General features: G+C 36.9%; 2 protein-coding genes across 3 annotated transcripts; both read left to right on the top strand.

Annotated features, from left to right (window-relative positions):
• The first annotated feature begins 17,826 nt into the window (after positions 1 to 17,826).
• Positions 17,827 to 46,165, top strand: cand1 (cullin-associated and neddylation-dissociated 1). Of its 2 annotated transcripts, none has more exons than XM_055190273.2 (15): positions 17,827 to 18,107; positions 24,035 to 24,178; positions 24,597 to 24,751; positions 24,844 to 24,967; positions 25,353 to 25,609; positions 27,266 to 27,371; positions 29,403 to 29,548; positions 31,665 to 31,957; positions 35,083 to 35,224; positions 38,030 to 39,523; positions 39,615 to 39,710; positions 42,050 to 42,219; positions 42,296 to 42,460; positions 42,827 to 42,934; positions 44,974 to 46,165. In XM_055190273.2, exons 1-15 carry the CDS (start codon positions 18,040 to 18,042, stop codon positions 45,196 to 45,198), a joined length of 3,693 nt encoding a protein of 1,230 aa, XP_055046248.1. In that variant the 5' UTR covers positions 17,827 to 18,039; the 3' UTR covers positions 45,199 to 46,165. The 2 variants fall into 2 exon arrangements, with proteins under 2 accessions (XP_055046248.1, XP_055046247.1); XM_055190272.2 differs by having other exon boundaries at positions 17,828 to 18,107; positions 35,080 to 35,224.
• Positions 46,166 to 55,736: 9,571 nt separating this feature from the next.
• LOC129432688 (uncharacterized) lies at positions 55,737 to 65,050 on the top strand. Its single transcript, XM_055191255.2, has 6 exons — positions 55,737 to 55,834; positions 56,574 to 56,636; positions 58,513 to 58,615; positions 59,128 to 59,297; positions 59,390 to 59,512; positions 62,487 to 65,050. The coding sequence occupies exons 2-6, from the start codon at positions 56,590 to 56,592 to the stop codon at positions 63,085 to 63,087; spliced, it is 1,044 nt and encodes a 347-aa protein (XP_055047230.2). The 5' UTR covers positions 55,737 to 55,834; positions 56,574 to 56,589; the 3' UTR covers positions 63,088 to 65,050.
• Positions 65,051 to 72,089: the final 7,039 nt, after the last annotated feature.

Raw genomic sequence — 72,089 nt, 5'->3', positions numbered from 1 at the left:
TTTCACAATTTTTTTTCTCACCCCATTGGCAGATAATTTTGCTTGTTTTAAGGACAATTTCACTTAAATTGTATATTATTTGTCTTAAAACTAAGCTTATTTACTTAGGTCGTTTTGCTCATCAAGAAAAAACACCTTAATTTAAGAATTTTTAGATATTTCTATTGAAAACAAGACAAAAATACTAAGTAAGAAAGTCATTTTCTGCAGTGTGGCTGTTTGTTAATACTTTAAAAGCACATATTAATGCCTGATTCGGCAAAACCTAGACCCCTTCAAGGTTTGTAAACATTGAATGACTATCGGGTGCGCGCGCAGCATGGGGTCAAACTGTTCATACCATCCAGGCTTTATAATTTAATCTAACAGGGCTGAAAAATGATGACTTACCTCAAATGAAATGAGCACTACAAACACAATCCTCTTTGATATTTGCATTGTTCCAGTCTGCACGTTAATTGCTTGCAGCCGCAGATGTTGTATTTTTTTGTTTTTGAGATTCTGCATGAATTGCTAAAACTTAACGGAAGACCTGGTGCGATTTTCACAGCCCACGACGTACTGTAAGTAGGCATTTTTGATGATACCGAATAATACGCAACTCAATCTGCTGTAATGACTTTTCTGACCCCGACATGCACAGTGGAAACCGCCTGTGACGTGAACCGTGAAGGGGTCTATACTACATCCTTAATCCTACCCAATTCCTACAAATATTAAACTTTACAACTACTTTACTAAGTACTAATAAGCAGGAATTAGGAGAATATTGAGGCAAAAGTAGTTAATTGGACCTTAAAAAGTGTGACCAGAATAATTGATGTACTTTTATGATTCATTTGAGCTGTTTTAAGCCTATCTTTCTATATCATTTACTAAATAGGATTTAGGAAGTAATAAGTAATTAAGAGTAATTTGGGGAAGAGTAATTTGTACAGTAATCTAAATACATAATTGAAGATGTAATTAGTAACAAGTAATTAATTACTATTTTAACTTACCAAACACTGGCCGAGATACAACTATTTGAAAATTTGGAATTTGAGGGTGCAAAAAAAATAAAAAAAATGGAGAAAATCATCTTTGTTTGTCCTTTAAAATAAGGTCCTAACACATTTTACTATTAAGAAATAAATTTTTGATATATAGTATTTACGGTAGGAAATTTCTATATATATTCATAAAACATGATCTTTACTTAACATCCTAATGATTTTGACCAACCATTGGCTATTGCTACAAATATACCCATGCGGCTTATGGTTTTGTGGTCACATTGGTACCAAATGTAAACATATTTGTACCTAAATGTTAAAGATTGTATATACATGGTACTGCCCAAGTGACAGATTGAGACCCTTTTTTCTGACAGATGATGACCTCTTATCCCACACGACTCTGTGATGTTCTTCAAAGCTGATATCCTTATGGATCATTTACAAGTGTTTGTGTTACTCTGTCTGGGTGTGCTTGTTTTAGCAAACAAGGGACCGTGAGAAGCCGCCTTTTAATAAGATGTGGTTGTTATGCAAGAACTACAAACGACGAGTCTCAAAAGACCTCCTGAATACAAAATACTGTTAGCATCCCTGTGACAGAGAGACTAAATGCAATGCACTACTAGTAAAATCAACACTATACGTTTTCTTTATAACATTTCTCAAAACAACATATTTATTTTTAAATATACCTACACAAATATGTGACCCTGCTTGTGAAAACCAAACTAAAGTCATGTTTTGTGATTTAATGTTGTCCACATAAAATCATTGCTCATTTTCACATTCTGTGAAAATATAACCTTGATATTATCTTTAATATTGACTGAGTAAAATCATGTTAAAGATTGAATTCAATGATGCTCCTATAATCTCATCATAATATATTGCTCTAGTTTTATCTACATCTTTGAAGTTGTTTATCTCTCTACCCTAAGGACTAACACAAATCTATTACCTCACATGAATAATAAATAACACAACATCCTCATTGACAATTCAGCAATTAACAAATGTCCACTGCATGTACTTTCAGTTTGAACATACATACATACCATCTCATCTTGCTGAGTGTTTGCAAAGAGACGAAAGACTATAAAATAAAAGGATCCTAAAAGGCCTATGGTGCCACTTGTATTTCATTTCCAATTAAATCATCAGCTTTAAAAACAGCTTCCTCCAAGGCCTTGCCATCAACATTTAGGCTTCATTGGATGCTTGGTTAATCAAATGTGAATTAGATGAAGGTCTTTAATTAGCTAAATGCGTTGAGAACAGGAGTGGGTTGGCATTAAGTGAGTTTAATTAGGCAGGGCCCAAAATCTGCTTGAAGGGACATCACAGTGTCAAGTGATAAATGACCAGAAACAGATTATTTTCGGGTTTTCTACCACCTCTGTTTATCAGGTAACAGACAGGGAGGAAAGCAAGACCACTACAGATCACAAGCATCCTAAAAATGTGAAGCTAAAACATCGTCCCCTGGTGGCTGGCTGCAGTATAAACCCTGCCCTCTCTGTGTAAACGAATGCCACTTGAAATATACACTTCAAATATATTGGTTATTTTAGTTATTTCTTATTACGTTGATGTATTTTTAAGTACGTTTGGGTTAAGTTGGTTATTAGATGCTATTAAAAAGGGGGTGTTTTTTGAAACTGGAATATGGGTGTGGCCTTGATACTGCGGCTCCACCTCATAATTATTACTGCGCAGTCTCTGGCTCCAAATGATGTCATCGGAGCAAAATGTCTGCAAAAAGTTAAATTTTTTTAACATGCGCGTTTCCCGCAACAATGCTCAATTTGTGCCATTCACGCGAACTAGACAAGTGAATGACTGTGGGTTCACACCAGCTGCGTTTGAGGCGTCAAATTTGCGTCTACCGCGTCTAGTTTGCCGCTTAAACATTTTGAGTTTACTTGCTTCATTGGCACGTGAAAGCTGCGAGTGAAATTCTAGTCATCAAGACATTTCCGCGGAAATGTGCATTATGGGAGTGGCTTCTGCTACTCCGGCCGCTTCCTGTAATCACGTCACTACTAGAGCAAGCTCCTGATTGGTTAACGCAGTGCGTTTTTTTCGCCAAAGTTCTAACTGTGGGTTTACACCAGATGCGAGCTCAACGATTTACACGAGTAGATTACATACAAAGTCAATGCAAAGACGCGATCAGACGCGTCCTCGCGTGGGGCGATGCGAATGACGCGATTTGGGCGGAGCGTTTCCCGTGAAAACACGCGCTATTCGCCTGAAACGCGTCTTCGCCCAAGTTGAAAATATTCAACTCGAGCGAAAAATTTGTATGACACGAAGTTAAATCCAGCGAGTAATCTAGAGCGGTTGGTGTAAACTCACAGTAATTTTTCAACTCGCACGTTTCCCGCAGCAATGCTCAATTCCCGCCATTCGCACGAACTTGGAATCGTGTTTACTGCACCGCGCTAAATGCCTCATTTGCGCCACGAGACGAGCGTCAATTCGTCCTTACATTGACTTAAATATTGAAATCACTCGTGCTTGACACCTCTTCCACAGCAGGTGTGAACGCAGTATACGGTGAAATGCCACTACATTCAAAAGCCAGAGGGCGCTCTCGTGCAGAAACTCAATATGCGCTGCAGACGAAGAACCATACACACGTGGCTATGACACAAGGATATATTTATATTGCTGTTCTTCAAACCTTTTCAGGTATTTTCATGATAATAAAGAATATGTGTAATGAATATTTTTGACGAGTGTTGCTTTTTCAAATGCATGTTATAAACGACTCAAACTAACAGTGATTTCAGATCGATAAGGACCTACTGATCAAAAGCCGTAGTAACGTTACATGATATAGCTGTGAAGTCGACTGTGCGATTCAGAATAGTTATCGGCCACGTATTATTAGCGTATATCTGCATTTATCGTGCACCCCTAAATGAAAGTCTGCAAAGATTTGTCGTTCATATTTTTACAGTCTATTCTGTCAATTGACTTTATAGAACGTCTCCTAACATTGCACATTAAAACTGCATTGTTCAAATGCATTATTTTTATCTAAATAAACAACTTCGTATATATCGACGTCACCCAAAATTATTGGGAAGGGAGAAAGGTTAGGATCAGGATGTGTTGCAGACCAGCCCCAAACCTGCATTTCCACATTTCCATATCTGAAATGCGTAATTGACTCCAATAGCATCTATATCAAGTTTTTTTCTGATCTGGCATAAGGTAATTGATTTAACATCAATGAATAATTACATGACCTCTAGAAGCTGTAAACATAAAGTTTTGTTCTGTGTTTCCCATCAACCTGTTATACGGCTGAAACACGAGGTCATGGGGTCTCGGCAGGCGGTGCCTCATACCTTGTTTCTTACATCTCCTCTGGGACGTTCTGCTGTGCTTTGAGTTTACAGCATTGATTAATCAGAGAGAGTGCCGACAATGAGGCTGCACGCTCATACTATACTTGCACCATCTCCTCCTCAGAGAGCTTCGAGCTATTTCTCACTGCAAATCATGACGCTAGAGAGAGAGGTAATAGAGAAAGCAATGGTGATAAAGCGTTAGATCGGACACTGTGATAGACAGAATGATTGGGGTGTAAAGACATGTCTAAGATTACATGACCTTGTACAATTCCCCCTTGTATGTAATCAAGCAGCTGTTTATCAGTGAGAAACCGAGGGATGGGTCAGAATGGTGCACTGGCTGATAGTCATCCATGAACTGACTAGTTGGATAGTGAAGTTTAGTAGTTTTACTATGTTTGAGGAAGAATGTCTTTGGTTTGAGCCCCGGCTGTCTTTCTGTATGGACTTTGCATGTTCTCCATACATGTTCATATCCAATGCTAACTCATGGCAATTTGTATGTATTTTACACACTGCAAAAATTATTTTCAAGAAACATTTTTTTAGTTTTTTGTCTTGTTTTCAGTAAAAATATCTAAAAATCCTTAAATTAAGATGCTTTTTCTTGATGAGCAAAACGACCCAAGAAAATAAGTCTAGTTTTTAGATCAAAAATATTAAATTCAAGTGATTTTGTGCATAAAACAAGCCAAAAAATCTGCCAATGGGGTAAGCAAAAAAATCTTGAACATTTCTCTTAAACACTAAATTCAAGAAAAATTAGCTTACCCCATTGGCAGATTTTTTTTGCCTGTTTTATGCACAAAATCACTTAAAGGGATACTTTACCGATTTAGCATTCAGCTTTGTATCTGTAGAAACCCGGCAGTATTACTGAATGACCATGTTTCCCTCCATCATTTCCCCCTGAGAGGAGAGATATCTGCGTTTTGGTTCTGCAAAAAAGTCCTCCGATGATGCAAAAATCGTCATATTACATCATCGGAGGACTTTTTTGCAGAACCAAAATGCAGATATCTCTCCTCTCAGGGGGAAATGAGGGAGGGGAAACATGGTCATTCAGTAATACTGCCGGGTTTCTACAGATACAAAGCTGAATGCTAAATCGGTGAAGTATCCCTTTAAATTTGATATATTTTGTCTCAAAACTAGACTTATTTCCTTGGGTCGTTTTGCTCATCAAAAAAGCATCTTAAGAATTTTTAGACATTTTTAGTTTTACTGAAAACAAGACAAAACATTTTTTTTTTGTTTAAATAATTTTTTACAGTGCACATTCATAAATTTCTTAACGATTTGCCTTCACTGCAAAAACTTATTTTTGCAACTTATAAAGTATTTTTGTCTTGTTTTCAGTAAAAATATCTAGAAATTCTTAAATTAAGATGTATTTTCTTTCAGTTTTTAGACTAAAAATATAAAATTGAAGTGCATTTGTGCTTAAAACAAGCAAAAAATCTGCCATGGAATAAGAAAATTTTTCTTGAATCAAGTGTTTATGTAAAAGAAAAGTTTTTTAATTCTTTTTTCAATTGGCAAATTTTCTGCTTGTTTTAAGCACAAATGCACTTCAATTTTATATTTTTTGTCTAAAAACTAGACTTATTTTTAGGGATGCACCGATATGGAAATTTTGGCCGATACTGATAACTCTTTAAATTTGGGGCCCGATAACCGATATCTATAGGCCGATAAATATTACGATTATTTTCACAATGAAAACCTTGCAGACCGCTGACATCTTGTCTTTGCGCTAGACTAGCATACTCTTCTTAAGCCCGCAACACGTGTCATCATCGTGCTATGTCACAGAAAGCACCAATCAAAACTCCACATGGCCAGCAATGAGCAAGTGAAGTGGTTCAACAAACAAAAATAATCCATCATTTATCGGCTTTCATTTATCAGCCTAATTTTGCTATCAGACCGATAACCGATAATATTAAAAATAAGCAGTTATTGCCGATAACGATATGTCGGCCAATATATCGTGCATCCCTACTTATTTTCCTAGGTCATTTTGCTCATCAAGAAAATACATCTTAATTGAAGAATTTTTAGATATTTTTACTGAAAACAAGTCAAAAATACTAAGTAAAGTCATTTTTTGCAGTGATGGGGTTTCGTTATATATATATATATATATATATATATATATATATATATATATATATATATATATATATATATATATTATGATAATCGTACGTTTTAGCATGATTAACTCCGTACTAATTCATGCGAATTAGCAACTCGTAAAATACGTACGAATTCTCGTGAGATCAGGCTTACATATCTGTATGGTACATATTAGCACCTTTTCAAAGGGTATCATCCTATTAAAGGGACACTCCACTTTTTTTGAAAATATAATCATTTTCGAATAGAGTTAAACATTTGAATTTTACCGTTTTGGAATCCATTCAGCTGATCTCCGGGTCTGGCGGTACCACTTTTAGCATAGCTTAGCATAATCCATTGAATCTGATTAGACCATTAGCATTGTGCTTAAATAGCTAATCAAAGACTTTGCTGCTGTAACATGACTGCAGGCAGCGAAATGATATTACGCAGCAGCCGAAAATAGTCCCTTTTGTATCTTTCAATAGCAGGGGAATATTTTCGGGCACTACGTAATATCATTGAACATGGCTGCAGGCGGCGCAAAGTCCTTGATTATTACACCAGAATGATAGTATAGTTCCTAGACATATCGGCCTAGAAAATGGTTGCAACCTGTCCGTCGGTCTTAGTACATTTTTTTTTTAAGTTGAGTGTGTTTAACAACTTTTCTGAAAGTGTACAGTAATCACTAACACAGATTAATTACTTAATCCATTGTAATCGGTAAAAAAGTACTAGCATCCAGTTGCTATTAGTGTTTTGTTTTGGAGAGGGCGTACGTCAAATAGTATTGTTGAGGTAACCTATAATTTATTAGGAAATGCATGGTTTTGGCCATCGATTATTGTCCCTTTAAAACAACAAGAATGAGGAAAAGGTACATTCTGTGAAAACTGTATCGCTATAGCACTTAGAGCATCTTAAACCTTATATAACTGTAGGGCTATGTCAATATTCATGCTGCAATAACATTGACTCTAATAATGATAGTACTTCAGATCTGAATATACAATACTACAGCACTATGCAGCTGTCAGATGCAACATGGTTTTCATATTGAAATGTAGAGCCGAGAGCTGGGCTGTCTTTCATTTTTGTTTGTACAGGAAATTCAGATGCTTTTGATGGGTCCCCGTAGTGTGATTTGTACACCTCTCTCTCTCTCTCTCTCTCTCTCTCTTGCTCTCTCCTTGAATAAGTCATAATAGAGAGAGGTAATGAAATGAGCCTTGTCTCTTTTTCACCCACGTCGGCGTGCTTGTTTTAAATAGTGAAGATGAACGATATGTAATGCCCGCATATAGAAGTTTGTATTAATGGAGTGCTCTCATGAGACTTTGCCTTAAGCCTTTTCCAGTTGCTCATTGATCACCATCTTTGTTATTTCCACATATTCAAGGCTGAATTGCAGTATTTTGTCATGAATTTCAAAATCTTTTTATCCTTTTGTGGGAGTCGTCTGTATTTGACTGGAATTTTATGTTAGCGTGAGGTAATTAAATTTAATTTCAATTAAGTAGTACATTAAAAGATTGAGTCATCGTTCGAGTAGAGCGCAATTACCTCGATTCAAGAATTCATTGATGTTCCATAGCAGCTTCACAACAAGAGGTCATTTGCCATTTCCAGGTCGCATATTTAACATTTTAAATTGAGAAGAAAGATTGAGAAAATTAATGGAGAAAGAAAAGATTGAGGAAGAGAGAGCACAATGTATTTTGCAGGTCGATATACTGCCTAATTTGTAGATACAGAATATGAGAGAAAAGGACAAAATAACATTTAATAACTGATTACATTCCCCTGGGTTCATCATAAACAGAAGGTGGATCATTAAACTTCATTTGCATTCATGCTTATTGTCATTCAGATCCATTGGGCCGTTTCTGTCTGTGTAATAAAATGATCTTTGAGCATTAAACTGGAACTAACCCATGTCATATTACATATGTCACATAAGGGCATTTTTATTTAAAGTTTCAGTTTTAAAATGGCTTTTTGTCTATGCATGTTTGCTATTGTGCTAAATGGTCAAGACATGGTCCCTAGCTGTCATTGTGGCTGTATCCTTTAAAAAAGTAGATTTTTGCACCTTAAGACCTCAGAGGTACATTTTGGTGCCAACAAGTGCATATTAGTACCTCAATGGTACATATTGGTGCAAACGAGTACATATTAGTACCTCAGAGGTACATATTGGTGCCAACGAGAGCATATTAGTACCTCAGAAGTACATATTGGTGCAAACGAGTGGATATTAGTACCTCAGAGGTACATATTGGTGCAAACGAGTACATATTAGTACCTCAGAGGTACATATTGGTGCAAACGAGTACATATTAGTACCTCAGAGGTACATATTGGTGCCAACGAGAGCATATTAGTACCTCAGAAGTACATATTGGTGCAAACGAGTGGATATTAGTACCTCAGAAGTACATATTGGTGCCAACGAGAGCATATTAGTACCTCAGAAGTACATATTGGTGCAAACGAGTGGATATTAGTACCTCAGAAGTACATATTCGTGCCAACGAGCGCATATTAGTACCCCGGAGGGACATATTGGTGCCAACAAGTGCATATTAGAACCTCAGAGGAATTGGTGCCAACGAGTGCATATTAGTACCTCAGTGGTACATTTTGGTGCCAACGAGTGCATATTACTACCTCAGTGGTAATACTGGTGCCAACGAGTACATATTAGCACCTCAATGGTAAATATTGGTGCCAATGAGTGCATATAAGTACCTCAGAGGTACATATTTGTGCCAATGAGTGCATATTAGTACTTCATAGGGTACATATTGGTGCCAACGAGTGAATATAAGTACCTCAGAGGTACATATTGGTGCCAACAAGTGCATATTAGTACCTCAATGGTACATATTGGTACCAACGAGTCCATATTAGTACCTCAGAGGTACATATTGATGCCAACGAGTGCATATTAGTACCTCAGAGGTACATATTGGTGCCAACGAATGCATATTAGTACCTCACTGGTACATATTTGTGCCAATGAGTGCATATTAGTACCTCAGAGGTACATATTGGTGCCAACGAGTGCATATTAGTACCTCAAAGGTACATATTGGTGCCAACGAATGCATATTAGTACCTCACTGGTAGATATTGGTGCCAATGAGTGCATATTACTACCTCAGTGGTACATACTGGTGCCAACGAGTAGATATTAGCACCTCAGTGGTAAATATTGGTGCCAACGAGTGCAAATAAGTACCTCAGAGGTACATATTGGTGCCAATGAGTGCATATAAGTACCTCAGAGGTACATATTGGTACCAACGAGTGCATATTAGTACCTCAGAGGTACATATTGATGCCAATGAGCGTATATTTGTACCTCAGTGGTACATTTTGATGCCTACAAGTGCATATTAGTACCTCACTGGTACATTTTGGTACCAACGAGTGCATATTAGTACCTGAATGGTACATATTGGTGCCAACGAGTGCATATTAGTACCTCAGAGGCATATATTGGTGCCAACGAATGCATATTAGTACCTCACTGGTACATTTTGGTGCCAACGAATGCATATTAGTACCTTACTGGTACATATTGGTGTCAATGAGTGCATATTAGTACCTCAGAGGTACATATTGGTGCCAACGAGTGCATATAAGTACCTCAGAGGTACATATTGGTGCCAACAAGTGGATATTAGTACCTCAATGGTACATATTGATGCCAACGAGCGTATATTAGTACCTCAGTGGTAAATATTGGTGCCAATGAGTGCATATAAGTACCTCAGAGGTACATATTTGTGCCAATGAGTGCATATTAGTACTTCATAGGGTACATATTGGTGCCAACGAGTGAATATAAGTACCTCAGAGGTACATATTGGTGCCAACGAGTGCATATAAGTACCTCAGAGGTACATATTGGTGCCAACAAGTGCATATTAGTACCTCAATGGTACATATTGGTGCCAACGAGTGCATATAAGTACCTCAGAGGTACATATTGGTGCCAACAAGTGCATATTAGTACCTCAATGGTACATATTGATGCCAACGAGCGTATATTATTACCTCAGTGGTAAATTTTGATGCCAACTTGTGCATATTAGTACCTCAATGGTACATATTGGTACCAACGAGTGCATATTAGTACCTCAGAAGCAGTGTTGGGTGTAACTAGTAACTAAGTAATTAGTTACTGTAATTAAATTACTTTTCCTTTGAAAAAGTAAAGTAAGGGATTACTCTTATTTTGCTTGTAATCTAATTACAGTTACTTCTGATGTAACTAAATACTGTATATGGACTCTAAACAATTATATATACTATAATACAATAGTGGATTTAACATGGTTTAAGTTTACAATTCTCACTATTAACTGGTTGATTATTAGCATTAATATTAATGAGATGCTGGCTGTTTATTAATACTTAATAGCCCATATTAATGCCTGATTCTGCAAAACCTTATTCTACATTCTTAACCGTCCCCATTTCTACCAATACTTAAAATTTATAACTTCTTTAGTATTAGTTGTTGGAGTATATTGAGGCAAAAGTAGTTAATAGTTAGTTAATAGAGAGAATTGGACCCTAAAGTGGGACCAGAATAATTCATGTACTTTTATATATTATTTATTCGAGCCATTTCAAGCCTATCCTTGTATCATATACAAAATATGATTTAGAAAGTAATTAGTAATAAGTAATTAAATACTTTTTGGAGAGAGTAATTTGTAAAGTAATCTAATTACATGATTGAAGATGTAATTAGTAACTAGTAATTAATTACTTTTTTTGAGTAACTTACCCAACACTGCTCAGAAGTACATATTGATGCCAACGAGCGTATATTATTACCTCAGTGGTACATTTTGATGCCAACGAGTGCATATTAGTACCTCAGAGGAACATATTGGTGCCAACGAGTGCATATTAGTACCTTACTGGTACATATTGGTGCCAATGAGTGCATATTACTACCTCAGTGGTACATACTGGTGCCAACGAGTAGATATTAGCACCTCAGTGGTAAATATTGGTGCCAACGAGTGCAAATAAGTACCTCAGAGGTACATATTGGTGCCAATAAGTGCATATTAGTACCTCGGAGGTACATAATGGTGCCAACGAGTGCATATAAGTACCTCAGAGGTACATATTGGTGCCAACGAATGCATATTAGTACCTCACTGGTACATATTTGTGCCAATGAGTGCATATTAGTACCTCAGAGGTACATATTGGTGCCAACGAGTGCATATTAGTACCTCAAAGGTACATATTTGTGCCAATGAGTGCATATTAGTACCTCAGAGGTACATATTGGTGCCAACGAATGCATATTAGTACCTCACTGGTAGATATTGGTGCCAACGAATGCATATTAGTACCTTACTGGTACATATTGATGCCAACGAGCGTATATTATTACCTCAGTGGTAAATTTTGATGCCAATTTGTGCGTATTAGTACCTCAATGGTACATATTGGTACCAACGAGTGCATATTAGTACCTCAGAAGTACATATTGATGCCAACGAGCGTATATTATTACCTCAGTGGTACATTTTGATGCCAACGAGTGCATATTAGTACCTCAGAGGAACATATTGGTGCCAACGAGTGCATATTAGTACCTTACTGGTACATATTGGTGCCAATGAGTGCATATTACTACCTCAGTGGTACATACTGGTGCCAACGAGTAGATATTAGCACCTCAGTGGTAAATATTGGTGCCAACGAGTGCAAATAAGTACCTCAGAGGTACATATTGGTGCCAACGAGTGCATATTAGTACCTCAGAGGTACATATTGGTGCCAACGAATGCATATTAGTACCTCACTGGTACATATTTGTGCCAATGAGTGCATATTAGTACCTCAGAGGTACATATTGGTGCCAACGAGTGCATATTAGTACCTCAAAGGTACATATTGGTGCCAACGAATGCATATTAGTACCTCACTGGTAGATATTGGTGCCAACAAATGCATATTAGTACCTTACCGGTACATATTGGTGCCAATGAGTGCATATTACTACCTCAGTGGTACATACTGGTGCCAACGAGTAGATATTAGCACCTCAGTGGTAAATATTGGTGCCAACGAGTGCAAATAAGTACCTCAGAGGTACATATTGGTGCCAATGAGTGCATATTAGTACCTCGGAGGTACATATTGGTGCCAACGAGTGCATATAAGTACCTTAGAGGTACATATTTATGCCAATGAGTGCATATTAGTACTTCATAGGGTACATATTGGTGCCAACGAGTGAATATAAGTACCTCAGAGGTACATATTGGTACCAACGAGTGCATATTAGTACCTCAGAGGTACATATTGATGCCAATGAGCGTATATTTGTACCTCAGTGGTACATTTTGATGCCTACAAGTGCATATTAGTACCTCACTGGTACATTTTGGTACCAACGAGTGCATATTAGTACCTGAATGGTACATATTGGTGCCAACGAGTGCATATTAGTACCTCAGAGGCATATATTGGTGCCAACGAATGCATATTAGTACCTCACTGGTACATTTTGGTGCCAACGAATGCATATTAGTACCTTACTGGTACATATTGGTGTCAATGAGTGCATATTAGTACCTCAGAGGTACATATTGGTGCCAACGAGTGCATATAAGTACCTCAGAGGTACATATTGGTGCCAACAAGTGGATATTAGTACCTCAATGGTACATATTGATGCCAACGAGCGTATATTAGTACCTCAGTGGTAAATATTGGTGCCAACGAGTGCATATAAGTACCTCAGAGGTACATATTGGTGCCAACAAGTGGATATTAGTACCTCAGAGGTACATATTGGTGCCAACGAGTGCATATAAGTACCTCAGAGGTACATATTGATGCCAACGAGCGTATATTAGTACCTCAGTGGTAAATATTGGTGCCAATGAGTGCATATAAGTAGCTCAGAGGTACATATTTGTGCCAATGAGTGCATATTAGTACTTCATAGGGTACATATTGGTGCCAACGAGTGAATATAAGTACCTCAGAGGTACATATTGGTGCCAACGAGTGCATATAAGTACCTCAGAGGTACATATTGGTGCCAACAAGTGCATATTAGTACCTCAATGGTACATATTGGTGCCAACGAGTGCATATAAGTACCTCAGAGGTACATATTGGTGCCAACAAGTGCATATTAGTACCTCAATGGTACATATTGATGCCAACGAGCGTATATTATTACCTCAGTGGTAAATTTTGATGCCAACTTGTGCATATTAGTACCTCAATGGTACATATTGGTACCAACGAGTGCATATTAGTACCTCAGAAGTACATATTGATGCCAACGAGCGTATATTATTACCTCAGTGGTACATTTTGATGCCAACGAGTGCATATTAGTACCTCAGAGGAACATATTGGTGCCAACGAGTGCATATTAGGACTTCAGAGGTACATATGGGTACCAACGGGTGCATATAAGTACCTCAGTGGTACATATTAATGCCAACGAGTGCATATTACCTTAGTGGTAAATATTAATGCCAACAAGCGCATATTAGTACCCCAGTCGTACATATTGGTGCCAAGTGCCAATAAATGCATACCTCGGAGGTACATATTGGTGCCAACGAGTGCATATTAGTACCTCAGGCATACATATTGGTGCCAACAAGCGAATATTAGTACCCCAGTCATACATATTGGTGCCAACGAGTGCATATTAGTACCTCCGTCGTACATATCGGTGCCAACAAGCGAATATTAGTACCCCAGTCGTACATATTGGTGCCAACGAGTGCATATTAGTACCTCTGAGGTTCATATTGATGCCAACAAGCGCATATTAGTTCCTCAGAGGTACATATTGCTACGAAATGTATACACACCTGTACCTACATGGTACGTATTAGGACCTTTAAGGTACAGCCCTAGTGATAACTAGGGAGCAGTTCTTTTTAGTGGTGTCTTTGAACAAAACTACCTTTGGTAACTACTATTGTGTCCATAAAACACCTTTGATTTTCTTAGTGGACACCATACTGGGTTTGGGAACAGATCAGACATGTCACACCCCAAATTTCCTTTTCATTACAAAATCTGTCAACAACAGAAGCGCTCGTCAAGCAATTTCATGGAGACATAGAAAAATGTCACATTTTCATCAACCATTTAGGTAATCTATTTTGTGTCATATCGCAAACCTTTTACAAACAGGTTGGGAATGAGGTCACAACCGCATCTTTTCCTCCCCTCGCCCCTGTTTTGCTTGGAGCATCAGTGCACTAATAAAGGTTTGTGCCATTATGTGAGAGCTACAGGCATTTCTGCTTCCATCACGCATCAATGCCTCCACAAGGTAACATAATTGGAACATCATTGTCTAAACCTGGATAATCTCGAGCAATACCATCAAGATTTATTTGAGTGAAGGGAGACATTTCTTTACAATGACGAAAGATCTGCTGTGAGCAAAAAACCTCGTGAGGTGCATATGGATCATAAGGCTGCTCAAAAAGATATCTTTATTATCCTGCCTTCTCGGATACAATCCCAAAGAAAGGCAATCCATGCATTGCAATGGGTTACTGAATAAGAGAACTCTGTTCAACAGTAAATATCGAAATTGGTTCAGTGTTATTAAATATTAATAACAACTTCTATTATTTGTTAAGAGGTTACCTTCGATTAAGTTAGTGCCTACTGCCTAAGAAGGTGTATGTAGGCAGCATGCAACAAAGCAGCACATGTGATCCTCCACCATGCTCTGCCAGGAGCTACAGACATCAATCAAAAGCCTGTTTGAATCCCTAACATCCTGAAGAAGAAAATAATATTGTATTATACTGAAAAGAAAACTAACATCACACATCTTCAGTCCCTAACCAAAGTGTCTCAATGAATTCAGTTTTTCAGCGCAGTAATTATGTATCGCTGACATGCTCGCTCATCAATTTATTGTGCTGTTTAAAAGAAATAAAAAAGAAATTCATTCACTAAATGAGTCCTGAATGAACTACTTCTCATACATCTGCGCTTTCGCATGCAGATGCACATCCTTTTTATTTCCTTTCTATGCTTTTGCCACCTGGTGTCCATCCAAAAGTCATTTTGCACACAGCTGTTGAGTGTATCCTTTGAAATCAGTCCCGATTTCATGGTAAATTGATTTGCTGTTGTGCTTCAAAATAAGCTTGAAGATTGACAAGCATTAAATCAAGTGGCCTTTAGAAAGATGTAAATTACCTTTACAGTATTTTTATATATGTGATTGACAAAATGATGAAATAATTTCATCTGCTTTCTTATATTATTGTTATATAATTAGTGTGAAGGGTTCGTGCGCTGCATAAATTGTAATCCTAATTATATTTGACCTCCTGTCTTCTGTTGAGATAAAAACCATGTGCAGTGCATCTATGGTGCATAGATATAACTGTACCAGTTGATCCCAGAGACAAATTAGTGAAGACATTGTTATACTGCATGCATGCAAGAGTGGGTCAGACAATGCTGGAAGGCACAATCACATGGGAATCATAATTTTTCTGCCTATTCGTCCTTCGCTGACAGTCTTAGGAATGTCGGTTTAGATAAGGGATAGGGAATATGGCTGCATTCTTCAGTGGGAACAGAAGAGGCTTTGAACAGAGACATACTGGAGGACAAGATGAATGTACCATCATAGAGGATTTACGTAACAGCCGGTCCAGAGGTCAAACCTTTTTAGGGAGTACTCACTGAGGGATAATTGCGACTGGAGGTTTACAACTCCCTGTCTCTCTCTTGTCTGGCACCAGGTGACCCCACATTACTGACGTGAATAAAACTATAACGCAAACATGCTTTTGAGAATGACTGATGTAACTTTAATTTTTGACCCTATACCTGCAATAAAGAAAAAAAGATGGTTTATTTACAGTTAATGACGTTAATATAACTGCATTATGAACTATATGGTATTTAATCACATTCAATAATAATTGATAATATTTTAAAGGTGCAGTGTGAAATTTTTAAAAGGATCTCTTGACAGAAATGCAATATAAAATACATAACTATATTATCAGTCGACCTTTTATAATGAACCGTTATGTGTTTATTACCTTAGAATGAGACGTTTTTATCTACATACACAGAGGGTCCCCTTACATGGAAGTCGCCATTTTGTTTCTACAGAAGGCCATAAGGGACAAACTTTTTTACTAAGTTGTCTCCAACGATGACATGGTTGTCCAGTGGCGGCTACCGTAGCTTTTTTATGCGTTTCGGTGAACGGTGGACTGAAACGTTGGTTGCAATTTGCAACCTCACCACTAGAGGCACTAAAATTTACACACTGCACCTTTAAATGAAATTTAATCTGTCTTTGCGTGCACAAGGCTATATATACATTACATTTATGCATATGAAAGATGCTTTAGGTCGCAATTTAGTATGTTTGATTCCTAGGATTGAACCCATGACCTTTGCGTTGTTAATGCAGTGCTCTAGGCTACTAAATAAACATTTGTGTACTGTTAGGGGGTTAAATCAACACAACACATAAAACTCAATGATGCAATGATGACGACAACATTCCGTACAATACTATAATAGAGTTATATATGAGGTTGCAAATTGCAACCAACGTTTCAGTCCACCGTTCACCAAAACGCATAGAAAAGCTACTGTAGCTGTAGCCGATACTGGACAACCATGTCATCGTTGGAGACAACTTAGTAAAAAAGTTTGTCCGTTATGGGCTTCTGTAGAAACAAAATGGCGACTTCCATGTAAGGGGGCCCTCGGGGTTTGTACATAAAAACGTCTCATTCTAAGGTAATAAAAACATAACAGTTAATTGTGAAAGGTCTTTATACACCACTGATAATATAATTATGTATTTTATATTGCATTTCTGTCAAGAGAAGGTTATAAAAGTTACACATTGCACCTTTAAAACCTCATGAACTGCATATACAGACAGCATTTTGGTGGCCATTGCAATGTAATTGAACGTTTAAAGTTTCGTTAGCAATTCCTATTTAGTCGGGTATTTCTCTGTATCATTGGTTAAAAACTGAACATTTGTGTGCATCAAATGCTTTGCGAAATGCCACCTAGGCAGTCTGTTCGCTTGGTTTTGAAACACAACCGCACTCGCATCTATCCTCTCATGTGGTGGTCGACTTCATCCGCCTCTGTGCAGACCGATTCCAATATGGTATCAAAGTAACGCGAGATCCATTCAAAAACCTACCTTTCCAGTCATTCTCGCGGTGCTGTGATGTCATAGACCTTTCAGTCTGCGCAGCGCCTCGTGAAATCGAACAAACCTTTTGAGTTTTGACATCAGCGTCCAGTCGCAGCTCCTCCCTCCTGCAGAAGCGAGCGGCACCTCCATTCAAGCCCATCCAAACTCAAGGCATGAGCGTCTGCTCTCTTCCGTAGAGCTGCTGCTGATCACCTGCCTGGAAAAACAAACCTTAAACCCCTTCAAAACCTCCGATAAGTGGCGGACTAAACAATTCTGGCCCCAAACATACACACAAGTGGTTCACCTGATCGCAAACATGGCGAGTGCCTCCTACCACATCTCTAATCTTTTGGAGAAAATGACATCCAGCGATAAGGATTTCAGGTCAGTCGTGTTGCAAATGTCTAGGTTATGGTTAAAGTATGTACATGTGGATTTTAAACTGCTGAGATTGGGTTAAATGTGTTGAAATAAGAATTGAGGCGATCGCCGAAACTTTCAGGCCCCGAGTAACGTTAACGTTAGCGCGACTGTTGTTTAGCTAGTTAGCTTAGCATGTCTGACTTGTGGTGTGGTAACTTAATGCGTCAAAATAGTTTGTTTAACATATGTGGTTATTACTTTTATTTATATAACTTGTGTGTGTTTGTTGGAATATAAGCTGTCAAAAAGTGTTTGTAGGTTTTAATAGGAATGTAAGCCATATAGCGGCTAGTCTGTTAGCATGATTAGCTTCTGCAGCTCGCCTTGATCTCACTCACTAGTGGACTGTTACTAGATAGTAAACTTTATTAATAACAACTCATAGTGAGACTAAGTTATTATTTTTTAAATACAATATGGCACAGTTTGCATACGATTTATTTTGTGATTAGATAAGTTGCTAACATAAGCAGCCGCTAGCGTAACTTATTTTAAGAGAATGGCAATATGTAAACAACTAACGTAAATACAAAAAATTACTTTTGTTGGAAAACTGTTGTTTGTGTTTACATTGCTTTATTTTCATTTTAAGGCTTTTTGTTTTGTTAAAGTTTCTGTTATAGCAATTATTTGGAGCACGTGACATATGCAACTTCTGAATTTGATCTTTCAGGTTTGACAACTCATATTTAAAAAAAAAAACTGGCAAAGGAAAAGATTTGCACAAATGCAACTTTGCAGGTTAGCTGTTGGTTTATGTTAAACTCATGTTCTCGAGAACTTTATAAGCTTTATAAGTAGGTCACAGGTGTGACCAGTGGTTGAACTGCAGGGAAGGTAAATTTGTGGAAAATGAATAATAATTTTTAATTAACATAATGTCTGTGTGCAGAAATTGCAAGACCAGATTGTTGTGCATGTCTCTGATCTGAAAGTGCTTAGTCAGAAATGCTGTCATATCAAGAAACAAAATATTTTGTTCGGGAGTTCATTTCTATTTCAGTTAAAGTGATTACTACTAAATATGCATATCAGATATTATCATAGTTCACACATTTATTTATTATATATTGTATTGTATTGTATTGATTTGTTAAGTAAGGATTACCTTGAATATATTAAATGCACTAGCTGTCATTGCAGGTTAAATTTTTTTAGTCCTCCTGTATATTTCCCCAACTGAGTATCTCGAATGCAGTTGTCATATCAAATTCTCCAGCTGTCAACCACGTCAAACCGCTAGCCGTTCTCATTGCAGCTCTTTTTGAATTTCGTAAGATTTTACCCCGGGGAACATTTTGCTTACACACCATTGTAGGTCTTTTTTTGTGTGTGTGCATTAGTTTTACGCTGCCGCACCGATGTTGTAGTGTGTGCATCTCATGCATTATTCATTCTCGAGCTCTCGCTGGAATAAGAGATTCCTCGCCTTCAAATATGTGCCAAAGCAGCAGCGCTTAGGACAACGTGAGGGAGAGATGGCACGTAGTAGTGTGTGCAGAAGGTTTTTCTTCACATCACATGCCACGTTCGGATGCTTTGAAGTTTGGCACCCAAAGACAAGATTTCATGTTAATCCACTCTGGTTTCGTCTCAGAAGTGGATTATGAATTTAGCAAACCATGACAAGGGAGATGAAAAGGCAAAAATGCTTCAGTCAAAAAAAAAATGCGTTTAGTACCAGAGGCTTCGCACCTTAGTGAATTTTTCCACCCAAATTGAGTTTTGTACGCTTTAAGACAATGTGTTAGTGCTGGAATCATGTAAAACATCTCAAACATGTATGTCACTGTGTCTTGGGTAACATCTGGATAAAGTCCCTAAATTCCCAAACGTTACTTGAGTGTTAGCTATAAAACTGTTTTACTGACCTTTAATATGATTGAGTAAAACAGAATAAGTAGAGTGGTTCTTAATTTTATCCATTAGGAATGAATTAGAACGTGAAAAATGGAGGGCGCTACTTTTGACAGGTTTTCAGTTTGGAGGGGTTAAAAAATAAGGATGATGATTGGTCAGTTGAAAAGGAAAGTTATTACATTTTAATAAGTGATTACTACATTTACTTTCTTTGAAAAAAACCATGCACTGTTTATTAATGCACATTAACCGTATCATTTGCAGATGCACCGATATATCAGTCTATAATCAGTATTGACAGATAAAAGCATTTTCCCCACTATCGGACATCGGCCAATTGTTTAAAAATACAGCTAATGATTACAGCAGATAATATCCTGCCAATCAAAATGTAAGAAAAACCCATCAGAACTTATACTGTGTGATATTTTAAATTGGGTGACAATAACAACAGAATTGCAGTTTTTACGCTTTAGGAATTTATGGCATAATACTTTGAAACAAGGAGTAAAAAACAATACTTTCAGTATCTTATCGGTATTTGTTGCATTGGCTGTCTGTTTTAAGTGACTTAATTTTTTTCTCTCTCAAATGGACCAGATCGAATATGACCCACGGATGGGTAAGCAGGAAAATAGTGCATAGATTCCAATATTCACTGAACGGTTTCAGGCCTCACTCATATGTGGAAATAAATCTGATATGAATCAGATGAATCTCTTCTCTTTGTGTAAATCCTAAGTAGGGGTGTACCGATAAATGCCGATATACACAATTATACAACAGTTCTTTCTGGTTCTCGAATCTGATTGGCTAAGAGCTATACGATATTGTACTGATAACGGCACTGTAGCCGCTTCACCTTTCGTATTATTCCGCCACCTAGTGAATGGAGGTCCTAAGCAGGCTCATCTCTGAATGGAAAAACACAGACGCGTTGTGTGAATCACTCTTCGTGTGTGTGTGTCTCATTAGTTTACTAGCTCATAAATCAGTCTGTGAATCCCCAATCAGAAGTATTATTCCGTCAAAGATCAGCGCTCTTGGATGTTACGTTAAAGTTAATGGGAGAAATGTCTTGTCACATCGTGTGGATTATTAACACTTGGAAAGAGGAATATAAACACTCGTTTTTTTCTGGAGCTATATCTTTTATCAGAACGCGAAAACACCGTGGAACTGCAGGTAAGCCCCGCAGCTTTTAAATGTGGACATTGATCATTTACTTTATCGTGACGTGACTATTAAAACATGTTATGAGATATCGCCACTGGTATATTTATAAGCAGCATGCAAAAACATCTCTCTGACACTTATAAAAAACCGTTTTATATAGTACTGACAAGAACAAAGTTTAATAATAATAATCGAGTGCTCGTATCGCGTTAAGAATAAATGAGAAAGCAATAGTAACGTTTCACAAGTATAGTTTTATTAACTTTTACCTCGCGCCAAAACAATAACAACACACAAGACACTAAATATGAATAAAAAAACAAGTACAAGTTTGATCATGACACCAACAACTGCTGATTTGATCTCATTTTGACGATCATAAACAAACAAGGCCAACATGAGAGCCAGGGAATACCTTTCAGATATGTAGCCCGGAGAGGGTGGTGGTCAGCGGGGCGAGTGAACACTGATGTCCGCTCATGCTTTGGTTCTCATTTGTACCGAATATCACTAAGCAAACGTTCAAACAGGCGCTATCTTTACTAATCGACTGCAGATTTAAATATAATACAGATACATTCTCGACTGAACTAATCTTAAAACTACACTTTGTGACCAAGAAACGGTAATATAAAGAAACGGCTTTTCCGTCCATTGAGTTGTTATGAGCTTCAAAGCAGCCGAAAGTTTTACCTGTCATTCTGGCCGCCCTCAAATCCGTGGCGGAAGAAGTAGTTCTCAAACAAAGAGGCTTTTAAAATAACTCCGTTGTTGTTTTCTAGTTTTCGTTTTTCAAACGTGTGCCGTCGAACTGTTGTATAAAAGCAATATCGCTCTCGGAGTCGTGTGATATAGCTCTATATCATCACGGCTGTGATTGCCTCCGGCACTCGGCCTGCGGCCTCGTGCCTCTGGCCTAATCACAGCCGTGATGATATAGAGCTATATCACACTCCTACTCGAGCGATATTGCTTAAATAATACATGGCTGATAACTATTCTAAATTGCAGAGCCGATATTATTCACAGCTATTTCATGTACTACGGTTTTGATCAGTAAGTCCTTAACGATCTGAAATAACTCTTAGATTGAGTCGTTTATAACATGCCACACTCGTCAAACATAATCATTATACATATTGTTTATTTTCACGTAAATACATAAAAAAGGTTTGAAGAACAGCAGGATAAATATATATGCTTTAGCCATTTCCTGGAGCCGCGTGTCATAGCTGCGTGTGTATGGTTCTTTGTCTGCAGCGCATATTGAGTTTCTGCGCCCTCTGGCTTTTGGATGTCACCATAATTCATTGATAAGCATAGTAAGCGTCATCTGCCGATATATCCGTGCACCCCTAAGCAGGGCTCAAAATTAACTTTTTTATTTGGTAGCACTGGTGCTCCCAACTGTAAAGAGTTAGGAGCACCAGCAAAAATGTAGGCGCATCCATCAAAAAATTTAAAAGCACCACAACTACAATGTAAATGTTAATAGATTTATTTGATTAAAAATAAAACACCACCACCGGGCTTTGCACATCCTATGGCCAGCATTTAAAATTTGGTCTTCTATTTTATTTTATTTTATTTTTTGCTGCATAAATTCCTAAATTAATACCCAAATGCTGTTGAAATAGTATAGCAGCAATAATAATTTAACAATTACAGGTAACATGATTAAGATTACATAGAAAATCTAGCAAACACGTAAAACACTGATTAATTGTGACATTACAAAAGTGACCCTAATATAGAAGGCTAATATATATTGGTATTGATAACTGCATTACCAGGATGCTTTTACTACTAAATAGGCAATGTTTTAAAAAATACAACAAAAACATACCATCAGCATTGTCGTATTCCACAGCAACATGGACCACAAGGATGTTTGTCGAATGTCCATTCACCAGCGCATGCGCACATACACCATCAAACACACTTTGACAGACAGGTCGGTGTCTCCATCAATAATAAACACATTTGTCATGACACGTCTTGTGTTTTTGGCACTTTCGCCATGTTTAAGCAAGGTACGTCTGGCGCTTAAAATTTTTTGATTCCGCCATTAACGCCGTTTTACAGGATTTACAGTTAACACAGTAAGTTACATTTTCATAACGGAGACACTCGAAATCTTTAAGCCACTCTCTCTGAAAGGTTTAACGTCAACTCGTATTTTCCGGTGGTGGAGTTACATTTGAATCCGGATCGTCGTTAAAAAATACAGTAATAACCTTGGCTGTAATCGGCTCGCTTTCGTCATGCTCGCGACGCGTTCGTCTTTTCACATTTCCGCGCTTCACGGCAACAAGGAATGACTGACGCTCATATTAGCCAATCTGCGGTCTTCATTAAACGCAAGAACTTAATGGTGAAACTTGATTGGTTATGTATCGTTGGAGAGAACACTGAACCTGGGACAGCGGCAGCACGCAGGATCACAATCAACTCGCGTCACAACAAAATGGGCAGTCGCACAAATGCTCCCAAATTGTCGCACAGATTAAATTTCGGTCGCATATGCGACCAAAATGGTCACAATTTCGAGCCCTGACCCCTAAGCCAAAGTAATCAAATATCGGTATCGGCACAAAAATGTTCTATATGGGCATCCCTACTATGAATGTGTATTAAGAAATTTATTTAGGGTTCATCATGTTGATATTAAGATCAGAAACAAGAGAGTAGTGGGTCGACCAATATGTTTTTTCCCACCACCAATAACGATATTAAGAAAGTCACTGCAATATATTGGTAAATCACTACAAGTGAAATTTACATTTGAGATGTCCGAGCTGCGTTTCTTTGTGCTTATACATGCAATAACCAAATAATTATTTTTCCTTCAGATTCATGGCCACCAATGACTTGATGTCCGAGCTGCAGAAGGACTCCATAAAGTTGGATGATGATAGCGAACGAAAGGTGGTCAAGATGATCCTAAAACTACTTGAGGACAAAAACGGAGAAGTTCAGAATCTGGCTGTAAAATGGTTAGAATCTGCCATTGTTCCCTCATTTCAGTCCTTGTGTTTTGAAACAGTTTGTGCTTGTGTGTTTTGAGTTTTTAACATTTCTCGTTAATGTGAAATTGATTTGTGCCACAGTGATTTATTGAGAGATGTTGTTGTTTGTTGATTCATTCTTTAAGTTATTAGCCCCTGGGATTTTCATTTTTAATCTAGGTAGTTTTAAAAGAATTGCATGAATCACTTGCCGTTCTGTCTCTCTCTTCCTCTTTGTTTGAAGTTTGCTTGCAGCAACTTCTAAACTTAATGACAGTAAAAGCCGTCTTTTGATGGATTAGCACAAAATGACCTAAATGCAACCAATTCATGCATTATAACATTGCATGGGTAGGAAGAAAAAATAAAGCAGATTGAACTAAATAACCTTTGTTATTTCTTACAGTCTGGGTCCACTTGTCAGCAAAGTGAAAGAATACCAGGTTGAAACCATCGTCGATACGTTGTGCACAAACATGTTATCAGATAAGGAGCAGCTTCGGGATATTTCCAGTATCGGCCTCAAGACAGTGATCGGAGAGCTCCCTCCTGCATCCAGCGGTAAAACCAAATGTTTACCAAGTCATTTAAAAAGTTTTCTCCCAATTGGGTGGCTGTTCCTTATTTCTAAGTTCCTTATTTTTTGGTTACAGGCTCCGCTCTTGCTGCTAGCGTTTGCAAAAAGATTACAGGTCGCCTCACAAGTGCCATCGCCAAGCAGGAAGACGTCTCGGTTCAGCTGGAGGCATTGGACATCATGGCAGACATGTTGTGCAGGTATGTTGTGTCTGAGTTTGTATAGCATGGGTGACCAAGCTTGGTCCTGAGGCAGGTGTGCAACAGAGTTTGGGCACCCCGGTGTATAGGGTCCTCGGAGGTATTTTTTGGATGTGCTTATGGGTAAATGCATTCATTTTGTACATGCTTTTGTAGAGGGACCATTGACATCTATAGTATTTTTTATTCTGCTATGGAAGTCAATGGTGCCCCAGATTAGCTTTGGTGTGAACTATCCCTTTAATGCACAGAGAGAGTTTGCATTCTACATATAATGTAGAAATAGTAAGAGTTGTATTCACTTTCTAAACCAATTCTGTAGCAGAAACATGTCGCAACTGATATGACCCTTTTTAAATATGTAACTTTGTCTTCGTCCATCCAGACAAGGAGGACTCTTGGTGAATTTTCATCCTTCAATCCTGAGCTGCCTGCTGCCTCAGTTGACAAGTCCACGTCTGGCTGTGAGAAAGAGGACCATCATCGCCCTAGGACATCTGGTGATAAGCTGCGGAAACCTGGTCTTCGTTGACCTCATCGAGCACTTGCTGTCCGAGCTCTCACGCAACGAGTCTATGTCGACTACACGCACTTACATCCAATGCATCGCCGCCATCAGCAGACAGGCTGGCCACAGAATCGGTGAGGTTCTCTTAATGCCTTCAAGGTTCAAGACCTCATCTCAGTTCCTCTTAAGTGCTGAAAGCAATTTTTGCTCGCACTTACCGAAGCCATCGCCTGTTATCTTCGCCTGTGAGAGCCATTAGTTTTATCCGTGATGCTGTAATTCAAACCAAAGCCATCATCAGAGGTCTTTAATGAAAATGATACAATTATTGCTATGGCTGTTTTTGTAGTAAGCATTGCGTAAATGCATTCGCTGGATTCTCAAGGCCTTTAATTTGAGGAGAATGTTTAAATCAAAATTGTGGTCATCAAATCTTGATTACATTTCACTTTAACTGCTTATCAGACTGAGAAATCATAGTTATTAAGGTTGAGGTGCACGATTATTTTCATTGATAGTTATACATTGACAATGTCATTGAAAAAACTGATTGATTTGACTTTTTCATAGCTTATCAATAGAGATGCACCAATATATCGGCCAATTATCGGTATCGGACAATAAATAAAAATTTCACTATCGGCTGATAGTTTGAAAACCAGTCATGGCCGATATATCCTGTCATTTAGAAGAGAACAGGAAAATGCAATGAATTTGAGCTCTGTGTATAGAAAATGTAAAGAAACATAAATGCAAGTTAATATAACCACCAAACTATTAGTATCGGCAGATATTAGTCTGAATAATCGGCTTTCGGTATGAATGGTGAATTTTTTATATCGGTGCATTTCTACTTCTCAAGAATTCAATGCTGATACAAACCCTTATTTCCAATTGTAAGTAATTGCACTGATACAAAATGTCTGTGCAGATACAGATATTTGATTACTTACCGATACCGATCCTTGTTTCAAAGCATTATGTTGTGAAATCCTAAAAGTGCAGTTCTGTTGTTATTAACACCCAATTCAAAATAATCCTAAAATATAATCTTCCCTGATCATCGGCTGATTTTTAACAATCGGCCGATAGTCTGGAAAATGCTTTTATCTGCTGATACCGATTATAGGCCAAGATATTGGTGCATCCCAACTTTTGCTAAATTTCCACTCCCAAAGTGCAAGTATCTATAAGGAAGAATGGTTTGGAGTCAACTCTCCTTGGAGTTTGACCGAATAAATTACCTGAATGTTGTCGCATGACAACTGATGGAGCAGCCTCCACTCCGGTTGTTATTACCTGTCACCTTGTCATCAACGTTGTCCCATTTGTGCGCTGCCAAGGCAAGTCATTCGGCACAAATAAAATGAAATGAAAAGTCATTTAGGTTTGTTGCTGCGGTTCGCCATGCCACCATCAACCAATTACTGTCTGCGTTTGATGAAACAAGACAGCTGCGATTAAGATGCAGAAGATTACTTCAGTGGAATGCACTCAAATGCTCTCTTTACTAGTGCGACTTTATTCGTTTAAGTTATCAGTTTCTTTTTAATATTGACTCTTACAACTCTAAAGCTATGCCTGAAGAATTATTTCTTAAAGGGATAGGTCACCCCAAAAATGAGCATCGTTAATAACCTCATGTTTTTACAAACCTTTGACTTTATCTCTTGGATATGGAGTATGAGTTATGTAGCAGAAGGTGTACTGACCACAAGTTTCTTCTAGTTACTTACATTGTGTTGATTAAATAGTGATGTATAATGATAATACTGCTTCCATCCCTGCAGGTGAATACTTGGAGAAGATCATCCCATTGGTGGTGAAGTTCTGCAACGTTGATGATGATGAACTGAGGGAATACTGCATCCAAGCCTTTGAATCTTTCGTGAGGAGGTTAGTCTACATATCATGACTACTGGTTAGCACATATCTAACTGGTTATTTGACAACCTCATTGATGAGTACAGCCCATAAAAACTGTAACATTAAAGTCCCCCTGTGGTGAAAATCAAGTTTTGGTTTTTTATATGTCTATGCGGTGTTTTAAGATGCTCTTAAACAAAGCATGTGTACATTTATCATTCAAAAATCATTATATAATATTTTCTCCATAAAATTGGGTTTTCTCAAAACCACGCCTCAGGTTCCTACATCACAAACATGCAACAAATCATGTCAACAAATTTGAATTAAGCAGTTCGAGCCATAGACGTGTATGAATGCAACATAGACTCAACGCTGAAACTTTATGTCTGGGACAATACATGTGTATAATAAAGGCTAGATGTGTTACGGCGGAGTCTCTAACATCATCACCTGGCGGCCATCTTACCACAGGCAGCTCGCTCACTTGTAGCATTGTGTTTTAATGGTGCATGTATTTTTAAATGACCATAACTTGCTAAATTTTTTTGGTTTCTTACAAACGTCATTAACGCGGCCATAATTCTGCATTCTTTAACATGTTTCATGAATTTGTTTTAGTATAAGTATGCAGTGTCGTGGGTACATCTTTGACGTTTATAACAAACCAAACCGTTTGAAAATCGGTAGAAAATGAAGCATGTTATGGTCATTTAAAAGTACATGTACCATTAAAACATAATGCTACAAGTGAGCGATCGCCCTGTGGCAAGATGGCCGCCAAATGCGGACGTTCCACTCAATTGGCCAGCAGCACGGGCGAGACATCTAGCCTTTATTATACGCATCTATGTCTGGGACTGCCTTATGTAACATCTGTGTACATGTATATCTATGGTCTGGTGTAAATAAGTAGAGGCGGGGAGCATATTCATAGATCCACGTATACTAAATGAGACAAGGGTTAAGAGTAGGGATGCTCCGATCGATCGGCCGCCGATCGGTATTGGCCGATAATGGCATTAAATGACTCGATCGGTGCTCGCTAAATCTGCCGATCTCATAAACCGATCTTTCTGTTTACTTTTGTCATCAAAAGGATCCTGAATGCGGTTGCAATTAAAGACATTTTTTACGTAGCGCCAGCATTTTTACAACCTGTTGCTCATGTGCAGCGTGCAGATTTGTATGTCTCTCTTTGCGTTTACAGAGATATGCGTATTTTCTATGAGGACGTGCTCCGGTCAACAGCGCGAGGCGTCTTCACATCCCCATCAAACAGCGTATACAACACATATCTATCATGGACAATTGCATCCTCATGCCAAAAGTTTCTTATTTGCATGCGTCTTAAAGTTTTGAGCGTTTAAACTTTTATTTTCCTCACAGCTGCTTGTCTGCGTTCAGCCGCCGCCCACACACACAGCAGCCGGTCATCAGTGCACGTGAACAGAGCGATCTCTGTCAAGTCTTAAAGCTGCAGTAACCTAATTCATCTCTCATAAAATCACTCTCTGCTCTTGACTAAAGAATTTTTATACTTCATACGAATGCGTGTATATTTAATTAATACAGTAAAGTCTGTGAAGTGTTTTATTTTCAGTACTTTTAGGAGACATAAGCCTTTTTAAAGCCATATTAAATTTCTCTTTGCAGAATAAATATTTGTTGTGCTTATTTATTTGAGTCTCTATTAAAACAATAATATACCTAATTACTGCAAGTAATATAACAAAGGCAACATCAGTGGTATTATTTTATTTAGAAGATTGTAACAGTTACAGTCATCAAAGAGCTTGCATATCAGCTTAAAAAAAATCGGTATCGGAATTGGTATCGGCCGATCACGAAGATTACAAATCGGTGATCGGTATCGGCTGCAAAAATCCTGATCGGAGCATCCCTAGTTAAGAGTTTCATTTAAGCTTTCTCAAGGCATAAAGAGATGATTATTACAAGATCAAACTTTTAGATATGCTGTTTTGATGTTCAAAGATGAGTTTTAAGGGATATTATCCACTACAGAGCTTTCTTAATGCAGATCTGCCATGACTTTCCCAGGTGTCCAAAAGAAGTCTACCCACACGTCCCGACAGTCATTAGCATCTGTCTGAAGTACCTGACTTATGACCCCAACTACAATTACGATGACGAGGATGAAGATGAGAACGCAATGGATGCCGACGGCATAGATGAAGATTACCAAGGTATGAGGCGAGACTCACTGTCTGAGGAAGGATTTATTCTCTCTCCCTACTCGTACGGGTTGTTTAGATGTAAGTTACCAGCTTGGTTTGTTAGTGCTGAGGTGTGATGGCCTATGCATTCAGAGTGAAATAATCTAACATCAATAACAACAAGCCTAGAGTTATTTCTCCCGATATTGAAGAGAAATCTCACTTAAGATTAAAAAACCAATAACCGCATTAAAGGTGCCGTATTGATAACATCTCAGACAGAAAGGCAGTCTGTTTTCTGTCTGAGACATCTGCAGGGACTTGGAATGAAGGCATGGTGGTGATTGGTTTAGTCTAGCAGCTTTACATAAAGTCAATCGCACCCAGTGAAGTTTGGCACCGAGATTGGGTTTCTGGAGAGACCAATTGTCCCGTAACAGCCAGACTGGCTGAAATGTTTGCCGCTGTCCTTTACGTTTCATTGCCACTTCAGATATTTGAAACAGGCACTTTTTCAACCACCCAAATGCATGCGAGCATGTAATTGATCTGTTTCTGACAGCAGTTATGCATTTTTGCCATGAAAAAGCATCTTTACTGAGAGCTCTTATAGCCATTAGTGCTCTGAAGTAAACCGAGTGTGAATGTACTCGGCGTTGCATGTAAAAAGCTTAAGGGGGGGTTCAGCTGTATTTCATGCATTCTGACTTATTAATACAGTTTAAGCGTTGTTTCCTCATGCTAAACATAGGCAAAGTGTCCAAAAAGTAGTTAGACATGTTACAGAGTATTTTTGTGCCGAATGATCTTCGCCAGGGTTCAAAAAGTTTCTGCAAGTTTTTTTCGAATACGGGTCCAGCTGACGTGGTAAGCCATACGTATAATTTCTTTTAATGGGCACTTCCCACGGAAAACCACGCCCACATGTCAATCAGCGGGAGAGGGAGAACCGATGACGCTAGAAGTCGTAGTAAATCGAAAATGTAGTAAATCATAAGTTATCCAGTGATGTATACGGTGTTGTGTGACTCGTGACTCGCTCCTCCCGCAGCTCGTAACTCCTTTCAAAATTTTTCATTCGTTAATGGAAAGAATCGTTTAAGCTAATATGCATTATTTAGTTATTATGTCATATTTAGGAGCCCCTCTCCATTAATTTAAGTAAAGGTGATGCGATTTCATGTTTTCCTTTGTTTGGAGTTTTAATAGATTTTCATGTATATAGAAGATCAATTACGGTGTTATAATATTAAAGTCTCAAACCCAAAAATAATTTCCTACTTAAATGAAGGCTCATTTACGCCTTTCTAACATGCCCCCACATATCTTTCACTGTGTGGGAAGATTTGCATACGCCGCCCAAATGTATACGCAAAGAAAGAAGGCGTAAGTTTTCATCTCGCTGTAGTATTGTTGCCGTCGCCACCACCGCCATGTTTTAGAGACGCTGTGCTTTGGGAGCTTATATTCCAAATATGGTAAGGGGCGTATCATTTCCGTCAAATGCTTGAGGTATTCGGCCTATCACAGCACGCTGGATAGCTGGCCAATCAGAGCACACTGCACTTTTTCAGATCAATGACCTTTGCACAATAGACGTGTTTTAAAAAATGCGGGACATAGAGGAGCAACAAAAAAATTTTTTTTTGAACCTTAAACCGCGTAAACACATTGCATTACACCAAATAAACCAAACAAAGTTATTTTTAACAACGTCATGTGACCCCTTTAAGTAAAACTGCTTTTCTAAAATTAAAGATTTTTGTTTTCGGCCTTTTTGATGGGTGTCATTTTCATCCATGAATCATATTCATACTTATTAGCTGTTTCCGTGCACCAGTTTGTCAGCAGCTGTAGTTGGCTCACAGGGCTTGGCAGCATTCGATTCGATGGTATGTTTGTTTTCTCTAAGGATTGTACGCTTCAGAGATCCACGCTCTTTGTTTTGGAGGGCCCGAGGGTTAAAATTACCACCCGGTATGTTTGACAGCGTGTGAGCTTTGATGCTCTGATTGCTTAAAACTGAAGTGCTACAAACATGCAGACTGTTAATGATGCTGATGCTCAACACTATTAAACTGCAGAATATTTGTACTAGACTTGATTTAGCCTATTAAGCCTAACCTAACCCGTGTGACCCAAACAGGAAGTGACGATGAGTACAGCGATGACGACGACATGAGTTGGAAAGTGAGGAGAGCGGCAGCCAAGTGTCTGGATGCCGTGGTGAGCACACGACACGAGATGCTACCCGAGTTCTACCGCACCGTTTCGCCAGCGCTCATCGCCCGCTTCAAAGAACGAGAAGAAAACGTCAAAGCAGATGTTTTCCACGCCTACCTGTCCCTGCTCAAGCAGACACGGCCGGCCCAGAGTTGGCTGTGTGACCCGGATGCTATGGAACAGGGGGAAACTCCTCTCACAATGCTTCAAAACCAGGTAAGGAAATGTGCGCTTAACTTTTTACCTGGTAGGTTTTAGGGCTGGATGGTGGTGTATTTCAAGTTTTGGTAATATATCTGTATTTTATTTCAGCAGGTGAGAAAATCCCATCTATATCATTCTGATATGACCCTCCTTCTTTGCAACAGAAGCTCTGCCAGAAATGTACATTGAGGTCAGACGTTAGCTTTCCAAACAGCTCGCATGTTGTGCAGCTGTATATTTTTAAACGGGGGCGAAATCCTGTCTTAGAATTTTATTTTCATCATACACTGTTTTATTAAAGATGATTGTGACATGGCTTTGACTTGCATGTAAACATTGATTACACTTTATAGAAAACACAGAGATATGTACCGTATATCACCATTCGTCCCAAAATCACAGAGATATGCATTTCAGTCAATACCGCCCAGTCCTAGGAGGTTTATACAGACAACAGAGTAGCTAAGGAATGGGTTTTAGGTGTTGGCTTAACCCCGTGACAGCACTTATTTGCTAGCACCATGTCCAAACCAGGCTATAAATCATAGGCCCATTAATGATAAAAGGTATATGTCGTTAAATAACTGATCAGGGTCACACAATGAGACTGTGGAGTTTGTTGTCAGTTAACCCCATCAATAATAATTATTCATCCACAAATCTGCTTCGCATGTTAAGAATAAAATGTACAATACATCATTTAAATAACATATGTGTTTTATGTTAAACACTATGTTCACTAGGGATGCATACAACATTTCTGTACCAATACTGATATTCGTTTACTTGAAATGACATCTGCCGATACAATATTCGATTACTTGTTGTGGCATCTGCCGATATTCGATTACTTGTTGTGGCATCTGCCGATATGTTATATGATTACTTTGTGTTACATTTACTGATATTCGATTACTCTTCATGACATCTGCCGGTATCACTATTCGATTCTTGATATGGCATCTGCCGATATGGTATTTGTTTGGGTGGCTTCTGCCGATACCGTTATATGAATTCTTTGTATGACATCTGACAATAGCTTGGGATGGCATCTGCTGATATTCTATCGCTTTGGGTGACATCTGCTGCCGATACAGTGATATGATTACTTTGTATGACATCTGCCGATATTCTATTAATTTTGGTGACATCTGCCAAATTGATATTCGTTTGTTTGAAATGCCATCTGTCCAAACGGTATTCGTTTGCTTGAAATGGCGTCTGCCAAAACGGTATTTGTTTGCTTGGGATGTTGTCTGACGATATTTGATTGCTTTTGGTGACATCTGCCGATACGTTATATGATTACTTTGTATGACATCTGCCGTTATTCGTTTGCTTGAAATGGCATCTGCTGATATTCTATCGCTTTGGGTGACGTCTGCTGCTGATACTGTTATAGGATTACTTTGTGTCACGTCTGCCAATATTCGATTGCTTTTAATGACATCTGCCGATACGGTATTCGTTTGCTTGGGGTTGTGTCTGCTGATATTTGTTTGCTTTGGGTGGCATCTGCCAATACCGTGATATGATTACTGTGTATGACATCTGCCGATATTCTATTAATTTTGGTGACATCTGTCGATACCGTGATATGATTACTATGTATGACATCTGCCAATATTCTATTAATTTTGGTGACATCTGCCAAATTGATATTCGTTTGCTTGAAATGCCATCTGTCCAAACGATATTCGTTTGCTTGAAATGGCGTCTGCCAAAACGGTATTTGTTTGCTTGGGATGTTGTCTGACGATATTTGATTGCTTTTGGTGACATCTGCCGATACCGTTATATGATTACTTTGTATGACATCTGCCGTTATTCGTTTGCTTGAAATGGCATCTGCTGATATTCTATCGCTTTGGGTGACATCTGCTGCTGATACTGTTATAGGATTACTTTGTATCACGTCTGCCAATATTCGATTGCTTTTAATGACATCTGCCGATACGGTATTCGTTTGCTTGGGGTTGTGTCTGCCGATATTTGTTTGCTTTGGGTGGCATCTGCCGATACCGTGATATGGTTACTTTGTATGACATCTGCCGATATTCTATTAATTTTGGTGACATCTGCCAAATTGATATTCGTTTGCTTGAAATGGCATCTGTCGAAACGATATTCGTTTGCTTGAAATGGCGTCTGCCAAAACGGTATTTGTTTGCTTGGGATGTTGTCTGATGATATTTGATGGCTTTTGGTGACATCTGCCAATACCGTTATATGATTACTTTGTATGACATCTGCCCATATTAGTTTGCTTGAAATGGCATCTGCCGATATTCTATTACTTTGGGTGACATCTGCCAATACCGTTATATGATTACTTTGTATCACGTCTGCTGATATTCGATTGCTTTTAATGACATCTGCCGATACGGTATTCGTTTGCTTGGGGTGGTGTCTGCCGATATTTGTTTGCTTTGGGTGGGGTCTGTCGATACCGTGATATGGTTACTTTGTATGACATCTGCCGATATTCTATTAATTTCGGTGACATCTGCCAAATTGATATTCGTTTGCTTGAAATGACATCTGTCGATATGGTATTCTTTGCTTGAAATGGCGTCTGCCAAAACGGTATTCGTTTGCTTGGAATGTTGTCTGCCGATATTTGATTGCTTTTGGCAACATCTGCCAATACAGTTATATGTTTACTTTGTATGACATCTGCCGATATTCGATTAATTTTGGTGACATCTGCCGAAACAATATTCATTTACTTGAAATGACATCTGCCGATAGTTTTGCTTTTAACTTCTTGTTTCAAATGATTATGTTGTGAAGTCCTAGAAGTGCAGAACATACAAACTGCAATTCTGTTGTTATTGTCACCCAATTCAAAGTAATAACATGCACCCCCCCCCCTTGATATCATCTGCCCTGATCATCGGCTGTTTTAAACAATCCTCCGATGATTGATAATAAAAAATTGCTTTTATCTGCCAATACCGAATATAGGCAGATATATTGGTGCATCCCTAATGTTCACAGACCTAAGATACATCAACTTTTTAACCAAAGATATTTCATAGCAACATACCATGGAGACTATTGGGAGACAGTTAATAATAAGACTACTGGTAGTTTATGGAGACTGCGAGAGCAATAAATCATGTCTTCCTTTGCAGGTCTCCATGATAGTGAAAGCGTTGCACAAACAGATGAAGGAGAAGAGTGTTAAGACCAGGCAGTGCTGCTTCAACATGCTGACAGAACTGGTAAACGTGCTGCCGGGAGCTCTGACGCAGCATATTCCCGTTCTCATCCCAGGTATGCGGCACTGCAGGCGAGACACTGCATGTTAAAGCGAGTAGAGTCATTCCTGCATTGATCTTGACAAGTGTGACATTTATAAAAGCACAATGGGGTGAACCTTGAAATGTTATTTCCTTTTTAATTAAAAAATTTTATGTAGCGTTACGTTAAAGGGACAGTCCACTTTTTTGAAGGTATACTAATTTTCCAGCTCCCCTGGAGTTGAACGTTTGATTTTTACTGTTTTGGAGTCCATTCGGCCGATCTCTGGGTCTGGCGGTGCCACTTTAAGCATAGCTTAGCATGATCCATATAGCATCGCGCTTAAAAATAACCAAAGAGTTTCAGTATTTTTCCTATTTGAACCTTGACTCTTCTGTAGTTACATCGTGTACTAAGACCGACGGAGAATTGGGGGTTTCGATTTTCTGGGCCGATGTGGTTAGGACTGTGCTCTCATTTTGGCGTAATAATCAAGGACTTTGCTGCTGTAACATGGCTGCAGGAGGCACAATGATATATAGTAAAAATCAAATGTTTAACTGTAGGAGAGCTGGAAAATGAGCATATTTCAAAAAAAAGTGCAGTGTCTCTTTAAAGCAATACTTCAGCGAAATATCAAAATTACCTCATGATGTACTCACCCTCGAGCAATCCGAGATACATATGTCCATCGTCTTTCGGACGAACACATTTGGAGTTATTACATCTTAGGGGTGGGCGATATCTCGATATTCAAACTATATCGATATATTTTTAAAACTCGAAATGGATTTTGACATATCATATATATCGATATAATGTTTATATTAAATTCTGATTTCGCCACTTTGCTTCTTTGCCTTCTCTGTGTGCTTTGCTCGCCCCCGCCTCCCCGCTTTTGTCCCTCCTCCCCTCGCGTGTTGTCTCATTTAACATGGCGGCGCCCGTCGCGGAATCAACACTGGCCATCTCGAATAGATCTTCCATGATTCCCGTTTACATGTATATTTTACTATTTAAAACGGCTTAAATTCATTGTTGTGAGCGCTCAGCGCGCCTCTCTCTCTCTCTCTCTCTCTCTCTCTCTCTCTCTCTCGTTGCGTGAAGCGCTTCGACCACGCGCGTCTCTCTCTGGTGACAGTGAAAAGGTGGCAGTGCTTTAATGTCCGTTTCTCCGTATACTTTCTTTTTCGCGTAAATGTCATCAGTCACGGATATTACTGACAGAGAAGACGACTGATGTATGTTCGTTAATGTTCATTAGTTAACATTAGTTAATGTTTTAACTAACATGAACAAACCATGAGCAATACATTTGTTACAGTATTTATTAATCTTTGTTAATGTTAGTTAATAGAAATAAAGCTGTTCATTGTTTGTTCATGTTAGTTCAGAGTGCATTAACCAACGTTAACCAAATTTTAATAAAGTATTAGTAATTGTTGAAATTAACATTAATAAAGATAAATAAATGCTGTATAAGTGCAGTTCATCATTAGTTCATGTTAACTAATGTAGTTAACTAATGTTAACTAATGAACATTATTTTAAAGTGTTCCCCGCCTAAAACCTGTTATTCCAGGATAAATACCCTTATCTCCTGAGGGTTTTCAGAAAAAATACTAAGAATTGTCAACGTCTACCAAAAACTTAATATCTGAAGTTGAGTTGTTTTATTTTTTAATTTTTTTTGTATTTTCTTAGTTAAAGTATAATTTTTTTATATATTTTTTAAATGTTCCAGAAGCACTTTGTTCCGACGTGAAATACCACTTTGCACTTCAATTAAAAAGCCCTTGTGGATTTTGACATATTTGTTTTGCAGTAGTTTTTTGGCAAGGGTATTTTCCACGCAAAGCTATCGAGATATATATCGGCTATCGAGATATAGCAAAATATATCGAGATATAATTTTCACTCCATATCGCCCAGCCCTATTACATCTAGTAAATGTCCTTGCTTTTCCAAGTTTCTAATAGGAGAGGACAGGGATCGGGAAGCAACTTTGGGACTTTGGAACCCAGGAAGTGCATCCATCCTTCGCAGAGGTAATCCACATGATTACTAAAGGTCTTTCGCGGGTAATCGATGCGAAATTGTTAGAAAAATATCTATATTTTCAACGATAGTCACTGCGCAATGTACCAAAAACAATCAACTCTCATTACGCTAAAGTCCAAGATGGTATCGTTACAAGAAGCTAGTTATTATAGTTTCTAAAGTTTCAAATATGGATATTTTTCACACAATTTTGCATCGATTGCCTGCGAGGGACCTTGATTAAGCCCATGAAGCCTTGTGGATAACATCTGTGAAGGATGAATGCACTCTTTTGGGCTTCAAAGTCAGAAGTTGTCCCATTATAAAGCTTGAAGGACGAGGACATTTCCTAAAAAAAAACTCTAAATGTGTTCGTCTGAAAGATGATGGAGATGCGTATCTCAGATTGCTTGAAAGTGAGTAAATCATGGGGTCATTTTGACATTTGGCTGGAGTATACCCTTTAACAAGGTTCCCATCGGTCATGGAATTTTTGGAATATCATGAAAATTTTAAAGGTCTTTTCGAGACATTGAAAGTCAGGGATGTTTTTTTTTTTGCCAAGTCATGGAATATTAAGGATTTTGGTTTGTTTTAAATTTTTGCTTTAAATTTTAGTAAATTTTTTTTTAAATGTAATTGCATTTTTACACATTTAAGCTACATTTTTATAAACTCAAGGTGTACACTAAATTCAGCTTTTTAGTCAGGGAAAAGTTACATTTGACTTAGAGTGGGAATCCTCCTTTAAGTCTCAAAGATTCAAAATGGATTTTTATTCTTGTTTGTGACGTTTAGGAATCATCTTTTCTCTCAACGACAAGTCGAGCTCTTCAAACCTGAAGATAGATGCTCTGTCCTGCTTGTACGTGATCCTGTGCAACCATCAGCCTCAAGTCTTCCACCCCCACGTTCAGGCTATAGTGCCTCCGGTAGTCGCCTGTGTAGGTGATCCCTTTTATAAGATCACCTCCGAAGCCTTACTGGTCACCCAGCAGTTAGTCAAAGTCATCAGGCCCCTCGATCAAACCGATGCTTTCGACGCATCGCCCTACATCTCCGACCTCTTCGCCTGCACCATCAAAAGGCTGAAAGCTGCAGATATCGACCAGGAAGTTAAGGAGCGAGCCATTTCATGTATGGGCCAGATTATTTGCAACTTCGGCGATAGCCTCGGTGCAGATCTACCAGGCACTCTTCACATCTTCCTGGAGCGTCTGAAGAACGAGATAACGAGGCTGACCACCGTCAAAGCTCTGACCCTCATCGCCGGGTCACCACTAAAGATCAACTTGAGGCCCATCTTGGGCGAAGCCGTTCCCATCCTAGCCTCGTTCTTGCGTAAGAACCAGCGAGCTTTAAAGCTAAGCACCCTGGCTGCCCTGGACATACTAGTGAAGAACTACAGCGACAGCGTAACGCCGGCCATGATCGATGCCGTGCTGGCCGAGCTGCCTCCTCTTATCAATGAAAGCGACATGCATGTCTCCCAGATGGCTATTAGCTTCCTGACCACGCTCGCACGGGTGCACCCAGACTCGCTTTCTAAGATCAGCGGCTCCATCTTGGCCGAGCTCATAGCTTTGGTTCGTTCACCATTGCTGCAAGGCGGTGCCCTCAGCGCCATGCTGGAGTTCTTCCAGGCGCTCGTAGGTACAGGAACTGCCAGTTTGGGGTACATGGATTTGCTGCGTATGCTAACAGGTCCAGTATACGCCCAGAGCGCGGCCCTTACCCACAAACAATCCTACTATTCGATCGCAAAGTGCGTGGCCGCGCTGACTCGCGCTTGCCCCAAAGAGGGACCTGCGGTGGTGGGCCAGTTCATCCAAGACGTGAAGAACTCGCGCTCCACCGACTCCATCCGACTGCTGGCTCTGCTTTCGCTGGGAGAGGTCGGCCATTACGTCGATCTCAGCGGACAGCCGGAGCTGAAAACAGTCATCCTGGATGCGTTCTCTTCGGCAAGCGAAGAGGTGAAATCGGCGGCCTCGTACGCATTAGGTAGCATCAGCGTGGGAAACCTACCCGAGTACCTGCCCTTTGTACTGCAGGAGATTTCTGGCCAGCCCAAGCGACAGTACCTGCTGTTACACTCATTGAAGGAAATCATCAGCTCGGCTTCGGTGGCAGGCCTCAAACCGTACGTGGAAAGCGTTTGGACGCTGCTGCTCAAACACAGCGAGTGCACAGAAGAAGGCACGAGGAACGTGGTAGCCGAATGCCTGGGAAAGTTAACGCTCATCGACCCAGAGACCCTTCTGCCCAGGCTTAAGGGATATCTGTTATCAGGTGAGTGTCAAACTTTGCCTGTATCCAACCTTTCTTTGGTTTCTTTTTATTTCAGAAGCCTTTGATTTAAAATTTTCTCTTTTCTTTCCAGGATCATCCTACGCCAGGAGCTCAGTAGTCACGGCTGTTAAATTCACCATTTCTGATCATCCTCAGACGATTGACCCCCTTCTTAAAAATTGCATAGGCAAGTGCTTTCATCAGATGATCCTTTGTAGTACTGTGCAATTAATGGTTTTTCTATTTCGATTTTTGCACATTTCGATTGGAAAAACAAGATAATCGAGGTATTACATTTAGTGTGCCGCATTCCGTTTTTGTCATTTCGTTTTGTGTTATAAATCCAGCCTGCAATGCTGTGCCTCCCTCTCGCACGTGCACGCTTTCTAAAATCTGTCCGAAGTCCCAACACAAAGTATCCTTATGTACTTGATACATTTGTTTTATGCGTTTTAAGCGAGCTGAGCCAAACTATCCCTTTTGTTTAAAAAATAATTAACTGCATCGTGGCGCCTCTTTGTCTCTCGCATCTGTCCGAAGTCATGTTGTACCCTGCAAAAAGTTATTTAAAAAAAAAAAAATCTTAGTATTTTTGTCTTGTTTTCAGTAAAAATATCTAAAAATTCTTAAATTAAAATGCTTTTTCTTGATAACGACCCAATAAGTCTAGTTTTTAGACCAAAAATATCAAATTTAAGTTATTTTGTGCATAAAACAAGCAAAAAAATCTGCCAATGGGGTAAGCAAATTTTTCTTAAATTTTTCTTGATTTTAGTGGTTAAGAAAAACGTTCAAGATATTTTTTTTTGCTTACCCCATTGGCAGATTTTTTGCTTGTTTTATGCACAGAATCACTTAAGTTTGATGTTTTTGGTCTAGAAGCTAGACTTATTTTCTTGGGTCGTTTTGCTCATCAAGAGGGAGCATCTTCATTTAGGAATGTTTAGATTTACTGAAAACAAGACAAAATACTAAGATTTTTTTTCTTGAAAATCATTTTTTGCAGTGAAAACCTGTTTATGTTTGTAAATTTATATTCAATCCAAGTTAACTGAAGTAAAACTATATAAATAAATGCATGTTTTTACAGTCATTAAGTAATCGTGTTAAATAATCGGATTAAGATTTTTCCCATAATCGAGCAGCACTAATCCTTTGGTTAGCTGAAAGTTTTGTTAGCCAAATCAAGAATACTTTTTGAATATGTATAGCACCTATTGTATCTCATATTTTAAAATAAGAAAAGTTGCAAAAGTTGGTTGAGAAATCAGACCACTTTTTGTGTCTGCTGTATGTTCTTATAACATTTGATTTTTTTGTTAAAGGAAAACACCACAGTTTTTCAATATTTTACTATGTTCTTACCTGAACTTATATGAATTAATACATACCTATCTTTTTTTCAATGCATGCACTTAATCTTTGTACAGCACGTCGTGATTGTGTTAGCATTTAGCCTAGCCCCATTCATTCCTTAGGATCCAAACAGGGATGAAGCCACCAAACACTTACATGTATTCCCTATTTAAAGACTGTTACATGACTAGTTACACAAGTAAGTATGGTGTCACAAAATAAAACTTTTGTTTGGATCCTAAGGAATGAATGGGGCTAGGATAAATGCTAACACATTCACGACGTGCTGTACAAAGATTAAGTGCACGCATTGAATAAAGATGGGTATGTATTAATTCATCTAAGTTGAGGTAAGAACATATTAAAATATTGAAAAACGGTGGTGTTTTCCTTTAAAATTGGTGCTGTGCCAAATTTTCTGTACCTGGCAGTATAAAGGGATAGTTCACCCAAAAATGAAAATTGAGTAATTTACTTGCCCTCAAACCTGCAAAAACGTCTTTTTTCTGCTTAACACAAAGGGAGATATTTTGAAGAATGTCTGTAACCAAGCAAATCTGGGGCACCATTGACCCTCATAATAGGAACAAATAATACTATGGAAGTGAATGGTGCCCCAGATCTGTAACTTTTTTTCTGTAATATTTTCCTTTGTGTTTAGCAAGATGAAGAATTGTATACATGTTTGACACAACTAGAGCTGCACGATTATGACAAAATAAACATAATTGTTGATTATTCAGCTTGATATTGTAATTGGGATTATTTTTTATGGTTTAATGTATGATTTTACATTGAAGTTTTGAAATGTTTTATAACTTTCTGTGAAGCAGCTGCATGGTAAATTTGAAACATCCAAAACTAAATAATATCATGTAAATTACAAATAATTATGTGAGTTATCCAAAATGAATGGCTAAAGGACAAGTCAACTTGTCAATTTTATTATCTAAAATGGTGCCCAAACATTTTGGCGAAAGCACTGAAATTAGCACAAATAGACAGGCTTTTGGTGATTATGTAATTGTTTCACCTGCAATTGTAATCTCGACTAGTTTTTCGATTAATTGTGCAGCCGTAACTTCAGAGTTTTCATATTCTGTAAAACTATCTAAGTAAGTTTCTATTTTTCCTTCCACTTTTTATTATGATTATTTTATTTGATTTTAGGTGATTTCTTGAAGACATTGGAAGATCCAGACCTCAACGTACGAAGAGTGGCTTTAGTCACCTTTAACTCGGCAGCGCATAACAAACCCTCTCTTATTCGGGACCTGTTGGACACGGTTCTGCCTCATTTGTACAATGAGACCAAAGTGCGCAAGGAACTCATCAGAGAGGTAATCTGATTTTTAAATCTAACTTTACTTCTGCCATCTAAAACCTGAAAGGGAAGTAATATACATCTCGTTCTAGGTTGAAATGGGTCCGTTCAAACACACGGTGGACGATGGTCTAGACATCCGGAAAGCTGCGTTTGAATGCATGTACACTCTGTTAGACAGCTGCCTTGATAGACTCGACATCTTCGAATTCTTAAATCACGTGGAAGACGGACTAAAGGACCATTACGATATTAAGGTAAAGCTATAAATCTTACATGAGAAGAGATGCGGTTTGCCATGCAGATCATGCAGAAGATGAAAGAGTGAATTGATTAACAAAGATTCAATGCATGGTCACATGAAAGACGTGATGCATGATGGATCGACAAAAAATTTAATGATTACTAGGTGTACTTGCATGATAATAAAACCAAAGCCATTAGTTACACAAAAATTTGCAATTTTTTTAATGTTTTTTTTTCCACTTTAAATAAAGAGTTATGTTGTTGGCTGAAGAGCTACCAGTATTTGATAGTTACTAGGTAGTCTTATGATAAATGTACGAAGACACTAATGTTAAAGCTAATGTTGATATTTATTTTCTGTATTAATGTGTTTTAAGATGCTGACGTTTCTTATGCTGGCCAGATTATCATCTCTGTGTCCTAGTGCGGTGCTACAGAGGTTGGACAGACTCGTAGAGCCTCTAAGGGCGACGTGCACCACAAAGGTAAACAAAATGTATAAGAAACACCACAAACTAATGCTAACATGACTAGATTTGTGCCGCAGCAGTTAGTTCTAATTAGCGGTTCGTTTTTGTTAACGAATTTCATTATCGATTAGTTGGTCTGTGACATCACCATTGGAAAGTGCAGACACGCATGCTTCAAACAGCGCATCAGACGCTGTTTCCTAATACAACACGAGCTGCAAGGCGCTTTATCAGGCGCTGCTTCTTGTCACCGCACAACCAGCTTGTTTAAGCAAGGCAGTGTTGCCAGATCCTTTGCCTTTCAGTGGAGGTCTGAATTGGGCAACTTTAAAACTGTTTTCCTAGGTTGATGTTTTTCTGCTGGGAAATCCAGGTTTTTATTGCTGTAACAACGCATGTATCTCACTTTCATATCATAATGGCTTATTTATTTAGTTAATAATGAATAATGTTAATTCTCATCAAGGTCTAAAGTTTTAAAGATTAATATGAGTTTATCAATCTGTGGCAAAGTGTTCTCACCAGCACATCCCTGAAGACTCAATTAGTTTTGTTTATTTATATTTTGGCATTTTATAGATGTTCAACTATTTTAGAAGTTGCACACATTTTTTTTAATTAAGGCTTAAAATATCAAAATAAAAGATTGAATTAGTAAAACTCTGTAGTAGTGTGTGGCGTTTGCTCTTTTTAAAGTACACTTCTACATGTGAATACCCTAATTTAGTGCCTTATTTAGCTGTAATAAGTGAAAAATCAAACTTTGTTTTTATCCGATTAGTCGATTAATCGACAAAATAAACGAAGATTATTCGATTATGAAAATAATCGATAGTTGCAGCCCTAATCGTATTATTAAATCAGCAAAAGGAGAGAAATGACAAAATCAGATAATTATAAATATATTTCTGATTGTTTTTCGCTAGTAATTTGAATATAGAAACGGGACAGCTTCTCTGAGCGGACTGTCGGATTTTCGAGGGAAGATCGAAAATATAACTAACTATTCATTTTCGATTTTTGTTTTATTTCACACCGACAAAATTAGTTGTTCAGCAGTAAACTGTACTAACCGACCTACAGGATCTGACGGCTTAATTATTTAATAAATGCTATTAGCTAAGAAAACATGCGTAATGTTAGTTAAAACGGACTGTGTGAACTAAAGATTGTTAATTTTGCCTTCCAACACATTGTGATAGACTAGTTGTTCATTTTAAAGAGCACCTATTGTCCAATTCATGTTTTTACATTTCCTTTGGTGTGTTAGTGTGTATTGGTTCATGTTAACGATATGCAAAAGGTAGAAACCCCAAAGTAAAAGATGACACAAGTTATCGTCTCCAATGTAAATTTATTTTCTTATACTACAACAAACACATGGATTGTAGGCAACAGTTTATTTCCCGGGAGCGGTGATGTAGACAAGACCGACATTATCATAATTCCTCCCGCTTCGGACTCACAACCTGTATGATAACTCCTGTTAGCATTGCATTGTGCGCGAATCTTTCAAAGAGGGTAAGGAGCGTCACATTTCCGGCTGAGGTCAGAGGTATTCAGACCAATCACAACATACAGATTAGCTGGCCAATCAGAGACACAGCTTTACAAAGAAAGTACGGTATGTGGAAAATAAAGTGTTTTTTAACCATAAACCACACGAACACATTGTATTATACCAAATATACAAAATAATGTTGTTTTTTTAGCAATGAAATAGGTGCTCTTTAAATAATTAAAAAAAACTGTTTTTAATATATAGTGTATTATTTTGTGTCTTTAAATTTAAGTTGTTAGTTGTATTTGTATTTAACTTATCTTATTTTAGCAAGCCAAATGAGAGGTTCAAGGGTTGTGGTTGAATTGGGCGTGATTCAATAAAAGGAAGCGGCATCACGGCGTCCATCTTTTTTTACAGTCTATGGTTTAAACCCATGCAACACACATGCTGATAAAACATTTGTACTTTTGATGCACTTTAAGTCGCTTTGGATAAAAGCATCTGCCAAATGCATAAATGACTTTTGCTCAAAACAATCGTTTCTCCCCAGGTAAAGGCGAACTCTGTAAAGCAAGAGTTTGAAAAACAGGACGAGCTCAAGCGGTCGGCCATGCGTGCGGTGGTAGCTCTGCTAACCATCCCAGAAGCGGAGAAAAGCCCCCTGATGAGCGAGTTCCAGTCTCAGATCAGCTCCAATCCCGAGCTAGCCGCCATCTTTGACAGCATCCAGAGGGACTCCTCCAGCGCCAACATGGAATCCATGGACACCAGTTAAGCGTCCGCACCAATCAACGCCGCTCCCAAAAAATCCACAAAGAAAACCGCCCCTGGGGACCCTTGTATTGTTCCATGCATTGCACTGAATCCAGAATAGGAGGAAAAGAAAAATGTAAAATTAAAAAAATGAGAAAAACTTACTAAAGGACAGACATTTATTCTCTTAAGCTTCGAAGCTTATTACCACATGATTTGTTTTTTTTATAAGCGACAGGAAATCGCTTCATTGTTTTCCATTCCTCACCCATCTTTTTTTTGTAATTTTCATAATTCCAGAGGATCCATACGTACCTCCACATGCACGCGGCTTTCGGAAGTGTGGCTCTGAGGGACCGATCATCTGAAATGAGTTGATTGTGTAAAAGTGGACCGCAGTATTTGTGTTAATATGGGAGATTTATCCTTTGCATTTCTAGACTGCAGACCAATCAAGTTGGGATCCACGGGGTAAACGATAGCACTCGATGGGCTTGAATGATTTCAGGACCATTTGCTTATCAAACTAGTTAGGTTTTTGTACGATTTAAACATCATCTCTTTTTACCGTCGGCAAATACAGAGCAAAATAGGAATATTATCCCGAAGAGGTGTTGAATAATTAAGAGTACTTTATTTTTTCTTCATCACATTTCATTACATTCCCGCCGTTTGCAAAATTCGAGTCATTGGCATGCGTCACACCTCCAGATAAACGAGAATTCAGCTGCACACAGTTTGCATAACCTTTTTCTTTTTTACTTGTTGACAGTTTAGTTTGGCTCAAGCATTTAGAGGTGAAATGACATCAAACATTGTTATGAGAAAATATTTGCCCTGTATGGAACGCACATATGTGAATAAAATATTCTCTCTTCAGGTGCTAGACTGTATTCTGATGTCGTAAGGGTGTTGCTCTCGCGCTATTTACATCCGTTGGGTTGCTTTAAAGAGAATAGATCACCCAAAAATAAAAATTCTGTCATGTTCTTGCCCTTGTGTTGTTGCAGACATATTTTTTTCTGTCGAGTATTTTTTATAGTTGAAATCTTTTTCGTTTTAATCATAATAGTAGTTCATATGACTCGTGCAATAATTTTTCAATAGCTGGTAAAGAATGTTTAAATTAATACTCAAATGTAAAAGTGCACTAAAATATACTTTTTTCATGCACTAGTTTTGTTCTTAATATACATTTTTTTATTTTAAGACACCATTAATTTCAGTACACTAAAAATCAATTTAAGTATTACTAGTATTTAGTATACTTTATTCAAGTGCACTTAAGTAAAACTATACTCCATAAAATGCTTATTTTCAACTCTGCATTGGGTCAAAAAGCTCCCAATCAGGGATACAGAGCTTTTCAGATCGATGAGTTTTGTACAAAATCAAAGTGTTGAGGAAGACGGGGATATCTGGAGATACAAAAATATATACGGTATGTGGAAAATGTCTTATTTGAACCATAAACCATGCCAACACTTTGTATTATATCAAATACACAAAATAATGTTTTTAGCAATGAAATAGGTGCACTTCAACCCAACGGCTGGGCTCGTCCCTTTTTCTGGTTTAAAAAAAATAACCCGCCATTTTTAGAGTTGATACTTTCAATTCGTATGTTTTTAGTGTTAAACTTTTACACTCTAAAAACAAACGGTGCTATATGGCACCAAAAGTGGTTCTTTGCTCGTAATCGTGGAAGAGCCATTTTTGGTGCCGTGTGGCACCGGTGGGGCACCTGTGTAGAACCATGTAGTGCTTTGTAGAACCATATGTGGTGCTATAGTGGTGCTGTATGGCCCCTGTGTGGTTCTGCGCAGGTGCTTCGCCGGTGCTGTGTGGCGCTGGAGACGGTTCTTCTATGGTTGCGATCCGGGGCAACAGTTTTGATGCTATATAGCACCGTTTGTTTTTTGGAGTGTACACTTTAATTTAGAACAAAAATATCATTGTACTTGTGGGATATTTTTAGTACATTCAAAGTATACTTTGTTTTTACCTGGGACATTACACAAATCTTCAAGCTAAAAAGTCAGTGAGCCGTCAGTATTCTGCTAAAAATCTTTTAAATCATACAGTCGAGTCAAATTTATTAATATAGCGTGTTTTTACAATTGTTTCAATGCAGCTTTACATGAAAAGAAACCACAGAAAATGGGACACTATTAAATAATACTATTTGTTATTTTTCCTACTTTTACTGTCCTCCTAAATGTGACCCCTGGACCCAGTGTTCGAATTATATCAAAGATTATGGGGGTACTTTGCTAAGCCCCCCCATTATAGGGTCCCTGGTATTTCACAAATTAAGCCCCTAACCCTAAAGATTACTAAAGATAATAACTAAAGATTCTTCAACGAGGTTAATATAATTTACACGCAGATCATCTGTCAATTCCTCCAGAAAACTCTGTGAGGCGCACTTGAGACATTACGTTTATTGTGAAATTGGGACAAATAATGGACAGTATCGCTTTGTGGCAGTGCAGCACAAGAATTTTAAATTCATATTTTAATTTTATTTTGAACCAGGGGACCCCAATTTATATTTTTGTGCTTTATAGGGGGTCCCTCAATGCTTTTAGGAGGTCTGGGACCACCCCAGCCCCCCCTCAATTTGAACACTGGCTGGATCACAAAACCGGTCATAAGGGTTGATTATTTTCTAAATTTAGATTTATTCATCATAATAGCCAATTTAAAAAGATGGAATTTGCAGCTGCAAAAAAATCTAATTATTGAGAAAATCATCTTTAAAGTTGTCCAAATGAAGTCCTTAGCCAAACATATTACTAATGATAAATACACTTTTTATATATTTATGGTAGGAAATTTACTAAATATCTTAATTGAACACGATCCTTACTTAATATCCTACACTGTAAAAAAGTAAGCATTTTTGTCAAATCAACATAAAATTATAGAAAACTTAAAGAATTAAGTTAAGCAATTTCAATTAGTTTTTTTTTAAAGTTATTTCAACTTATCACAGCTCAAAACTTAAAATTGAAGGTTGAATTCACATGCAAAACCAAGTTCTTTTAACTTCATTCTGCATTGTAATGAATTTTGGCATAAAAGAAAAATCGATCATTTTGAGCCATACAATGTATTTTTTGCTTTTACTTATATACCTGTGATACTTAAAACAACTTGGTTTTGCAAGTCAATTCAACCTACTATTTTAACTTTTGGCTTAAAAAGTTGACTTAACTTATAAATCAAGTTGAAATTCTTTACCTTCATTTTTTAAGTTAAAGTAACATAAAATGTGTTGATTTGACAAAAATGCTGCATATTTTTTATAGTGTATGACTAGTTTTGTGGTCCAGGGTCAAAGGTACTTGAGGGTGACAAAATAGTTCAAATGTGCACTGTAAACTTCTTTGCTGCCTTTTTAAAACTCAGATTTACAAGTCATTTCAACTTACTACTATAAGAGATGAGTTGCTTCAACTTATGACATGATAAATAAGAGATAAATAATAGTAAGTTGAAATCTCAGCTGATTAAACAAATTATTTAATACAACGTGGGTAAACTATACTTTTAAAAACGCCGCCTTTGGATTCGCTCAACCCTGTATAATTATCCAGGGATCTATAGTGTTAATGTAAAATGGTTTGTTCATTCAACATAATTGAATTAAGGAAAACTTTTCCACGAAATTAGGCTTGTACAACAAGAATACAATAAGTTAATTTAAACAAATAATCTTTTGTTGCACCAGCTTAATAAATATATTTTCATTGGTCATAAAAATATCTTGTTCAATAAACTTCATTCAGTTAAGGAAAACTTTTCCACGCAATAATTCTGGTCTGTTCAACAAAGACTAAACAAGTTCACTCAAGCAAAAAAGTCTAGTTAAACCAATTGTCAGTTTCTATATAATACTAATTAGCATAAGCACACGTTAGCATGCTAATGACACATTTGTTAAACATGTGAGAAGAGATACATGTAAGTGCTCTTTAAAAGAAGTACGTACGTCACATCCACAACTTAACCACAAGTGCCACTCTTCTGCACGATTGTAACCAAACAATTCGTAAAAATATAACACAAACTCTTCTAAATCAATAAGATAAACCAACATTAAACACTATAAAGTCTTTCTCTTTACCTAAAAATGCATAAAATAACTTTTTATTAAAAAAAATACTCTCCAAAGGCAGTTACATGCAAAGCATGCTGGGAAATACAGATTCACGGCCCAGTAAGTAATAGCAACAAAAATCATTAATGTGCTCCCAATATAAAATGATTGAGTTCATGTAATTTTTTAAATTAAAGCAGATTGAACATTATAAAAATAGGTTGAGACAAAAAAAAATAAAAAATTGTGTTGTATTAACTTGTTTCATTTAAGTAAATTAGACAAGGTGCAAAAACTGTTTTTCTGAGTTTTCTCTGTGAGAATTCTGTATCAGCAGATATCATCTTGCTATACAGCGGAGCAACAGGTGCTTAAAGTTTGAATTGATGTCCTGGACACAGGGGCGTCATGCACCAATTTTTTTAAGGGGGCACAGTGTCAACAGCTCACAGAAATTTGTGCATACACAGACATCAAACGAAATATTATAGAGCTTTCAGTCTTTTCCATGGCACTTACATTTCTAACAATCTGAAAACCCCTGCTTTCATGCAAAAACCTCCAAAATAAATGTGATGACTAACTTTCATATCAAATACTATTCAATCGGAATAATGACACATTTGCATCATATTTACATCTGAAACGGCATGTTTTATTTATTAAAGTCTTAATGGCTTGTTTAATTGTGTCATTAATGCATTTTGCACAACAACTGCATTATCATATAAAATTAATGTAATTTTAAATCCATAAAGTATATAAACAACGAAAATGACATAAGCTATAGACACGTGATTGATTTTAATGTTCAATAATGATTTAAAAAAATATGTTTAGATAAAATTATTAGAGGAAAGGATTTTTGCATTAAATTTTACCTCATATGTGAGCATGTGAGATTCCGCGCCCGCGTGAACTCTGGCGAACTTTGGCGTTGTGCCAAGAAGTTGAATCTCTACTAATATAACGTTGAGACGGTCACATTTAAAACCATACATTTTCTACACAGAGGAGGTTAACTGCACATTAGGGTTTGGAAATGTTGTGGGCGTTTCTAACACGTTTTAATTCCTAAGATAGCCAAATGCAGCAACAAGCCAGCAACAGCAGAGAGCTCATGAGCGCGCCCAGACGCTGATGACGTCTGCGACTGCGCTGACTGCAGCACCAGCTGCCGCCAGAATAAAAGTAATGTAACATGTATCAAAAACACTATCAAAACGGCGAAAATCTCCGAAAAGTGACAAGGATGCAGCACAGAATGTATAATAGTGTGCATATTAAATAGATTAAAAGTCAATAACAGATTAATGGACGCTTATTTGATTTTGAGGTTGGATGCAAAATCCATTGGCTCAAAAAAACCAAGGGGGCACGTGCCCCCTTAGTTTGAATGGGCATGACGCCTCTGCCTGGACACCATAATATATAGAAAATGCAATCTAGCTTTTTGACATCAAACGAAGTGTGACTAACGTTCTTCAATAAAAAAAAAAAATTAATAAAAATCTTATTTTATAGTTTTGATACAGTTATAAACTCTTCTGTTGTGCATGTATTGAAATAATGTTTGCCTTTGTTTGTAAATTTATACACAAAGCTGGCCGTGTTCACTGCTTGTTTGTCAGAATTATAATAATGTTACTGAATATGTTAATATTTAAAAAAATAACCAGGAAATCAAATCAAGTTATGTCCTGCACTTTCTCTTTTACTCAGAATAAAATCATCTGATAAATTCTTCAAGCTACATTAGATTAACATCCCTCCAGACATTTAAAGCATAACTTTGATGTTAAACTTCACCTGGTGCAAGCCGGAAATTATTTTACGATTCGTAATAATGTAAGGGCCTGGTCAGCTCCTATGTGACTCCCTCAGTGTTAATCATTAAAAATGCAGTAATGCTGCAAAGGTCATCGTCGTTGACACATGGCGAACAAAACCCAGCCAAAATTATTTTTATGAGCGCTCACGACTTTGAAATATCATGTCAACATGCCACAGAATCCCATCCTAATGTGAGGTAACGTGGAGTCCTATCTAATAGATATTTTATAAGCTGGAAACATGAAATTAGCTATGTTCGTCGTAGGGTAAATGAACCCGTTTCCAATTTGCACGCTAATGAGTCACGCAAATGCTATTAAATCTCTATTTACATATAGGCCTGATTTACATTGAAGGTGTGAGGGCTAATGCAAAGGCGTGATTGTTTATTTGGATGGATGATGGCCGCCATTGCAACTCTGTCGAATATGGACGATCATTAAAAAATATGAATAGTCATTAAAAGCTGATGTTTGCACAATTACTCTTTTCCTTTATAACAGTAAGATTTTGTTTGACTCAAAAAATTGAATGAATTCTTACAAAATGGCAACCTTGTAATGTTTCGCTGTGATATCAGGTTTGCTATTGCCATCATGCCTTAAATATAGATATTGGCATTAAAAATGCATATTGATTGACCCAAAGTATCCTAAAGTAAACTTCCCAGTAACATTTCAAATGCAAAAAGATACTTTAGGCACACAGGCTTTTCTTCCAAATTGTGTGTATATGTGATGATATCATTGTGAGCAAGCGAGCGAGACCAAAAAAGCTAATCATTGTTAAAGATGGAATGTGTTTTTTATGTCGATGTCGCAGTGTTTGACTGCGGTGCCCTATGGGAGAACGCAGCAGGAGGCCGTAAAAAGTCTGGATAGCGTTCATGCGCTGCAGATTAATACCTCCCCGCTGCTGACAGAGACCCTTTATGGCCCGCCGAGCAGTCACTTGAAGCAGCTTTAAAGCCAGGAGCTTAATGTTTCACCTCTAAGCCGGATTCAAACAATGTAGAGACTTCACCCCCTGATGAGCGCTGTAACTCATATCATCCCACTAATGATGCTTACTCTCTAGCTGTGTGCCAGAGTTAAATCTCTACAATCTTATGAAGAACGGTTCTTTCGCGGTTTCATAAAGAACGATGCACAAACGTTCTTTGTAGTGGAGAGGTTCTTCAAACTATATAAAGGTGAGAAAGAAATGTTTTAAAAACCTTGACTGGTTATTTCAGCAACCAAAAATCTCTTTTGTGGAAACTCTGAATTTTTTTGCTATTGGCAAATATTGATATTGGCTTGGTATCAACAAATATTGACATTGTCATTGATAAATATTGTCATTGGCCTGATATTGACAAATATTGGTATTTACTCTGTGCCATCAAATATTGACATTGGTTTGATATTGACACATGTTGATATTGGTGTTTTTCCAGAGATAAATATTGATTTTTAAAAATATTGATAAATATTGACATCACATAAAAAAAAAAGAAAACAGAGTTTGATGGCGCTGAATATCGAGTGTTTCAGATATTGGTAACTGTTGATATCATTCAGCTGTTGACAAATATTGATATTGGCTCAGTATTGACAAATGTTGATATTGGCCTGATATTGACAAATATTGATATTGATATTTACTCTCTGTCATCAAATATTGACATTGGTTTGATATTGACACATGTTGATATTGGTGTTTTTCCAGAGATAAATATTGATTTTTAAAAATATTGATAAATATTGACATCACATAAAAAAAAAGAAAACAGAGTTTGATGGCGCTGAATATCGAGTGTTTCAGATATTGGTAACTGTTGATATCATTCAGCTGTTGACAAATATTGATATTGGCTCAGTATTGACAAATGTTGATATTTGCCTGATATTGACAAATATTGATATTGATATTTACTCTCTGTCATCAAATATTGACATTGGTTTGATATTGAAAAATGTTGTTTTTGGTGTTTTTCCAGAGATAAATATTGATTTTTTTTTCTATTGATAAATATTGACATCACATAAAAAAAAAAGAAAACAGAGTTTGATGGCGCTGAATATCGAGTGTTTCAGATATTGGTAACTGTTGATATCATTCAGCTGTTGACAAATATTGATATTGGCTCAGTATTGACAAATGTTGATATTTGCCTGATATTGACAAATATTGATATTGATATTTACTCTCTGTCATCAAATATTGACATTGGTTTGATATTGACACATGTTGATATTGGTGTTTTTCCAGAGATAAATATTGATTTTTAAAAATATTGATAAATATTGACATCACATAAAAAAAAAGAAAACAGAGTTTGATGGCGCTGAATATCGAGTGTTTCAGATATTGGTAACTGTTGATATCATTCAGCTGTTGACAAATATTGATATTGGCTCAGTATTGACAAATGTTGATATTTGCCTGATATTGACAAATATTGATATTGATATTTACTCTCTGTCATCAAATATTGACATTGGTTTGATATTGACACATGTTGATATTGGTGTTTTTCCAGAGATAAATATTGATTTTTAAAAATATTGATAAATATTGACATCACATAAAAAAAAGCAAACAGGTCGATGGCGCTGAATATCGAGTGTTTCAGATATTGGTAACTGTTGATATCATTCAGCTGTTGACAAATATTGATATTGGCTCAGTATTGACAAATGTTGATATTGGCCTGATATTGACAAATATTGATATTGATATTTACTCTCTGTCATCAAATATTGACATTGGTTTGATATTGACAAATGTTGATATTGGTGTTTTTCCAGAGATAAATATTGATTTTTAAAAATATTGATAAATATTGACATCACATAAAAAAAAAAAGAAAACAGAGTTTGATGGCGCTGAATATCGAGTGTTTCAGATATTGGTAACTGTTGATATCATTCAGCTGTTGACAAATATTGATATTGGCTCAGTATTGACAAATGTTGATATTGGCCTGATATTGACAAATATTGATATTGATATTTACTCTCTGTCATCAAATATTGACATTGGTTTGATATTGACACATGTTGATATTGGTGTTTTTCCAGAGATAAATATTGATTTTTAAAAATATTGATAAATATTGACATCACATAAAAAAAAGCAAACAGGTCGATGGCGCTGAATATCGAGTGTTTCAGATATTGGTAACTGTTGATATCATTCAGCTGTTGACAAATATTGATATTGGCTCAGTATTGACAAATGTTGATATTTGCCTGATATTGACAAATATTGATATTGATATTTACTCTCTGTCATCAAATATTGACATTGGTTTGATATTGACAAATGTTGATATTGGTGTTTTTCCAGAGATAAATATAGATTTTTTTTATATTGATAAATATTGACATCACATAGATAAAAAAAGCAAACAGGTCGATGGCGCTGAATATCGAGTGTTTCAGATATTGGTAACTGTTGATATCATTCAGCTGTTGACAAATATTGATATTGGCTCAGTATTGACAAATGTTGATATTGGCCTGATATTGACAAATATTGATATTGATATTTACTCTCTGTCATCAAATATTGACATTGGTTTGATATTGACAAATGTTGTTTTTGGTGTTTTTCCAGAGATAAATATTGATTTTTTTCTATTTATAAATATTGACATCACATAAATTTAAAAAAGTAAACAGTTAGATGGCGCGGAATACCGATAGTGTTTCAGATATTGGCAAATGTTGATACCGTTCAGCCGTTGACAAATATTGATATTGGCTTGGTATTGACAGATATTGACATCGGACTGGTATTGACAGCGATAAATATTGATATTGGGTTTGACAGTTATAAATATTAATATTGTGTTGGGAAATGATAAATATTGACATTGGCTTGGTATTGGCAAATATTAATATTTGCTTGGTATTGGCAAATATTGGTTTGGTGTTATAAATGTTGATATTGTGTTTTTTTCAGAGATAAATATTGATATTTGTTTTGTATATTGATTCATATTTAAACGGCATAAATATTTTGAAAAAAAAAACAACAACACAGAGTTCGACGAAGATGGATATCGATAGCGCTTCCGGTAATGCCAAGTGTTGATATTGTTCAGTTGTTGTCAAATATTGATATTGGCTCAGTATTGACAAGTGTTGATTTTGAGTTGATATTGACAAATTACTAAATATTGAGTTTGGTATTGATAAATATTGATATTGGCTTGATATTGACAAACATTGTTTTTTTCTTGATATTGCATATATCAATATAGTGTCGATATTTACTTGATACTGACAAATATTGCCTTGATACTGACAAATGTTGATATTGTTTTTGATATTGATTATGGTTTGGTATTGGCAAACAATGATATCGCTTTTTAAATATTGACAAAAAAAACCCTTGACATCGGATTGATATTTGCAAATATTGATATTTTCTTGGTCTTGACAAACATTGATATTGCTCTAAATATTGACAAATATTGATATTGACAAATACCTTGACGACTAGTATTAATGATCATTTGCAAATCATTTTACAGGAAACAACTGCTATTTTCAACTCTCTGTGTGGTTATGGGAGAATTTTAGCCAATGAGAAGACAGGAGTTTAGTTGTCTTTGATTTTGACTTGTCTGTTAGTGTGGTCATGTTTATGTCCTGATTTTAGTGTTTGTTCCTGGCAGTGGTCAGGCGATCATCTCTAAGCGCTCCTGCTAATATCCGACATGCTCATGGTAAGTTTTGACATCTCAGATATTAATACATCTGGTTTGTTCTGGGTTTTAAGGATTTGTTATACAGATGTTTCTCGAAAGTTATGTTAAATAGGTACAAATATGTCAAACTATTATGCCTTCTTTAGGTACAAAGGTGGTCGTTTTGACAGCTAATCTACCTTTATGTCGGTCAGTGTATTTTTATATCATACAATGAGAGATGCACATGGACTACTTCAATGATATATGTAATTTATATCCGTAACTTTTTATAATCTTTTGTTGAATGAAAGGCACAAATAAATGATTTAGTGTCCATGCTTAACTGTTGATTTAAGACTTATAATCTGGCAGGCACTGACAATTTTCACATGAAACAAAAGGTTTGTTTTATACTGAAGGAACTGGGCAGGCAACAAGTGTTATATTTCATGGCGTATTGTGTCTGTGATTAATATCTGGAAGCATGAGATTGATTTAAATCAATCCTGCTGTATCAGTAAAATATAACTGATCTCCACTGTGGCTGAAAATATATTTTCACTGCACATGCATTGAATTTATGCGACGAAACATCTATTTATATGTTAATGGCCTTCAACAGTAATGGAATTCTTGAAATCCTGTTTGTAAAGATAAGCAGATACTTATTTGTAATTAAACAATTGTTTATAGGATGAAGAGGAAAATAAATGAGTTTATTTAGTAATTAGGAATATCTCAGTGCATTCTTTTTACGCTTCTTGTGTTCTTCAAGGGTGAATAGAGTCGAAATGGGCTTTACTGGCAGACGCTGTGTCATGGATGGAAATGGAGATTGGTAATGCTCAACCAAAAATGCTAATATTTGACCCTGTCTATATGTGAAAACCTGGTTAAAGTATTTTCATGTTATTTACTGTTTTCTTCCTAAAACTCATCTTCTGTCAACATTTTGTGAAATATAACCTTAATATTTTTAATATACATTTAATAATGTATATTATTAAATGTTATTAATATTATATTAATATTATGAAAAATCGAGTATTTGACCCTGCCAAATAATAATATAATTATTATGTTAATTATTAATATTATAAAAAAATTCAATTATTTGACCCTGCCTGTGAAAACCCAGCTAAAGTCTTTTCATGTGATTTACTGTTTTCTACCTACAAATCATCTTCTGTCAACATTTTGTGAAATAATATATTTATTATTAATATTATAAAAAAATCAAATATTGACCCTGTCAAATAACAATATAATTATTATATTAATTATTAATATTATAAAAAATGCAAGTATTTGAAAACCCAGCTAAAGTATTTTCATGTGATTTAATGTTTTCTACCTACAAATCATCTTCTGTCAACATTTTGTGAAATATTATATTTATTATTAATATTATAAAAAAAAATCAAATATTGACCCTGTCAAATAACAATATAATTATTATATTAATTATTAATATTATAAAAAATGCAAGTATTTGAAAACCCAGCTAAAGGATTTTCATGTGATTTAATGTTTTCTACCTACAAATCACCTTCTATCAACATTTTGTGAAATATTATGTTAATTATTAATATTATAAAAAAATCAAATATTTGACCATGTCAAATAACAATATAATTATTATATTAATTATAAAAAATGTAAGTATTTGAAAACCCAGCTAAAGGATTTTCATGTGATTTAATGTTTTCTACCTATAAATCTTCTGTCAACATTTTGTGAAATTTAACCTTAATATTTTTTATATACATTTAATAATAATAAGCATTGGGTTTAATTATATTTCATGTTTTAGTGAGAAAAAAATCTTGCATGGTCAATAAATCTTTATGTATAAATCTTTAAGTATAAATTTGTAACTCTTATTACCACCTCTTATTATATAGACACATTTGTATTTATAAATTTAATTCAAAGTGACTTGAAGTGCATTTCATGCTATACATTTTATCAATAGGTGCGCTGTAAAAAAAATCCTTGTTGCACTTAAATTTTTAAGTTTAATCAACTTATATTTACAATTACAAATACAATTTCAAATTTCTTGATTGAGGAGTTGCTATAAATTATATAAAGTAAGTTGAATTAGCTTAAGTTATTTCAACTTTATTTTTATAATTTATTGCAACTCCTCACTAGTCAATAAAGTTCTAATTAATTGTAAATTTAAGTTAATTAAACTTAAAAATGTAAGTGCAATAAGGATTTTTTACAGCGATAAATAAAATTAATTGTACAATGTAAAAAGTAAACATTGGATCAACTTAAAAAAATACTTCAATTACATTTTCTCACTTCAAGTGAAAATTTTAAGTTGAAGATGTTTAAATTGATTATTGATTATTTTAGGTGTTACCAATTCATTTTTTTAAACTATTTTTTCACCTTAATTTTTTCGCTTAAAGTAAAAATATGTTTTTAAAATTCTTTTTTAGGTGTTACCAAATAAAGTTTTATAAGTAGGGCAACTTTCACTTTTTACATTGTATATTCAAGTTGATTAAACTTAAAAATGTAAATTTTTGTGTAAAAATGTGTAAAAAACTGGGCATTAAATAAAATAAGCGTTTTGAGTTTCCAGTTAATGTGAAATGTTATATGTGTGGTAAATGCTGGGTTATTTTCAACCATTTGTTGGGTCAAATGAAATTTTGTTTATAATGTATGCTTTAAAACGCCACATGTTCTGTCAACAGGTCGTCCAAGAAAATCAGAAAACACAGGAGTCATTCGCCTTGTCGTGATGTGTCACCTGTGCCATCACATTACTCAGAACCAGTGTCACTTCTGCAACGACGGGTAACACTGCATCACCTGCCTCAATTTATAGCCACAAATGCGTTTTTATCACAACAGTAAAATACAAAATGAAAGTTTATGAAGCAAGTGAATGGCAAAGTGGGAGGTCTGTTACCGCTATCTCATCTATATCACTAAGCTTGTTCTTGTTATACGTAAAGCCATTTCTTCAAGTTGTTTTTATTGACATATTGTTAAGAATTAACTTTAAACATTGCTTTTTTGTCATGCCTACTATATTTAAGGAGGAAATGTGAATTTAACAAACCATCTTACCAAGCATACCAAAAAAACAGAAAAAGCTAAAGGGAAGCAAACTTTTATAGCATAAGTTGATACTTGTTTAGCCCCACCCATAAAATATTGTCCCAGACCTCTTGGTTTTGGCTAGATGGGATACAGCTACGGCCTTAATCCCGTGAAATGTTAGGTTCAGGGTTATGTTTGGGGGTAGGATTAGGATAAAAACTAGAATTTGGCCTTTGCCAATAAAAATACACTTGCTTGTATAGGATGTAATTGCCAGCCTACCTGGTGTCAGGAAACCAATCAGGGATGAAGATGACGATGATGACGTTCGGAGTCACAAGAGCTTGCCAGCAATGACTGCATTGACCCTCCAACCAAAACAGATGAAGTCACACAAAGTCATTTCCGGTTTACCCCCTCTCATAAACTCCAGGTACTGAATACTTGTTTTATTTTTTTCAAGTCCAGTTAACATATTTAAATTATTTAGACTCGTTAGGTAATGCTGGTGTGATTGTATACCAGGTGTAGTTTGATTGTTAAAGGAACTGGGTGTAAAACTGACTTCATGCTGCCACCAATTATCAAATCCAAGAAGTTTTGGATGGAAACGGACCTCCAGAGACCACCTTGCAGGGCTGGATACAGGTATTGGCTCCTTTAATTTGAATAATTTTGCATTACTAATTTACCAAACAGAAGAGCAAAAATAAATCAACCTATCTTCCTTTTGCTATTGGCTGGATAAACGGATAGCTCCGCCCAAAAATCGCACCAGAGTTGCTCCGCTGCCATTTTTCAAGTTTAAGATACCAAAACAAAATTGTTATTTATTATAAAAAAAAGTGTAAATAGGTTTTATAAAATAAAGTGACACATGCCATAAATGTATTAAGGTATTTTTTATACAGTACATTAAGTCCCCAGACACAAAAATATTTGACCCACACATATTTTTATTTTATTTTTTTGCATTTTGGAAAGCCTTGCATTGAAAACAGATTTAATATTCACTGTCTTTCATATTCATCACTTTGTAGGCAGGAGACCATTATTTTTTGCGTGACTCGACTTCTTGTTGCATTTAGGGAGTTTGTTCATTAAATTCACCGAGTAGAAATGAAAAGGCAGTCGATATCTCACCCAGCAGATATGTGCAGAGTCATTTTCTGCTTATTAATGATTTAAAGCCTGGTTAGTTTCAGGAATCACGTGGGCAAGTAGTTTTTCTGCATCCCTCATTTATTTTAGGCTGCGAGGGAGTGAGAGAGTGAGGGAGCGAGAGAGAGAGAGAGAGAGAGAGCATGCAGATTTCTTACTATCAGCCCTACAGCTGAGCTCATAAAATAAAATTACAGTCTCTCAATAAAGTTGAATTAAAATGATGTTGTGAAGCATGAGATGTGTTTGAGGAGCATCCCTTTTGTACTTGTTATTTAATTTAAGAGCAGTGAGTTTCAGTATGTCTCCCTCATCAATCTGAGTTTGTTATAAAAAAGATTATTGGATCTTAATGTGACTGAAATCCTGATAAACATCCTCGGCTTTTGAGGGGTTTTAGTGTGTTGCTATGAGGTTGCTAGGGTGTTGCTGTGTGGTTTACAAAGTATTTAGAGTGATTTTTAGCGTGTTGCTATGAGGTTGCCAGGGTGTTGCTGTATGGTTTACAAAGTATATAGAGTGATTTATAGTGTGTTGCTATGAGGTTGCTAGGGTGTAGCTGTATGGTTTACAAAGTATTCAGAGTGATTTTGTGTGTGTTGCTATGAGGTTGCTAGGGTGTTGCTGTATGGTTTGCAAAGTATTCAGAGTGATTTTTAGTGTGTTGCTATGAGGTTGCCAGGGTGTTGCTGTGTGGTTTACAAAGTATTTAGAGTGATTTTTATTGTGTTTCTATGAGGTTGCCAGGGTGTTGCTGTATGGTTTACAAAGTATATGGAGTGATTTTTAGTGTGTTGCTATGAGGTTGCTAGGGTGTTGCTGTATGGTTTGCAAAGTATTCAGAGTGATTTTTAGTGTGTTGCTATGAGGTTGCCAGGGTGCTGCTGTGTGGTTTACAAAGTATTCAGAGTGATTTTGTGTGTGTTGCTATGAGGTTGCTAGGGTGTTGCTGTATGGTTTACAAAGTATTAAGAGTTATTTTTATTGTGTTGGTATGAGGTTGCCAGGGTGTTGCTATATGGTTTACAAAGTATACAAAGTGATTTGGGTGTCGGTTTTCTAAGGGTTTTTTAAGTGTGTTGCTATGAAGTTGCTAGGTTACTGATTGTTTTTAACATATTGTGAGTGGCTTTCAATATGCTGTTATGAGGTTGCTTGGGTGTCAGTTGCAAGAATATCCTGAGGGGGTTTTAGTGTGTTGCTATGAAGTTGCTAGGTTACTGCTATATGGTTTTGAACATATTGTGAGTGGCTTTCAATATGCTGCTATGAGGTTGCTTGGGTGTCAGTTGCAAGAATATCCTGAAGGGGTTTTAGTGTGCTGCTATGAGGTTGCTAGGGTGTTGTTGTATGTTTTACAAAGTATTTAGAGTGATTTTTAGTGTGTTGCTATGAGGTTGCTGGGTGTTGTTGTATGGTTTACAAATTATTCAGAATGATTTTTATTGTGTTGCTATGAGGTTGCTAGGGTGTTGCTATATGGTTTACATAGGATACAGAGTGATTTGAGTGTGTCTCTATGAGGCTGCTAGGGTGTTGCTATATGGTTTACATAGCATACAGAGTGATTTTAGTGTGTCGCTATGAGGTTGCTAGGGTGTTGCTATATGGTTTACATAACATACAAAGTGATTTTAGTGTGTTGCTATGAGGTTGCTAGGGTGTTGCTGTATGGTTGATATTGTAAGTGGCTTTTAATATGTTGAGGCTACTATGGTGTTTCTGTATGTTTAATACAGCTTTGAGGGGTTTAGTGTGTTGCTATGAGGTTGCTAGGGTGTTGTTGTATGGTTAATAACGTTTTTGAGAGGTTTTTAGTGTGTTGCTATGAGGTTGCTAGGGTGCTGCTCTATGGTTTTTAAAATATTATGAATAGCTTTAAATATGTTGCTATGACATAACTAGGGTGTGTCTGTATGTTTAATGCATTTTTTTTTATTTTGTTGCTATGAGGTTGCTAGGGTGTTGTTTTATGCTTGCTAAAGTTCTTGAGGGTTTTTAGTGTGCTGCTATGAGGTTGCTAGGGTGTAGCTGTTTGTTTAACACATTTTGAGAGGTTTTTAGTGTGTCGCTATGAGGTTGCTATGGTGCAGCTCTATGGTTAATAACATTTTTGATGGTTTTGTAGTGTGTTGCTATGGGGTTGCTAGGGTGCTGCTATATGGTTTTTAAAATATTCTGTATTCTGTATGTTTAATACATTTTGAGGGCTTTTTAGTGTGATGCTAGGTGTTGGTGGTTGGTAACTGGCTTTAGTCAAAAAGTTAAAAATATAAACCATAATTTCAACACTGACATGCCATAGATCACATCCCCAATATTAAGAATGAACAATGGTAAATGAGATTAGTACATTCACTAATTATACCTCAGTGTTTGTCATGCATTATGTTTGCAAGTATGTATTATAATCTGTTCCCCTCTTTTTTTTCAACATCTAATTTTTCCTTTTTTATAAAAGGCCTGAGAAAATGGAATTCAATACAGAACCCACTCATGCATTCATCCATCCGAAAATTGCTCCTGTCGACCAGACAGCTCTGTCTTTCAAGGTGCACAATGTTGGAGAAAATGAGCCCTGCATAGCCACTGCTGGAGCCTCTGGAGTGTCCCCGAGATCTCGCCTAACTTTCCAAAGTCCGGTAGTGCAGGCAGTCTATCCTATCAGTCCTCATGATGTACAGCAGATGAGGCAGGCTGACAGAGCGTGCCAGCCCCTGAGGTCTGTGCTGAAGAAAGCTCATGCATCAAACGGCCGAGTGTTTGACTGCCCGCTGGCGACCCACCTGTTGGATCCTTTTTCTGGGTTTCAGGAGCAACTCTGTCGCCAGATCCTCCACTCTCCTCTGCCTTATCGCACGGCTCTTCCGCAGATCCCTGTTCCTTGTCGACAGGATCAGGTGGATGTGTTGTCTGCGTGCAGGGGTCCATACAGCTCACTGATGGAACGCACTGTGGAGCTTTGCAACTCTCAGGGACAGAAGTTTCCCAAGATAACCATGACCTGCCCAACACCGTCGCCGAAACGCCTGTGCCGCACAGGGATGAGACATGCGGCTTGAGATATATGATTTATGTTTGACTGACTTCTTAAATCTTGATTATTACTTTTATACAAAAGGACTTACAGTGCATTCAAATGATAGTTTTTGTATGTGCGTTTCCTGGGAATCGAACCCGTGACCATGGCATTGCTATTGCCATGTTGTACCAGTTTATCTACAAAATTTCTTAACATAGTCAAAATTTATTGACTTACGCTTACAAAAAAGGTGCTTCAAAAACTTTTCAACTGGAGCTCATGTGACTTTCCTGTGCACAGTTTTGTTTAGTCAAGACACGGCTGTATGACATCTCATCATTCATCTGGTTGCCATGGAAACACAAAGGATCATTAAGCCATGTCGAAGCTGGACCCTGGGGTCTGTACTGTTCCACAGGAAGTACAGGAAGTTCCTCAAAGGAGTTTTATAAATAATGCCATACATTTTCCTGGGTGTTGAGATCCCTATGAGTATATATTCTTTGTCTCCCACTGAAGTGAAATATAAGTTTCTTGCTTTACACTTTTTATTACACAGATAACTGTGAGATTTGTTAAAAATATTGCTTCAAAGCAAAGGACAGATTGCATGTTTTTGCTGAGACTAACAAAACGGTTACGTCAGCGCTGGTCGTTAGGTGTTTTGCGATCTTATCAGTTTTTGCTGAGATTAAGAAAACTGTTACGTCAGCGCTAGTTGCTAGTTTTTTTGCGGTCTTATCACTTTTTGTGCAGACTAAGAAAATGGTTATGTCAGCGCTAGTCGCTAGGTGTTTTGGGGTCTTATCACTTTTTGCGCAGACTAAGAAAACGGTTATGTCAGCGCTAGTCGCTAGGTGTTTTGCGGTCTTATCACTTTTTGCGCAGACTAAGAAAACGGTTATGTCAGCGCTAGTCGCTAGGTGTTTCGCGGTCTTATCACTTTTTGCGCAGACTAAGAAAAAGGTTATGTCAGCGCTAGTCGGCAGGTGTTTTGGGGTCTTATCACTTTTTGCGCAGACTAAGAAATCCGTTATGTCAGCGCTTGTCGCTAGGTGTTTTGCGGTCTTATCACTTTTTGTGCAGACTTAGAAAACGGTTACGTCAGCGCTAGTCGTTAGGTGTTTTGCGATCTTATCAGTTTTTGCTGAGATTAAGAAATCGTTATGTCAGCGCTAGTCGCTAGGTTTTTTGCGGTCTTATCACTTTTTGCGCAGACTAAGAAAACAGTTACGTCAGCGCTAGTCGTTAGGTGTTTTGCGACCTTATCAGTTTTTGCTGAGATTAAGAAAACTGTTACGTCAGCGCTAGTCACTAGGTGTTTCACGGTCTTATCACTTTTTGCGCAGACTAAGAAATCCGTTATGTCAGCGCTAGTCGCTAGGTGTTTTGGGGTCTTATCACTTTTTGCGCAGACTAAGAAATCCGTTATGTCAGCGCTAGTCGCTAGGTGTTTTAGGGTCTTATCACTTTTTGCGCAGACTAAGAAATCCGTTATGTCAGCGCTTGTCGCTAGGTGTTTTGCGGTCTTATCACTTTTTGTGCAGACTTAGAAAACGGTTACGTCAGCGCTAGTCGTTAGGTGTTTTGCGATCTTATCAGTTTTTGCTGAGATTAAGAAAACTGTTACGTCAGCGCTAGTCGCTAGGTTTTTTGCGGTCTTATCACTTTTTGCGCAGACTAAGAAAACGGTTATGTCAGCGCTAGTCGGCAGGTGTTTTGGGGTCTTATCACTTTTTGCGCAGACTAAGAAAACTGTTACGTCAGCGCTAGTCACTAGGTGTTTCGCGGTCTTATCACTTTTTGCGCAGACTAAGAAATCCGTTATGTCAGCGCTTGTCGCTAGGTGTTTTGCGGTCTTATTACTTTTTGTTGAGACTAAGAAAATGGTTACGTCAGCGCTAGTCGCTAGGTTTTTTGCGGTCTCGTCACTTTTTTGCAGAGACTAAAAAAGGTTACGTCAGCGTTAGTCGCTAGGTGTTTTGCGGTCTTATTACTTTTTGTTGAGACTAAGAAAATGGTTACGTCAGCGCTAGTCGCTAGGTTTTTTGCGGTCTCGTCACTTTTTTGCAGAGACTAAAAAAGGTTATGTCAGCGTTAGTCGCTAGGTGTTTTGCGGTCTTATCACTTTTTGCGCAGACTAAAAAAACAGTTACGTCAGCGCTAGTCGCTAGCTGTTTCACGGTCTTATCACTTTTTGAACAGACTAAATAAACGGTTACATCAGTGCTAGTCGCTAGGTGTTTTGCGTTTTTTTCACTTTTTTGCGGAGACTAAAAAAAGGTTACTTCAGTGCTAGTCGCTAGGTGTTTTGCAGTCTTATTACTTTTTGCGCAGAGTCAGACAAAGAAAGCGGTTGCGTCAGCGCTAGTCGCTAGGTGTTTTGCGGTCTTATCACTTTTTGCGCAGACTAAGCAAATGGTTACGTCAGTGCTAGTCGCTAGGTTTTTTGCGGTCTCGTCACTTTTTGCACAGACTAAGAAAACGGTTACGTCAGCGCTAGTCGCTAGGTGTTTTACGGTCTTATCACTTTTTGCGCTGACTAAGAAAACAGTTACGTCAGCGCTAGTCGCTAGGTGTTTTGCGGTCTTATCACTTTTTGAACAGACAAAGAAAACTGTTACATCAATGCTAGTCGCTAGGTGTTTTGCAGTCTTATCACTTCTTGCACAGACTAAATAAACAGTTACATCAGTGCTAGTCGCTAGGTGTTTCGCAGTCTTAACACATTTAAACAAGAGATAAAATATATAAATCGAATGAAGAGACTGCAAACGCTATCTTGCACTAGTTATTTTATTTAATTTTTTAAAGTAGGGGAGAACTGGGGCGAACGTAACGCAGGACGAAAGTAACAAAGCGATTGTTTACATTTGATTACATTTGCATTCTAAACTATCACAGCATCTTGAGCGCGCAACCCTTGACAGAGCTGACAAATTTAGCGTTATTTCCTTACCTTTTTGCACATCTAGGTCCGGAAAGCTGGTTTCAACCATAATAAGTAAATTCCTAAATCGCTCAGAAACACGCGTTGTGTTTCTGGTTTCATGTGTTACAGTACTGATCAATCTACAGGTTATTTAGTGCTCTAACACATCCTGACCTGAAGTTTGACTTCTCAGAGTTTTTCAAAATAAAAGTAAATCGGGTTTAAATGTTAAAAAAATTATATTATTTTAATTTGATTTAATTTTATTTTATAGTGTTCAAACTGTTAATTTTTTTTCAACAATTCAAGTTTGTACTGTCAGGTTGCTTTTGAAACATTTGATAAAACTGAAATTTATGTGTGAAATGTAAATGTCTGAAAAATGGTACTTTCGCCCCTGCTCTCCCCTATAATCAATTAAATTTTTTTAGTTAAGCTGAATGTCCAAGACACTAAAGACTTTGTTTAAAAGATAGTTTACCCAAAATTAAAATGAACATGTTGTTGTGAGCATGTATGATTTAATTTCCTCATTGAAACACAGATGTTCAACAAATGTTAGTGATTGACAGCCTCAGTTTGATTCACTTTTAGTGTGTTATAATTTAAGAGTCCTTTTAATGAACCCTAATCACGGTTAATGGCATATTTAATTTTATGCTAAAATCTGTCCACTGAGCGATTAGCCTGTTTAATAATTTAACAATACTGTCTTAAACCATTACTTCACCCCGTTCCACACCCATAAGACCTTCGTTTATCTTCGGGACACAAATGAAGATATTTAAGAGCTTTCTGAGCCCCTATAGACAGCAATGCAACTCACAATTTTTATGAAATGACGAGAATACTTTTCACCCTGCGTCCTAATTTCATACTATCCATCCTAAATAAAATTAGAATGAGTGTGTCCCAACACAATACACAAGTATGTTGAAATGAGTATCCATAAAGATCCCGGATGGTTGCCCTGGCTGACATCTATGGAGTGGTTGATTGACGAATCTATGTATAAATATATCTATGGTTGACACATGACGCATGAGTGCTGCTTTCGTGAATACGCGTCATAGACTAAAGCTGCGTCCCAATTTGCAACAAGCGATCGAGTGTACTGTATTTACATCCCTTACAGTGTTGTTTTTCATCCATGTAAAGCTGCCATGTTTCATTTAAGACTGTTAATTTTTGTTTCACTTTTACACAGGCTTGACAAATGTATGAATGGTTGATAATGATTATCTGTAAGTGACTCGTAAATTTGGAGGTTAAATATTCTTTATTTAATGAAACATTTTGTAATGATTAAACAGAAAATGGGAATTGTAATTGTTCACATTATGTTAGAATTACAACAACGGTCCGATGACCAGCTTCAGATTTTGACCCGACACTGTGTTGTGTTGCAGAAATAAAACAGATATTTAAGCTGAATGTGACTTGATGTTGTTATTGAAATGTGGATAGATTTACAAATCTTTTTCAGCTTTATCATCAAATTCAAATTCTCCACTGTTACAGTCAAATCACGAACACATTGCACCTTTAAGACAGGGTCACAATCCCAGCATTCCTATCACTTTCAGATGAAGTACGGCATGCGTTAACTTCTCTGCTGACTCAGTGTGTGTATATAAGCATGTGGTTTGTTTCTCGTGTGCTGTGTGTGTGTGTAATGGCTCTCTGGTTTCACGCTCCGATTATCTGGTCAAGTATTACCCAAGCTGATATTTTACCCCCCAGTCTCCCATTTCGGCACCGCTCTGCCCTATACTCTCCACTGATAGGAATTCCTTTCATTCCTACTGGGAATATCGTCAGGATGGGCTCCAGTTTAAAACACACACACAGCTGACAAATGTCATTAGCTGAAGTTGATACTGTATATTGGTATACCAAATCTTAAAGGAACGGTGTGTATTTATGAGGCACTAAACAGAACTGCAGTGTTTTCTGGCATCACGTTGATTTCAGTCTTTGACATGACCTCACTCAGTCAATATTAAATATATCAAGGTTATATTTTCACAGAATGTTCTTTACATTATTATATTATTTACCGATTTTTATGTAGAAATCAGTAAATCACAAAAAGTAACTTTAGTTGGGGTTTCGTCACATAAGGAAATAGTTCACAACCTGTTATACAGTGTTGGGTATAGCAATGTACCCATTTCTTTATTAGATGGAATGGGGTATACCCACTTCTAAATTTTAAACTTTAATTAATAATGCTAATTTCATATTGACATTTACGCTGAGAAGTCAACCCAAATATATATTAAAAATTGCCAAAAAATATATTTGCTGAAATATATTTTGGAATATTTTACAAAAATATATATTGAAATATATTTTAAAAGTAAATACATTTTAAAGCATTCAAAAATATATTTAGCCCTCCATATATTTCAATCCAAGAAAATATATTCACGTCACATTGGAAGAAAAACGTTTTGGTTATGAACCTGTAAACATAAAAAGGTAAAATGAAATAAATTTTTAACTTCAAAAAATTTACTTTATAAAATTAGTTTGTATTTAGCATATATTTAAAATATATTTAGGCAAAAATTAAAAAATCCAAATGGGATGTAAAATTAGAAATGTATTGCTTGCCCTTGAAATACATTTTGAAATATATGTTGATATATAAATGTTAAAACTAAGTATTTTTTTAAATTCAAAAATATATTCAATTAAGCACAACATTGTATAAAATGTATTTAGCTTGTATTTAAAATATATTTTTGGCCAGAGAAATGTATATATTTTTTGTTATATGGGAAGCAGAAGAAGTTAAGTGACAATACTGGCTCATTTTGGAGTGAACAAAATATGTCACTGTTTATAGCACAGGGCATTCAACCTTAGTTGGGACACTTGGGGGCATAAATTAAGCACACCCCTGCTGTTATGGTATTTTAATATGCAATGGAATCATTTGACCACTAGAGGGTGCGATAAGACTGTTCTTGGGCAAACCTATAGGATCACATTGTGTAATGCTACTGGATAACCACAGTGTTAAAAGTGATGTCTGGAGGGATATTTGCACAATATTTGCTTTTAATGACCCTATGTTTAAAAAAAAAACACTCAAATTTCTACAAAAGTTTTTTTTTATTCTGTACTGTGGGAATATGACTTTTATTCTCATATAAAATTGCACAAATAAACAAAAAGCTCATGGGAAATAAAACATCCATTGAATACAGTTTTATCAGTTGTGTTGTTGTTTTGTTTGTTTCAAAAGCTTATTAAACTTGTGCACATGTCTTGTGTGTAATTTTTTTGCTTAGCCTCCGTTAATGGATAGTTCACTTAAAAATCATCATTTTTTAATCATCATGTTGTTTTAAATCTGTATGAATTTCTGATGAACACAAAAGAAGATATTTTGATAATTGATGGTAAGCACACAATTAACGGTTCCCATTGAATTCCATAGTATGAAAAACAAATATTATAGAAGTATTGTGATAAATGACAAAGAAAATATTTGGATAAATGATAGTAAGCACACAGTTGATGGTACACGTTGACTTCCATAGTAGGATAAACAAATAATATGGAAGTATTGAGATAAATGATGATGAATATATTTTGATAAATGATGGTAAGTACACAGCTGGTACCCATTGACTTCCATAGTAGGAAAAACAAATTTGATGTATGTTTTGAGATAAATGATAATGAATATATTTTAATAAATGATGGTAAGCACACAGCTGATGGTACCCACTGAACTCCATTGTATTTGTTTTTCCTAATATGGAAGTCAATGGTTAAAATCAGCTGTGTGCTTACCATCATTTATCAAAATATCTTCTTTTTTGTTAATCAGAAAGTAATTCATACAGATTTAAAACAACACGAGGATGAGAAAATGATGGCAAAATTTTTATTTTTTGGTGAAATATTTCTTTAAATTCTTTAAAGGTGAGCTTTACAGTTTACATGCAAAACACATGAATACAAAATCATGATTATTACATCTTTAAATATAAGGCGAATTTCACTCTACTACATTTTGAATAATAAAATAAATGATAGCAAATACCTCAATAGTTGTTTCTATATTTTTTGCTCTTATCATATTACCGGACCAAAGGCAAGGTTTTAAAACTAAAGGTTTAAAGGATTAGTCAATTTTCTTATTTTTTTTTAAGATAATTTACTCACCACCATGTCATCCAAAATGTTGATGTCTTTCTTTGTTCAGTCGAGAAGAAATTATGTTTTTTGAGGAAAACATTCCAGGATTTTTCTAATTTAAATGGACTTTAATGGACCCCAACACTTAACAGTTTTAATGCAGTTTAAAATTGCAGTTTCAAAGGACTCTAAATAATCCCAAACGAGGCATAAGGGTCTTATCTAGCGAAATGATTGTCATTTTTGGCAAGAAAAAGAAAAAATATGCACTTTTAAACCACAACTGCTCGTCTTCCTCCGGTCCTGTGATGCGCCAGCGCGACCTCACGTAATTGCGTAATACCATGCGGACCATTTTAAACAATATACTGACACAAAGACATTAATTAGTATCATTCAACATACAACAACGTCTGAACGGTCCTCTTTCTCCACACTTGTAAACACTGCGGTGTAGTTTCGCATACGTCATCCGTGACCTCTTGAAGTGATGACGTATTACATGAGGTCGCGCTGGCGCGTCACATGACCGGATATAGACGAGAAGTTGTGGTTTTAAAGAGCATCTTTTATCGTTTCGCTAGATTAGACCCTTATGTCTCGTTTGGGATCATTTAGGGGCAGTTTCCCGGACAGGGATTAGACTAGTCCTAGACTTAAACACTTTTAAGAGTTCTCCAAACTGAAAACACTTTCACTTACAGATCTTAAAATACATCAGGGCTCTTTGTTTTACTTCAAGATGCACACAGGTAATGTTTTTAGTAAGGCATGTTGTTTAAAACTAGTTATATGTCCTAATTAAACTAAGGCCTAGTCCTGGATTAAGCTAATCCTGGTCCGGGAAACCGCCCCTTAGAGTCCTTTGTAGCTGCATTAAAATTGTTACGTGTTGGGGTCCATTAAAGTCCATTAAAATGAGAAAAATCTTGGAATGTTTTCCTCAAAAAACATAATTTCTTCTCGACTGAACAAAGAAAAACATCAACATTTTGGATGACATGGTGGTGAGTAAATTATCTGGATTTTTTTGGACTAAAAATGGACTAATTAATTACATTTAGTTTCTGCATAGGTGCCGCATTTTAACAGATAGTCCCGCCCCCAATCTTACATCACTGGTTTAGCCAATGTTGGGTGGGCTTCCCGGACAAACATACTGTAGCAATGGATTGATAGCACAACAGAGCCACAATATTTACACTTTTACCTTATTATAGTTGCATAAAATATATTTTAACACGAGCTCAATTTTGACAGTGTGTCTATATTGCGGCGCATATGGAAAACAGCTGCTGTACATTTACAGACAGCATTCGACATGGAGGTCATTCACCTGCCTATCAGATTTCTAGCGAAATGTTAGGATTACAGCCACCGTTGCTATTTCAGCTTCGGACCCGGCTCCAAAACTGGAAGGCCACTGGTTATATTCACCGGGGGCACACGCTCCAATTCACTTACAATAAGGTGTCAATCCTTTGCGAATGTGAACCGTACGCCGATGTCATATGATCTTAGGCAAGCCTTGTGATTGTGTTTATACACAACTCCTATAGATTATCCAAGTCAATCGTGATCGAGACATCAACACTATATGATGCCTTTCAGCTCCCTTCGTTCAATCCTAAATGGACACGCACCCACATGCATTAACAACACCTGTTCCCAGAATACAGCATCGTGCCATCTTTATCTCTCAGCGGGAACAGCGCTGTCTTTTTGCACATAGTGAGATTTTGCCGTGTGCCAATACGTCCATGAAACTTTCTATATTTGACTGCAAGCGCAGCAGGGTCACAAATTACCACCTCGGGTTCGGTATCAATTTATATCGATTACAACCGTGTCAAATGTGTTACAACTCACATCGGTGGTGACTACAGAAAGGACTCCAGAGTGTATTTTTAGGAATGGGTTATGTTATAAAACCATTTAAATGGAAAGCTTGC

Source organism: Misgurnus anguillicaudatus, chromosome 1, assembly GCF_027580225.2.
Source record: "Misgurnus anguillicaudatus chromosome 1, ASM2758022v2, whole genome shotgun sequence".
In the NCBI taxonomy this organism is placed as follows: Eukaryota; Metazoa; Chordata; class Actinopteri; order Cypriniformes; family Cobitidae; genus Misgurnus; species Misgurnus anguillicaudatus.
This window is presented reverse-complemented; position numbering and strand designations above follow the sequence as displayed.

Bases quoted from the DNA above. Each gene is read 5' to 3' on its own strand.
- cand1 (XM_055190272.2), top strand. From the start codon at position 18,040: ATGGCGAGTGCCTCCTACCACATCTCTAATCTTTTGGAGAAAATGACA. The intron at 24,968-25,352 runs GTATGTTGTGTC...TCGTCCATCCAG, and splicing joins ATGGCAGACATGTTGTGCAG to ACAAGGAGGACTCTTGGTGA. The intron at 31,958-35,079 runs GTAAGGAAATGT...TGTCTTCCTTTG, and splicing joins TCACAATGCTTCAAAACCAG to CAGGTCTCCATGATAGTGAA.
- LOC129432688 (XM_055191255.2), top strand. From the start codon at position 56,590: ATGGGCTTTACTGGCAGACGCTGTGTCATGGATGGAAATGGAGATTG. The intron at 58,616-59,127 runs GTAACACTGCAT...TTGCTTGTATAG, and splicing joins TGTCACTTCTGCAACGACGG to GATGTAATTGCCAGCCTACC. The intron at 59,298-59,389 runs GTACTGAATACT...ATTGTATACCAG, and splicing joins CCCCCTCTCATAAACTCCAG to GTGTAGTTTGATTGTTAAAG.